This window comes from Phaseolus vulgaris, chromosome 3, assembly GCF_000499845.2.
Source record: "Phaseolus vulgaris cultivar G19833 chromosome 3, P. vulgaris v2.0, whole genome shotgun sequence".
In the NCBI taxonomy this organism is placed as follows: domain Eukaryota; kingdom Viridiplantae; phylum Streptophyta; class Magnoliopsida; order Fabales; family Fabaceae; genus Phaseolus; species Phaseolus vulgaris.
In genome coordinates, this window is record NC_023757.2 from 33,808,893 (window position 1) to 33,880,981 (window position 72,089).

The following is a 72,089-nucleotide window of genomic DNA, read 5'->3' on the forward strand; positions in this document are numbered from 1 at the left end:
TGTAATCATTAAACAGATATTAAGAAATACATTCCATTACTAAATATTAAGAAATCCTGTGAAAAATATACCTATCCATTGAGTGGTCACTTGCATTGTCATGACAAAATCTGCAAGTAAATAACTTGCCACAACAAGCAACTCGAAGCTTGCAATTTCATTTAGCCATTCATTGAACATGGTGTTTTTGGTTGCCTGTTTCCATGTGTCCATCATTTTGCTCTGTTCATCCTGTGTAAGCGCAGAAGTTACCCATGGTAACATTGATTGGAGAACTTCAGCACCTGTAGTTCCAATTATCCGGCCAACTATCTTATCTTGTTCTTCCACAGTGAAATGCTTTCCAAACAGTAATTTTTCCTCCTGCTTATGATCCAGGGTATAAGAGTGGCTGACATTATGAAGTGCCTCTTTGGATTCGAGTGCAGGAAATACTATACCATCTTCAGCATTACTATGAGCTGTATATAAACCCCGCAAAAGCTGGAATCTTCCACTAAATTGCCGAATAATTGTTTCATCACCATCAGAAAGCTTTCCAGATTCAATGTCTAAATACTCCAAGTCTTTGCGTATGGCTTTATGGAATTTAAATATGGTATCTATTGGTCTTTCTGTAGAGCCAACATCACTTGAGCTGTTGTCAGTTTCCCATATGAAAAGACTATAATTAATGGACGGGGCAGAAGCAGTGAAGGATAAAGAGCGTAAGGACTTGGTTGTAGTGAGTGAACCCAACCCCAAATTGTTCCTGCTGACTCCTAAAGCTGGCACACAACAAGACCGCGAACTACAACATTGTTTCTGAGTACTTTCACTTTCAGAAATTTCAGAGACATCTTCATTGTGCACCTGCTGTATGTTTCGCTTGACTGATCTTTGTTGGGTCCCATCTGATTCAGCTAATATTGAGCAATCTCTATCAGACAATGCAGAAGCAGGACAGGAAGATTGAACAATATTTTCTTCAATATCAGTAATTCGCTGGGCAGGACAGCAGCCTGACACACTAGAAGACAAACACAAACCATCTTTACGAGCCGTGCAAGCCCAACCACAGAAAAGTGTGACTAGAGCAGTATCTATTGATGGAGCTGGAAAAAATTGAAAAATAGTCAAATATAGAAGACAACTAAATATCTTTAAAATATATTTTCTTTCAGAAAGAAGCAAAATACTTGCCAATTGCATGTTTTTCAAAAACATCTGTGCTTCATCTTCAGTTAATGAACTAGTCAACCATGGCAGGACACGCTCAATCAACTTCAATGACATCATGCATAAGCTTTGATAGAGAAGTTCACATTGCCTTTTGAAGCTAAAGTTCCTCCGTGCAAGAGGAAGAACCTACAGAAATGAGGAATTAGGCACATGGAAAAAATACATTAAAAAGTAGCTTGAAAAGGCTATTATTTTGGGAAATGCTTCCTATATATGCCCAACTTTGGATTAAGAAGTAGAGAACTCCCCTTCTTGAGTCATACGTTTCCATCAAACTAACAACAATAACAATAATAATTAGGTAATACAACAAACGCTCATAGTTATCAACCTTTGATGAGCTACGATTTAACTTCTGCAAATAGGACAAAAATTCCCCCCCAAGCAACTTACTAATCATCCTATTGTAATATTAACATTTAACGATGCATCTGCTAACACATACGCATCTCGCTTGAGGAGCTCTTGAGAAAAATTATTTCATCACAAACGAAGAATTACCTGAACTTCTTCATTATGGAAATGCCTCTGTATTGTTTCCAATATATGATCAGCATGTGAACACAATGTTGAATAAAATTCAGTTTCTGAACTAGATGTTGCTCCTTCACTTTGAATACTTTCAATTAAAGAACGGAAGTCATTAAATTGGCTTTCTTCTTCAGCATGCTCTTTACTGAAAGAAAATTTCCATCTACTGCTGGAAAAATAACCTTGTCCTCAGCAATACTGCATCCATATAAATAAACAATTAACATTCCTTGTACATTCTAAGTCTACATAAAGAATGAAGTATAGAGGATATCATTTAAGAATGTAGCATACCTTTGGTTTGACAGTCATTATGACACTCTATATACTATAGTAGATCATAAGATCCTCTTGTAAATATTACTACAACTACATTCCATGACACCTTATTTCTTACCCATTCATTATAGTGGTCACAGACTTCTAACCAGACAAATAATGCAGTATAGAGGATAGCTTTCAGATAGCACCACAAATTAATCTTTTATGATAATTGTTTGGTCAATCACATTAAAAATTACTCCAACCATATTCAATGACACCTTATTTCTTACCCATTCATTGTAGCTGTCATGTACTTCTAGCACTACATAAGAAATGTAGCGTAAAAGATATATGACTACATCGCACCTGAGAATGATCTACACAATTTTCAACTGTGTTGTTAGCACGACTTCTCCCTTCCATCCAGGTGAAAATAACCTTCAATAAGCAAGAATTTAATCAGATACATTACCATGAAAATCAAATGTACAAAAATCTTGTTCAATGCATAATGTAGCATTGAGAAGAAAAGAACAAGATGTAAAACAGTACACAAAACTACACCTTTTGAAGAAGCTTTTCCTCTGGAACTATCTTACTTAAGCACTTCCGCAAATCCTGAGATTCATCAGGTGATATAGATGTTGAGAGCCACGGAAGAAATTTTGTCATCATATTCACAGGAATACTACAGAGAAACTGCCAAACTAAAGAGGCCTGTTCCTCAAGGGAGAACTTCTCAAGAAGCAGTGGAAATACCTGATATCATCCAACGAGCAAAAATATCATATAAATCACTACTGCAACAAGATTTTCAGCCATTTAAATGAAATATAGTCTGAATTCTGTCAAATGACAGGCACGGAGGTCGGCGATGGCTGCTGACCGGAGGGAGGGATCAGAGGAGAATGCGTTGAGGAAGAGGTCGCAAGAGCGGCATTGACGACGGAGGTTGCGATATTTTCGGCGAGGAGAAGCTCCGGCTTTGACTTGGCGTCAACGACGAGGAGAAAGAACGAGAATGTGAAAAGACAAAGATGGAGATGAGATAAAATGAGAAGGTTGAGAGTTTCTCCCTTGTAGAGAACCGATTCCGTGGTGGAGCAAAGGCGGAAGGAGCTTCTCTGGAGCAGCAGCTGAAGAATGGGTTTTGTGGCTTTTTTTATGGAAGTGTGGCTTAGCAGTGAGTATGTGGTGAAAAACTAAATGTATAAGGAAGATAAAAAAAAATTATTTAGGGATATTTAGGGAGGTTTTAGAAAACCTCAGGTATTTTACTGAGGTTTGTACGAAAAACCTTAGTAATTTAACAATTAAAAAAATATTTATTTATTAAATTTATATTTGAATTATATTAATATTTTTCTAAATAATTTTTGTTAAAATAATTTTTTTAGTGATAAAAATACTAGTTTTTCTTATAGTAAATTTTTAAGGAAAATATCTATATAAAATAAATAAATAATTAATTAATTTTAATAAACTTATTTTGCAGAATTTTTAAAATAAACCTTTGTAAATATTAACTAAGATTAAAAAAATCTCTCTTATTTTACGGAAGTTTTAAAATAAATTTTAGAAATTAATGAAGGTTAAAAAAACCTTTGTTATCTTTGTGGAGGTTTTAAAATAAACCTTTATAAATTAATGAAGGTTAAAAAAACTTTCGTTAATTTGTGAAGGTTTTAAAATAAACATTTGAAAATTAACGAAGGTTAAAAAAATCTCCGTTATTTTGTTGAGGCTTTAGAATAAACCTTTGGAATTTAACTAAGGTTAAAAAACCTCCATTATTTTGTTGAGGTTTTAGAAAAAAACCTCCATTAATTAAATCAATTCCTAAGGTTATATTAACCTCCGCTAAATAACCTCCATTAAAACCTTTTTTTCTTGTAGTGAATTACAAATATAATATATACACGGGCATGATAAAATTAGCTTAAGGTTAATTTTTTATTTATTGAATTACTCTTTAATAATTATTTGTAAAAGTCAAATTCTCTTAATTTAATTATTAAATATTTTAACATTAACTCAACCATTCAAAATATTTTTAAATAAATCAAATACGAATAATTATGTAATCTTATCATCATCCGACCTTAGAGTAATTAATTACTCAATTTAAACTAAGAAATATAATATATATATATATATATATTAATTATTAGTAAATTTTAAAATATGGCTTTTATCTATTTAATAAATTTACTTTTCATAATATTTTTTTATATGATGGTCATAATTATACTTATGTTATCATGATTATTATTACAACTTCCAATAAGTATAATTATTATCTTATGAGTCGTCATTATTTTTACAATTTATAACATATTCATGCAATTTTTTGTTATCATCTTCTTTTTTATATAAATATCTTATGTGTAATACAGGATAATAAAAATTTACCCACAAGTTTGTAAAAATTTTGTTTTGCCTGTACTTTTTCCCTTTTCTGTCTCTACTAAAACCACCACTTCATCCTCTTTCAACTCTTTCACACAACCTCATATTTTCTCTACTCCTATGACTCTCAAACTTAATGATGAGAGCTTTCTTGTTTGGCTCCAGTAAATTCTTGTCCAAGTTGAGGATCTTGATCTTCTTCATTTCTTGGAATCCTCTTCTATATCTCCATGGTATCTCTCCACTGACTCTACCACTATCAATCCTGCATATCTTCTACACAAGAAACAAGATAATCTTCTTGTTGCTTGGCTTCTTGCGTCAATGTCTAACTCTATGCTCACCTAGATGGTTGGTCTACGCACTGCACATCTCATAGAGTTAAATGCTTATTGTGCCTCACACACTAGTGCCAAAGTTCACCAACTCAAGCTTCATCTCAAATCCCAGAAACATGATCGTTCAATCTCTACATACATTATGGACATCAAACACTACAAGAGAAACGCGAATTACATACGGAATATTACATACGAATCAAAATCCGTATGTAAAATCAACATTACATACGAATTTTTTTCCGTATGTAAACAGGTATTACATACGGAAAAATCCGTATGTAATTTTTGGCGCCATGGAGCGGGAAGGCTAAATCCGTATGTAAATTTTGGCACCAAAATGTAAAATGTGCAATAAATGGGATTTGAAATCAGGTTCCTTCAGATAACTCAAAAAAAATTTAACCACTACACCAAGCAAATGCTTTAGTATTATTATGATTTTTATTATACTTATTATTATTAACAATATTAACAATATTAATATTAATAATATGAATATAATATTAATAATATGAATATAATATTAATAATATGAATATAATATATAATAATATGAATATAATATTAATAATATGAATATAATATTAATAATATGAATATAATATATAATAATATGAATATAATATTAATAATATTCATAATAATATTAATAATAATATTAATAATATTCATAATAATATTAATAATATTCATAATAATATTAATAATATTCATAATAATATTAATAATATTCATAATAATATTAATAATATTCATAATAATATTAATAATATTTATAATAATATTAATAATATTTATAATAATATGAATAATAATATTAATAATATTTATAATAATATTAATAATAATATTTAGAATAATTTTAATTACAATAATAATATTAATGATAATATTTATAATAATTTTAATTATAATAATAATATTAATAATGTTAATAATAATATTAATAATATTAATAATATGAATAATATTAATAAATATTAATAATATGAATATAATTTATTTTATTATTATTAATAATAATTATATTAATATGTATAAATTATGTTAATAATAATAAGTATAATAAAAATGATAATATGACCGAAGAACTTGTCTGATCTAGTGGTTAACTCTTCTCCTGGGCATTGCAAGAACTTGGGTTCAAGTCTTGGCTGCTGTAGTTTCCTTGCAATATTAAGATGAGGCTTGGGTTCGAGTCTTATGACGTGGGTTCGAGGTCCCATCCAGTGCAAAATGCTTCCAACTTTAATAAAAAATATAAATAGGTATAAATAATAATTTGAAAAAATTAAAAATAAATTTTTGAACATTACATACGGATTTGAACATTACATACGGATTCCTCGACGGTTTACTTGAGGAATACGATAGCCTCATCACCTTTATCATTTCACGGCTTGATCCGTATATTGTTGAAGATATTGAGTCTCTTCTTTTGGCTCAATAAGATCATTTCGGAAAACATAAGATTCTTTATCCTTCTCTAGCACAAGCTAATCTTGCCTATACCAATTGGGTTCCTTCATCGTCTTCCAAGCCTTCTTTTCATGGAGGTCATGACTCATCAAGAATGTATTACAATAACAAAAGACAGAATTTCCCTCGCCCTTTCAATAACAATTCTTCGAGTGCTTTTGTCTCTTCTTCATCTTAGCAATCACGTGTTCAGTGTCAATTGTGCTTCAAGTTTGTACATACTTCATTTTTTCAGCCCATTCCCAAAGACCCTGAACCATCCATTTTGGGCCCTCCTTTTGCGGTTAGCGATCCTTTATGGTACCCGGATACTGGCGCTACTCATCACATAATGCATAATTCCGCTGCTTTCTCCAAGAAACAGAATTACACTTGTACTGATATTGTCCAACTTGGTAATGGCTCAGATATGCCTATTCACAATGTTGGTTCTGCTTCTCTTTGCAAGATTTCTTTCAATCATTTCTTTACTCTTAATAATTTTTTACATGTTCCATCGGTTAACAAAAATATTTTGAGTGTTTCTCTATTTGCTCACGACAATGGGTTTTCTTTGAATTCTTCCCTAACCATTCCTATGTAAAAAATCAAGTTACAAAGAAGATCATACTCCAAGGACAAATACGTGATGGCCTTTATGTTTTTCCCACTTTAGAACATACTCTATATTTGTCTGTTAATACTACTTCATATAATACTGCTATGAATACTTATGAACTTTGGCATAGACGCCTTTGCCAAGCTTTGTCTAAAACTATGCATCATGTTATGCGTTTAAACGATGTTCATTATAATACAAATGTTTCTTTTATTGATTCTTGTGTTAGAGCTAAGACTCATCAACTTCCTTTTACACACCCACACATTGATTATACTACTCCACTGCAATTGGTATTTGTTGATATCTGAGGTCCTTTCCATATTGCATCCACACATGGTTCTTTGTATTTTGTTTCCTTTGTCGACTCCTTTTCCAGGTATATGTGGTTATATCTCATCTCGCACAAATCACAAACAACCTCTGTGTTTTTACAATTTAAAACGCTTGCAGAAAACTAAGCACGTTATTATGTAAAAACTCTTCAAAGTGATAATACAAAAGAACATTTATTTTTGAGAAAAGTTTTAAACATGTACTGTATTTCTAACAGACTCACTTGCCCACACACTCACGAGCATAATGACTTCGTTGAACGAAAACATCGCCACATTGTTGACACTGGTTTGGCCCTTCTCGTTGCCTCATCGCTTCCTCTCAAGTTCTGGGATAAAGCTTTTTATTCTGCAGATTATATTATCAATATCTTACCTCCTCCAGTTTTAAAAAACCTTAGTCCCTATGAATAACTATTCTCTCATAAACCTGATTATAATTTTATAAAGATTTTTTTGTTGTGGTTGTTATCCTTTGCTTCGCCCAAATAATCAACATAAGTTTGATTTTAGATTTTCCCTATACTTGTTTATGGGTTATGATCCTCATCACAAAGGTTATCTTTGTTTAATTGCTTCTGGTAAAACTATTTTCTCTCGCCATGTTGTTTTTAATGAGTTTATTTTTCCTTACTCTATGCCTAACAATCCTTTCAAGTTTTTTGATAATACAGATATTGCACCTAATCACCCTTTATCGTTGTCTCCTTTTCTCCTGCATCATCTTCTCATGACAACTCTACTGAGTCATTGCTCATGTTGCCATCTATATCACCACCCACTCCTCAATCTCCTACTTCACAATAATAGAAGCTCAAGATTTTAATATCCATCCTATGATAACCCGTGCTAAGGACAACATTTATAAACCCAAAGTTTTTCACTCTTCGGTTACCAACGAAACTTTTGAACCCTCCACTTACAAACAAGCTATGGCTCATCCTCATTGGCTTCATGTGATGCAAGTTGAGTATGACGCGCTTATGCACAATAATACCTGGACTTTCACTTCACAGCCTTCTGGTGCTAATAGTGTAAGGTGTAAATGGGTCTTTAAACGAAAGTATAAACCAGAAGGCTTGCTTCAAAGATACAAGGCACAGTTGGTAGCTAAAGGCTTTCATTGACGTGAGGGACATGATTTTACAGATACTTTTAGTCCTATTATCAAACCTACTACCATTCGGTATGTGCTTACCATTGCTTTGTCTTCTTGTTGGCTTATCCATCAGATAGACACCAACAATGCATTCCTTCATAATGATCTGGATTCACCTGTCTATATGCAATAACCTCCAGGGTTTAAAAACTCGGATACCTCTCTTGTTTGTCGTCTAAATAAAGCAATATATGGTCTCAAGCAAGCTCATCGCTCCTGATTTCATAAACTCTCCAACACTCTTCTTGAAATGGGGTTCTCCTTTTCTAAAAGTGATATCTCTTTGTTTAGTCATTCATTGCTACTGACACTTTTTTAACTTAATTTTTTTTTTGATCAACAATGAATAAATAAAATTAAAGGGGATACTTCAGGGGTATCCCAACCCATATACAGTAACCAGAAGTGGACTTCCTATATCCACAAGCAAAACTAACCTTTATGTTTGGAGCAGAACAACCTTAAAGTGTGAAAACCCTACCAAAAAATAACCAACATCGGCGACCACTGATTACACATATAGTGGACGCCGCTTCAACGATCGGCAAACATATTGACCTAAGGAGATCACCGCTTCATCAACCGGCGATCATGTTGTTCTTTGCATACCACCGACTACTTTATGTTGATATTTTAGTCACTGGTAGCTCACAAAGTTTAGTCTAGGGTTTTATCAAATATCTCAACACTTTGATCTGAAGGATCTCAGCCAACTCCATTATTTTTTAGGAATTGAAGTTACTTGACTTAACGATAACTCTCTTCATCTTTCGCAACTCAAATATATTCAAGATCTTCTCCGGCATACAAACATGCTTGATTCTAAGCCTCAGCCAACTCCCATGGTTTCCTCCCTACGTCTTATTGTTAATGACTCTGTTTCGGTTGATGATCTTACTCTATATTGCTCTGTTGTGGGAGCTCAACAATATGTTACTCTCAATCGACTTGAACTCTCCTTCTCCGTCAATAAAGTTTGTCAATACATGCACAAACCACAACTGACTAATTGGAAGGTTGTCAATAGAATTATTTGCTATCTTATAGGCATCGCGACAAAAAGTTTACGTTTTTACTCTTCTGCAAGCTACTCAATTATTGGTTTCAGTGACTCGAACTGCGTCATCGATAAGTGCCAACTTTAAGTAATATTTCATATTAAAATATAGGCACTTATGAGTATTAATTGCTAAAATAAGTATAAAATAACCCCTAATTTATGAAGTTATATCTTTTTACATATGTTATGGTTTTAATTTGAATAAGAAGGATTTATTCCTAAATTTGTGTTAATTTCAGGATTCTAGGGAAGCATGAAGATAATTGGGCAAAAGGAAAATATACAAAGCTAAAAACAGAAAGTTGGAATACATCAACACTCACCAAAGTTGCCCAAATTTGCAAAAAGCCAAGATGCCACCAGTGGATCTCGCTCAAGCAAGTAGAATCTGGCTTGAGCAAGATAGCGCCAGTAACGTTGGGCTTTTTTATGTTTTACTCGCTCAAGCAAGCCCATTAGCACCCAAGCGAGAAGTCACTTAAGCCTAAGAAAATTAGATTAAATAGGGAGTTTGAGGCACAACCCTGGTGTGCAAGATTGAGAGGAAAACAACATTGAGTGACTTGTAACCCAATTAGGAGAATAGAAGATGTGTGACTAATTCTACCCTTTTGGATTGAGAGTAATCTTTTCAAACTCTTATGTATGAAGGTGATATTTGAATATAATATTATGTTATTGATTGATTTTTGCTTCTAATTCTTGATCTAGAATCTTAAATTTGTTTGGAAAGTATTTTTATGGTTTTGACCTAAACAATAATACTTAACATATTTGAGTGCTAGGAATAGACTTGAAATGTTAATTGCTATCAACGTCTGATCTGGATTCTAAGTTGTTTTTATAAATATGTGAGAAATCGATATTTAGGAAGCATCTTAATAATTTTATATGCGAGAAATCGATCTAAATGATTTTTATACGGGCATCAATGTCAATCCAAAGGCACGATATTATCAAGACTAATCAAAATGCAAAAGAGTGAGAAAAATGAAACCCAATCATTATTTTTCCAATTGAAGCAACAACTATTTGCCTTGTTTTCTTGTTAATCATTGGCATCACAACAAATTCCAACAAACTTTTATTTATCCTGTTTTATATTTAGTGAATATTTTACTTGATTATTCAATTGTTCCTTGTGGGTTTGATATCCGTCCTTAGGAACACATTATTACTTCTGACAACGCGGTGCTCTTGCTTTAAAAAGTCATCAACCACTGACTTGGATGACCGAAAATCAACCTCAGGTTATTGCATCTTTGTTGGTTGAAATCTAGTTTCTTGGTCCTCTTAGAAACCGAAGGTTGTCTCCCGCAACAATGCAGAGGCAAAGTATAAAAGTGTTATTGTTGCCCTTGCTAATATTATTTGGATCATTTCTCTTATGCATGAGCTTTGCATTCCCACTTCAACACCACGGATTTACTCAGACAATATGGGGGTGATTCAACTTGTTGCCAATCCCATCATGCATTCAGGTTCAAAGCATTTTGATCATGACTTACATTTTGTTTGAGACTATGTGCATGATAAATGTCTCACGCTTCTTCACTTAACAACTCAGTTTCAAGTAACAGATATATTAACAAAAATTTGTATATGGTTATTCTTTTCACAATTTTAAACGTAAACATAGGGTGTTTGATTCACCTACCCTAAGTTTAAGGGGCTGTTAATGATACTCATTCATCCTCCATTACGTAACCCTCTTCTCTTCTGTATAAATGCCTTCTCTGTATGATATAATACAATATAATGAAGATCTATCTTATTCTTTCGTTTCTCTCTTGCCCTTTCTCTCTCTACTCACTCACATCTCTCACATCCTATAAGAGTTGTTCGAGGAAATTAGGTATATAAGAAACTCTTTACACAATTCTATAATATGAATCTCGGGTAAGTGACCGTCGTTAAAATAATATTTTTATTTATAATTTTCGAGGAAAATATCCCTCCACAAAGTTATTATTATATGGGAGTGGTGTATGAGGTGACAAAGAGGTTAGTTTCAATAAAAAGAAGTTTAAGTAACTAAAATGATACATTAAATTCAACAAATTAGGTTAGACATGGACACTCTAGAAATATGGGAATGGAAAGGTGGCGAGGATAAGACATATAATGTCAAGTCTACTTATGATATTCTAAATCAATCTAATGTAAGGGACGTGCAGTTAGATTTAGACAAGTTATGAAAATCTAAGGCCTTATCCTTTCCACGACATTTTGTTTGGAAACTTATGCATTTTAGAATGCAAACTGTGGATAATTTAAGTAGTGCCATGTGAGTTAAACAATGAATCTATAAGACACATTTTCTTCATGTGCAATGGCATCATGGAAGATTAGGAACATGTGCAATGCACCATTGAGTTCCTTACCTCGTTTTGATAAACTTTCATTTTTTATGCATTTCAATTTGATCTCTTTATCAAAAGTTATCAAAATTGAGTTTAGCGTGAAAATTTTGAAGGAAATGAGAAATTGTTTTGGAAATATAAAAAGTTAGTATAGTCACCAATTTTGTGTAACAGATTTTCTATTAACAATTTTGTGATTAATTTTGTAACCAATTTTCTTTACTAAAATACAGTCATTATTTTAATCATTAAATCATAAAAATATTTTTAGTCATTAATAGTAATCATATTTTTTTTTACTATTCAACAATTTTTTATTAATGAACTAATTATTCTATTTAATAAAAAATAAAAAACAAACAATTTATTTTTTTTAAAAATCAATAAAACTGGAGTGTTATTTATATCCACGACTTCCATGTAAATCTCATACACAAAGTCATGCATAGATGACACTGACTTTACTGTATTTTCTTTACACTAAAATTATATCATAATAACTCAACTTTAATTAACTATTAATTAAAAATTCAATCAAAATTATCTTTTATCCTTAAAAACTTCAAATTTATTACTTTTATACTAATTGTGTCACCATAACTTCCCATAAACCACATTCTAAATTGAAATCATATAGCCTGACATGATTTCTTCATACACCCTGACACGACATACTGAAGTCTATTACAACGATATACTTAATTACCCAAAATCATAATAAAAAGAAAAAGAGTTACTCATTTATGTAATATATATACCAAATTACATCCAATCTGGGCAAAAACCGATAAAAACTGGTATAAGGCATGGTATGATGGGAAAATAAATAAATAAAAAATCGTAAATATTGATAAAGCGCATTTGTTGAAGATTTGTCCGTTAACACTTTATTCTTTGCTATTTCCGTAAGTGATCAGTACACAACTTCCGATCACGGAAATATCTCTTAATCTAATGCCAATCTAAGAAAATCTTGGTTTTGCTCACTACCAGCAATACTTATTTTATTTACTTTCTTATAGATCTAGTTATGTATATAGTTTAATACTCATATTAAAGGACTTAAAACATTTTTTTTAAATTTTAAAAAAAATGAATCAGCATTAAATTTGTAATCTAAATCAAATTATTGATTGGGATATCAATATTTAAGGAGTTATTGGGTAGTGGTTTGACCACCATGGAAAGACCTTGAACAAGATTTAGCTGTGAAAAATAAAAGCAGCCACAGACCACTGAAAATGCATGGAACGAGGGCAATGGAATCAATTCGAAAATAAATAAAATTGCAGGAATAATATTTTGTTGTAGATGATTCATGAATGATCTCACCGGAAGAGTTGTTGTGATTAAAAAACGAAGGGAGCAACGTGGATAAACGTAGAGAGCTGCACGTGTCCCTTTCCATATGTGGCTCTTCCATAAAGCATTATCCTGATATAGAAAATCGGTGACTCAGAGTGATCTCAGAAAGATGCAGGTGTGAGTCCAATGAGTCCAATATAATATGTGTTTCTGTGTGTCATCAGTGTTTTTCTTCTGCTATATATAGAACCACATGCACCACCAAACTCAACAACATTCATGAAGCTAGCTTAAGGTTCTCTCACTCACAACAAGAGGCAGAAAGTAGAGTGCAGCCAAGGATGACTTGCCGGCAGATACATTTCACCAATATCTATATATTCTTCTTCTTCTTCTTTACGATCTTTCACGTCGGCAAGTTGTTCTTGGCTACATTTTGCTTTCTTCTTCTGCTGTGATGCTTTGAGGACTCGTGTTCATATATCCATCGATCCAGTTGCAGAACCTCAACTAAAAGTTTTTCATTTTTATTTAAAGATAATATTTGTGTGTGTTTAGTTAATTAGTTTATTTGTTTGGATTTGGTGATGTTGTGCTTCTTTATACTGAAGATCAAAAGCTTGCAAAGAACAAAATTAAGACCTTCACCTGCAGATTCTTCCCTGTCTAATCTTAAGAGATTGGTACAGAAACTGCTTCTTCTTCGAGGTCTTCCCTCTACGCCTGAAAAGAAGACAGTTATATATGGTATATTCTTGTTTTTGGTTTTCACTTTCCATGAATATATTATTCATTTTACGAAGTTCTATCGTAAACATCTAACCATTTAACATGAAAATTAGGTACATTTAATAGAAAGATTAATTAGGACTGAATATAATTGAAAATCTTGAAATGTAATGGAGAATCTAAATGTTTTATGCTTGAAAATCTTGAAATTAATTTGATTGCATTAATTATTTTAGATTTGAATGAATTACATTTTACCTATATGTATAATATTAAGAATTAGGACTGAAATTGTAATGGAAAATCTAAATGTTTTATGAAATTTCATGTATTATAAAATTTACCTTCTTCGGATTGAGATGACTTAACATTTTATATATAACATTAAATGGATATATATGTTTATAATATATTTGTTCTGTAATTGAAAGTTTTCTTTTAAAATTGATAATACGATTTTTCTATATTAAATTGCATTAAAAATTTATGTTATTTTTTTTTGTAGAAGTATATTTTAATGTTATTTTTACTTTTAGATTTATTTTTCAAGATTCTTTCAATCTCTTTTATTCACATCCTTTATGATATTTTATATTTTCTTAGTTTTGGAAGTGTCTCTTTTTGGTAAAGCTTTTTGGATCCTTTCTTTGCATTTCTCTCCCAACACATGATCTATGTATGCAAGATTTCTCTCTCTTATTTTCGTAGTTAATTTTTGTTGTTGTACTTTTTATTCGCTATGACCATATAATCCATTTTATTTATCCTATTTTAGGTATAAATTTGTGAAATTTGAAGATAAAAATATTATACGAATATTTTTAATCACTTTTTTATTTGATAAAAGTAAAAATATTAACATAAGAATAAATTATAGCAAAATCTTTTATACAAAGACTATTAATATTTATCTGTTATTTTTTATTATTATAAAATTATAAAAAAAACAAATATCACTATTATTTCTTCACCCTGACCCTAATTAAATATTTTAAAATTAATAAAGAATAAGGGGTTAAGGGCTCCCAGTCTTATGTCCCTGAAAACGGGGGCAGAATTTGGTGCCCCTAAAAATGTGATCCTTACGTTACAGCAAGCTTCCCTGTTCAATAGTAATTACTTAAGTCACATGCAAACTTTTATTTTCTTGTTTTTCTATTCTTCTGCTTCCAGTCTATTCTAATTCCATAAACATCACTTCAGTTCTATGAATGAGTTTATTATCAAACAATTGAGTGAATTTCTTTTATAAATTAAATAGCTATTTACCAAGCAACGATGGAATAATCTAATCCAAATAAATTAAAAAAAATTAGTAAAAGACTAAAAATACCATAATTGAAAATATCAATCATCTTCATCAGTAATTGCTTGAATATCGTTTATTCAGTTACCATAATTGATTTTTTGAAGAAGATTATTGCATCGAATAAAGTTATCTTGGGAGTAGAGGATTTGGACACAAGTTTTCATTACTTTTTCTCTCTTTTTCTTACACTACTTCCTTTTTTTCCTGTCTTATATTGGGATTATGTTTTTTCTTAAGACTTTCTAGTCAGATTGATATCTTTCTTCAATTACACACATATTTTTTAAACGTTTTTTATTTTTATTTAATTTTTTAAATTCAAGATAAGTTTTTAATATATTATTAATATAATATTTAAAACAAAAAATGCGTAGAAACTATTACAAAATAAGTTTTTAAATAAATTTAAAAATAGACTAGATTTAAAAAATAATTAACCAAATAAACATGTCATGTTTAAATAAATCTATTTAAAATATAAGTGAGATTTGATATGTCTTTTAAGAGCGTTCACGAGATGATCTTCTAAAGTAATTGCAACAAACATGAATTCTTGAAAATTGAAAAAAAAAATCATATTTGTGAGATTTATATTAGAATATTAGTTTTATTAACAAATAATTCATATGAACTACTCCTATATTAAAAATGTTTTTACAATATAAAAAAGCTGTATTGATGCTTCACATATAATTTTTTCAGAGATATGGACAGAAAATAATTTTGACAAACCATAATTAATACATATTTCATCTTTAAACAATTGTTTTATTACACTACTCAAAACCATTAGTTTTATGTCACAGTGTAAAATATTATGTCACAGTGTAAAATAATATTGTTTTATTAGTCCTGATTGTATGGTGTTTATATTAATGTTATTATTATTATTATATAATATTATTATTTTTTATATTTAAAAAATAAATAAAATAAAATAAAAAAATTTAGAGTTGTTTCAATTTTTATAAAAAATTTCAAATCAAACTTTTTATTACAACACATTAATGTTATCAAAACAATTACATCAATCATTCAAAAGAATTATCAAAATACAATACATCAATGCTTCAAAAAATTACATACCAGATCAAGATACAAGAGTCCAACAAATACAATTATATTAATCCTTCAAAAGAATCATATTTTTAAAATAGGACACAACAATTCAACAACTAAACAAAATTTTTCTAACAAATAGAGGTATGTTAGACATCCAAGTGTCAAAATCAACAAATTAATCTTGTGAAGAAGATACAAAACAAAAATATCTGTACAAAACACACCACACACATTATGACTTTTAAATTTAGACAAATCGTTAAACAAACATGAATTACCAAACATCAATCTCTCAAAACTCATATAACATAAAGATTCTAGCACTAATCCAAATAAGATAAATCAGTCAATTTTTTGAAAATCTATACAAAACACTACAACTTTTAAATATGGACAAAATATTAAACATGAATCACCAAACATCAATTTCTCAAATAAATCATACAACATAGAAGTTCCAAACACCAGTCTAAGCAAGAGAAATCAACTAATCTTTCTTTTACTGTAACCCAAAATCAAATCTTCCTTTGTACTACAGTAAAAACCTTAACTATATCTATTTAAAAATAATCTTATTTTTATGATTCCAAATTTCATCTATAATACCTATCCAAATTCCTCCGGCACCTAACAATAATATGTTTCAAACCTATAGGTCTAAACATCTTAAAGTGCATTTGTGCATCACAATGTAAAATCAAATAAATCCCCAACGACTCGAGACACAGTCCCCAAATTCTCCAAGAGACCTACACTAAAAAAAGAGATGCATTATCGTCTCTTCTTCCACACCACATATGGGACACCAATCACACACCATAGAAATACCACGTCTCAATAGATTGTGGCAATCGCCTTAGATAATACCCTCCACACACGTAAATTATGTTGAGGGTAAGATCTTTAATGTCCAGAACACCACGAATAAGTTTTTATACACTGCAGACTCCTCTCCTGAAAGAATATTATAGGCTGCCTTCACAGATAAGTCCGTAGATTCTACATTCTTCAAAAGCCATTTATTTGTTGTACCTTCACCCTCTCTTGATAACCTCTTGTTATCCAACATCTGCAATAAAAGTTCAGCTAGACTAGATTCTCACACAAAGAGATCCCTTCTTCAACTCAACTTCCACGACCATTTGTTATGCTCCAAATCCCAACTTGTAACAAAGTACGACCAATATCTAAGGAGATCGGGAATAGCCTAGGGAATTTTTGCATTAAAGGAACATTGTCCACCCACTTATCCTCCGAGAACCTAATTTCTTTTCCATCCCCTACTTCCACCAACCTCTGTCATCAAAGTCATTACCCCACTCCTCTAAATTCCAAACGTTCCTAATGTCCCTCCACCATAACAATTCCTTACAATTCTGAACTTGGAACCTTAAGCCCCTCCACCCACCATACTTAGAATCTGGAATATCCTTCCATAAACTTCTCTTTCCAAACTTACATATCCAAATCAATTTTCCCATAAGAGGCAAGTTAAATTTTCTTATACAATAACCCCCCTAAGTCATCTTTATCTTTCGACTCACAAACCTTGTCCCACCCCACGCATGCAATTTTTGTTTTCTGAGCCCCAATCCCACAAAAAACTCTTTTGTATCCTTTTCATTTCCTTCACCGCAGTAGCCGACATATAAAAGAAAGAGACGTAGAATAATGGTAAGGATGTAAGCACAAATTTGAGAAGATATATTTTGTCAGTCATAAAGAGAAATTTTCCTTTCCAAGAGCTTAACCTACTCCGTAACTTATTGAGCACCCATTCCTAGAAAAAAAAAACTCTTATGATTCTCTCCTACCGTCACCCCAAATAACTAAAAGGTGTCTTCATAATATCACAATTAAGATTTGAGGCATAAACCATCATCTGATTGACGTTGACACCCACTCCACCAACCTTACTCTTGGAATAATTAACCTTAAGACCAGAGGCAAGTTCAAAGCACTTCAGAATTATTTTTAAGGTCAGAACACTTTGAGTTGAGGCTTTACAAAAATTTAGGGTGTCATATGCATATTGCAGCATACTCACATTTACCCGCCCTTCCCTGACCTCAATAATCTCTACTAACATCTTCTATTCCGCCTGTATAACTACCTCTGCAAGCCCTCCAGTCGCAATGAGAGAAAAAAATGGTACTAAAGGTCTCCTTGCCTTAAGCCCTTTTTTGGTTTGAACTTAGTTGTTGGACTTCCATTTACCAGCACAGATATCAAGGAAGATTCTAAACAATTTTTTATTCATTCAATCCACTTTCCACAAAATCACAATCTTCCTATCATGTAGTAAATAAACTCCTCAACTTACTGAGTCATAAGTCTTTTCATAATCCACCTTAAATGCCACACATTCTTTCTTTCTTTTTCTCTTTACTTCCTCAAGGGTTTTATTAGTTACTAATACACTATCCAACAACCCCCTTCCTTCTAGGAAAGCACTCTGTCCTGGGTCAATGACTTTATTCAACATCCTTTTCAACCTTGAAGAAAGAATTTTAGATACAATTTTATACACACATCCCACCAAGAAAATTGGTTTAAAGTCATTCAAAAGTTGTGAATTTACAGCCTTTGGAACAAGAGTAACAAAGGAAGCATTAGTAAATTTCGACCAACTACCACCCTCTGCAAAACTTTGTACTGCAATCCAAACATCTTCTTTATAATATCCCAAAAGAAATTTATAAAGTCAAAATTAAAACCATCTGATTCAGGACTTTTAGAGTTGTCACAATTTCAAACCGCCTTTTTAAGAGATAATTCCAACTAACATTTTATTATCCTCTCTTGTGATACCTTAAACCGAACATTATCCAATATAACATGTTGTCTTTTCCCGTTGTATTATGTTGATGTGACGCGTGACTATCTATGATGGATAAATAAGTCCATATCGATTCAACACTGAAAAATGCTCCTCATTTAATCAGAGTATGAATAGTTTTTTTCTCTATCTCATAGAAACAAAATGGAATATACCAAAACTATGTTATTGGTATTGCACATGTGATAAACAAAAAGTGACTTAACATTTTATTTTGATGAATAATAAAAAAATAATTTTAATGTATAAGAAAATATCACAAGTAAATTTCAAGAATATTTTAATTTTTATAAAAAAAATTAATGTACAAAAGCCTTACAACAAAATAAGAGATAAGAGAATCCTAATAAGAGTTTTTGCAGGAGAAAAAATATTAAGGATTTTTTTATCATTAAATTGTAAGCAACCCTTGAGTTGATTTATTAGAAAAAATATTACAAACATCAGCATCTATAAGACATGATTTCTCTAGTTTAATCCTAACACTTTACTCCTTCTCTATAAGTATTCAGTATTGCTATTTCTATCAATATATTGATATAGGGATCGTGAACCAAGTCAATAAACAAAGAAAAAAAACAATAATAGTTCTATGGTGTCACAGGGTGATACGTTGCAACTAAGATAATCTTTATAACTATGTTTCTTTCTCATTGTTTTGGAAGTAAGTATTGTACTAATTAGTTTTCTATTCTACAATATATAATTTTGTGTACAACATTAGAGTAGGTCCAAAAATAATTATATCGTTATACTAAACACTATCATGTCATAATATAGTGTTTATGCAATTAGATCCTAATAAACTATATGATATTTACATTGCTAGATAATATAGTGTTTATGCTACAAATTAATAAGGTTAGATGATACATTGTTTTTAGTTTATATTAGATATAAATGAAATGAAATTCAAAAAGTAGACTTGACGTGATATGAACATCAAAGGTTGAGAAGATTTTGATGTAACTCATAAAGGTACTAAGAAAATCAATCTCAATTCTTTATAGAAGAACTCATCACAAAGTTTATGGAAGTATGTGTTTATGGTGAGTTAAAAAAATTCATGTAGAAACAAAAATAAGTAACAAAAGAAAGTAGAATATGGATTGGTAGAAGGGATGGATAAATCATGTCACTTTGAAGAGTAACCCAAAGAATAAGTGTCTTAAAGATTTATCACTTAAAAAAAATAAGAAAAGAGAAAAAAAAAAACTCTAACGCTTTCAAATATCTCGCAAGAATTTTTTTATTTAATCTTTAAAAGTAATTTATAACAGATGTTAGACATCACATTTAAAACTTTCTGTGCCATGGTTAATGGTTAAGAGAATAAAAAGTTACTAAAACATTATAAAAAAAAACATGCAATTAAGGAAGAGAAATTCTAAATCTGAACATAAGATCAATTAAATCAATAATTATACTTTATTTTACTAATATTATGTTTAATACTTAGTTAATTTCTAATATAGATTAACACATGACTGGTTATTTGAATTTAGTATAAGTAATATTGTAAATTTTAAAAAACTGTAAATCAAAGAAAAATGTTACTTTTATAATTCAAATATATTTTTCTCGTAAAACTCCTAAATGAAGTTTCCATAAAAGAATATAATATACAAATTTTATCAATTGTACATTTATCATGTATGTATTTTTACTAAAAAGATGAATTTGAAAGAGTGAAAAAAAAAAGGAAAAGAGAATGAAAAGTGAGATTATTTAGATTTAGAAAAAAAAAGTAAAAAATGAAAGAAAAAGTTTGTGAATAATTTGATAAATATAATAAATTATAAAATATTATAAAAAATTAGAAATATAAATTAAAATTAAAATAAATTTAAAATTTAAAATCAAGGCCTATTTGTATTAAGGTGGAGAAAATTAGAAAATAAATAAATAAATAATTGAAAATCACTAAAAATAAGATATTTTCATTCCCTGTAACTTTCTCCACTGTTTTGGAGATATTTGGTAAGTATTTTTCTATAAAAAAAAATTATATATATTGATTATATATAAAAGTTATGTTTTAATATAAATATATGTATAATGTGTATAATTTATTTATTAATAATTAATATTTCTTTTTATATTATAATAAAATAAATAATTTAAATTTTAGTTATTAATATGTATTTTTATTATATTTATTGATTAAATTAGAAATCATTTTACAAACTAAAAATTATTGGTATCTAAAATAGTTTCTGTTATTAATAAAAATTTATAAAATAGTTTCTAAATTAATATTTAACTAATTATAAGATTTTATTCATTAATTATTTATATTTTAAATTAATTTTCATTTATCTTTTAGAGATTAATTTAAAATGTAAAATATTAGTAGCCAAAATCTTTATAGTTAATTAATTTAGATACTAATTTAAAAATTATTTTATAATTTTTTATTAATAATAGAAATTATTTTAAATATCAATAATTTTTTAACTTTTAAGATAATATCTAATTTATTTAATATAGTGATTATTTTTTTTATTTTTTTTAAAATTTAATTGTTATTTAATGTTTTTTTTTAGTGTTGTGTTATTATTATTATTATATTAATGTTTATTGAGGTTAATGCTGATATTGTAGGACGCTAAAATAATATTTTGTTGATTTACTCTTGTCTAGTAAGATGTAATTTGTTCATCTTTTATTTGTTTTTTTTATATGAATTAAAACATTCTCAATGTTTTTTATTTAATATATTTTTTATTGATAAAAAACTATACAACGGTATTATAATTATGTTGATGTGACAAACATTTTGTTTGAGTTTTCTTTGATAAGTAAATAAGTAGATATTGATTCAAGATTTTGAAACATATATCCCTATTTCTTGATACAAGGTAAATATAGTCTTCTTCTGCCACAGGAATCAACAGAAATTTGGCAGGACCAAAAGTATTTTGGTTATCCATAGTAACATATAGTATCGCACATGTATTTCTTAAGACAATTTTTATTATATATGTAATAGCACCTTTTCTTAAAAAAAAAAAAAAAAAAAACAGATACCCTCCCCCACGCATAGTTTCTTTCTTCTTCTTTTTCTTCTTTTTCTTCTTTATCTCCATTTCTCTCTCTCTCCAATTCTCTTCTCTCCCTCTCTCTTAATTTCTCTCCCAATCTTCATCTATTTTAGAATCTGATCATACCACGTTGTAGCTGAGGAGTTCATGAACATTTCTACCCGATCAGATTTTCAAACAGAGTAAGTTCATTTTTACTCTAAATATCCTTTGTTCTCTGTTTTTCCTTAGGATTTAGTCATCAATCTTGGTGGGGTCAGTTGAGAAGTTTAATCCTCTCAACTTATTCTATTATATACTGAAATTTTGTTCTGTTTGAATATTTTACATTAGGCCCGTAAATCTTGAAGCTTATCCAAACGGTGGGGAATAAAATTCTAAAAGTTGCTTGGAAAGCAAGCAATTGAGGTAAGGGAAACTAAATTTAATTTTTAATAGCACCCTACGATAAAAGATCTGAATGCGGAAGGGACGTGGTCCCAATATTCAATTTTGGGTTTATTTTGTTTCTCTTGCGTGTAGATTTTTGTTTAAGTCTAGCCTCAAGACTTAGTTAAAAATTTCTATTAAGATGTTTGACAAAGTTGTTTTTTCTTGAAACCTTGTTTGTGTTTGAGTCAAGTTAATTGTTATGAATAAAGATGAAGTTATTAAGAATGAAAAAGAATCTTGATAGAGTGGTGAGGGTGCACACTCATGACTAGATCAAGATTATTTTCTATCTTAATTCTAAGTAGCTAGAGTACATTTTAGAGATAAGTTTTGATTGGTTTTTACCTGTTTCGTATGATTATTTCTTTGAAGTTAATTTGTCTTAAAGATGTAGTTGGAAATTTTAGTAATTTCTAACCCAATTCTTTATGTGCTTAGTAGATGGCACGTAGACCACCTACTCCTCCTCCACCAGTAGATATGTCCAACTTAGCTCGGGCATTAGAGATGATGGCAACAGTGATTGCTGTCGTTTTGCTGTCAAATTAATATGATTCTAGCGTAGACTTGTCTAACACTAGAGAGATGATAGTATAATTGTGGCTAGATGACCCCAAGTCGTCTCCCAACGAATCCAATAGTAAAATCAGTTGATCAGGGTTTAAAATCTATCTACAAGCAATAAAAGTTAGCAATAACAATAAAGATGAAAAGGGGGTTTGAGATAGTTGTGCAGAAAATATAAAAGAGATTAAAATAGCAAATAAAAAGCGGTTGATCCCAAGTTCTTCCACCATTGAATTCTTCACAGGTTCTCTAAAGATTAATCTTTTCTCAATCCTCCAACAGAGCTAAACCAGATTGAACATGCGCCGATCTGATTTAACTGAAACTCACTAGTAAAGCATGCGTCTACTAGTTTAATCAATACCCATTTTGTTCCATGCGTATACTCCATGGGAATGCTTACCTCCTCTGCCTTGAATCATGCGCCCAAGAAATTAATTAGAACAATGCGAACTAACTAAGAAACCAAAGTTTAAGATAAGGAAAACTCTCAATCATGCGTTCAAGTACAACCTCTCACAAAAACCAGTTTTCCAGGAGATTAGACAATAAAAACAACTGCTATAGAGAATTAAAAATCGAAACTTTTATTGAACAAAACCTCAGAACTCAATGGGGAATTACAAAAGAATCAACCCAAAAGGTTTAGCCTTCCATGCGGAGGCAAAACAAAAGAATTAATAAGAAGAAAATAAACTAAGAAAACCCTATGAAGCTCTCTCTTCTCTCCTTGACGCTTGTGTCCTTTTATAGGGCTTTTCTGCTCCAAGGATCTTGGGAAAATATTGTAATTTAGATTTTGTAAACAATTTCCACTTTCCATAATTCTTTTTATTTTGCAGAAGATTTGCTTTCAATTCTGTTTCTAGAATCTTGTAGCTTTTATTTTCTCTTTCTTCTCCTCAGAATATTTTTTCTGTTTTGGTTCAAGAAGCAACTTGGACTTTTGCATATTTGGCCCATTCACAAAGGTAGAAGCTTCCTTTGGATAATTTACTCTAAAAACACAAAATTAACAATAATAATAGTTAAGGCCCAAATAAACCCAATTATAAGAATATTAATTAAAAAAATGGATTTATTTATTATTATAGTCCAATAATCTATGATTAAGGCTATTGTGTGTGCATAAATATATGCTCATCAAACAGCCTTGCAACAACAGAGTGCTACTATGGCACAACAGCATCAGGCCGCCCTTCATCAATTAGAAACAACTAGATTAGTAGCAGAAGCATCTCAGCTTCATCAACAACCCCATACCTTTAGTCTGGAGGATTTTCTGAGACACAATCCACCCAAATTTAATGGCAAGGTAAATCCAGATGGAGCAGACCAGTGGGTGAGAGACATAGAAAGAATCTTTGAAGCTACTCAATGCCCTAAAGAGAGAAAGTTATCCTATGCCATTTATGTACTAACTGAAGAAGCTGAATTCTGGTGGATAGGCATGAAGCAAATGATGGAAGACAAAGGTGAAGATGTTACTTGGGAGAACTTCAAAGTAAGATTCCTAGAGGAGTATTTTCCTAATAGTGTCAGGTATGCAAAAGAAATTGAATTCATGTAGTTGGAACAAGGAAATCTTTCAGTCACTGAATATGCTACTAGGTTCAAACACCTAGCTAGATTCTACACCCAGACCATGACTGAGGCTTGGAGATGTAGAAAATTTGAGTTTGGATTAAAGCAAGAACTTAAAGAAGTGGTGATTCCTATGTCCATTAGAGATTTCCCTGCTCTAGTGGAGAAAGCAAAAGAAGTGGAGAGTTTGAAAAGTAGTAGCAGACTTGCTAAGCCTCAAGTGGGAGGACCTTCTAAAAGCATGCCTAAATATGAAGATAGAAAGAAACCTTATTTCAGACCTCAATCTTATAGCAGTGGAAGACCCAATTCTCAATCACCACCTAGTTTCAGATGTTTTCGATGCGGTGGGCCACATGTTGTTAGATTTTGCCCTCATCCAGTGTCAAATGTGACATGTGATAGATGTCCCAGGTATGGTCATGCAACAAAAGACTGTCGTGTCCAATTGGGAGCTCCAAATTCTGGCGGAGTGCAGTAAGTACAACAAAATAGTAATCAAAAACCCAAAGCTGCTGGCAGAGTTTTTGCTATTAGTGGAGCTGAAGCTTCACAGTCTGATAGCCTTGTTAGAGGTATTTGTTCTATCCTTGGAACACAGTTATCTGTATTGTTTGATTCTGGGGCAACCCATTCTTTTATATCTTTTGATTGTGCTAAGAAACTTATGTTGCCAGTCCGAGAATTAGAATTTGAGTTGGTGGTATCTACACCAACAGAAGGTATTATAGTAACTTCTTCCATGTGTGCTGAGTGTCTAGTAATTATAGATGGGCAGAGATATAAGATCAACATGATTTGTATACCTCTAAAAGATTTGGAGGTTATATTGGGAATGAATTGGTTGTCTGCTAATCATATCCTTATAGATTGTGGTCGGAAGAAGTTAATTTTCCCTAAATTAGAAGGAGTACAGGTTATCTCGGTTCATCAGTTTGAGAGAGAGATACAAGAAGGTGCAGAATGTTTTATGCTCTTGACTTGTTCTATAGTTACTGATAAAGTACAAAAAGATATATTTGTAGTTCAAGAGTTTATGGATGTATTTCCTGATGAGATTTCTAGACTTCCACCTAAAAGAGAGATAGAGTTTGCAATAGACTTGATTCCCGGAGCAGGCCCTAGGTCAATTTCTCCATATCGGATGGCAGCAGTGGAGTTAGCTGAATTGAAGAAACAATTATAAGACTTATTGGAAAAGCAACTCATTCGACCTAGTGTTTCTCCATGGGGAGCTCCAGTGCTATTAGTGAAGAAGAAAGATGGTTCGTCACGTCTATGCATAGATTACAAACAATTAAACAAGTTAACAATAAAGAATAAATATCCTCTTCCTAGAATTGATGACTTGATGGATCAGTTGCATGGGGCAGTTGTCTTTTCTAAGATAAATTTGTGCTCAGGTTATCACCAAATTTCAGTGAAAGCGGAAGATGTTCAGAAGACTGCTTTTAGATCAAGGTATGGTCACTATGAATTTCTAGTTATGCCATTTGGGGTGACTAATGCTCCAGCTATTTTCATGGATTATATGAATCGGATATTCAGACCTTTTCTTGATAAGTTTGTGGTAGTGTTCATAGATGATATCTTGATCTATTATCGTACAAGGGAAGAACATGCAAAACATCTTAAAACCGTCCTGAACATTTTGAGAGAAAAACAGTTATGTGCTAAACTTTCAAAATGTGACTTCTGGATGTCAGAAATACAATTTTTAGGACATGTCATCTCTACACTGGGAATATCAGTAGATCCTTCTAAAGTGGAGGTTGTACTTCAGTGGGAACGTCCTAAAACAGTTACTGAAATTAGAAGCTTTGTCGGGTTAGCAGGTTATTACAGGAGATTTATAGAAGGTTTTTCTAAAATAGTGGCCCCTTTGACACAATTGACTAGAAAGGATCATCCTTTTGCATGGACTGAACAATGTGAGAAAAGTTTTGAAGAGTTGAAAAGAGGGTTGACTAATGCTCCTGTATTGACAATCCCTGATACCAATCAGTCTTTTGAAGTTTTCTGTGATGCTTCCTATCAGGGATTAGGTTGTGTTCTGATGCAAAATAAGAAAGTTGTTGCCTACGCTTCTCGTCAGTTAAAGGTGCATGAAAGAAATTATCCAACTCATGATCTAGAATTGGCAGTAGTTGTCTTTGCTTTAAAAATATGGAGACATTTTCTTTACGGAGTTAGTTTTAATGTGTTTAGTGATCATAAAAGCTTGAAGTATTTGTTTGATCAGAATGAGTTAAATATGAGGCAGAGGAGATGGATTGAATTTTTAAAAGACTATGATTTCCAGCTGATATACCATCCTGGGAAGGAAAATGTTGTTGCAGATGCGTTGAGTCGTAAAAAGATACAAATGTCTTCGCTTATTATTAGAGAGTTAGCATTGATTGAAGATTTCAGGAGTATGAATTTGGAGGTTTCCATGTCTTCAAATTGCATTAGTTGTAATACCCATTTCTGGAGAAGGTGAAGGAGAAGCAGTTGGAAGATTCAAAATTGAAGAACATCATGGGCTTATTAAATACTGACAAAGCTAAAGACTTCTCTTTAGGAGTGGATGATATTTTGAGATTCAAAAATAGAATATGCATACCAGAGGATAATGAACTAAAGCAAACAGTGTTATCTGAAGTTCATAAAAGTAAACTCAGTTTACACCCAGGGATGACCAAGATGTATCAAGATCTCAAGAAGTCTTATTGGTGGCATGGCATGAAGAATGATGTAGCCAAGTTTGTAGCTGCTTGCTTCACTTGTCAGAAATCAAAGATTGAACATCAACGACTTGGAGGCATGTTAACTCAGTTAGACATTCCAATGTGGAAGTGGGATAGTATCTCAATGGATTCTGTTACCCACTTACCACGTACTTTGAGGAAACATGACTCTGTTTGGGTCATAGTCGACAGGTTGACAAAGACGACACACTTCCTACCTATAGACTTGAGAATCTCTATGCGGAAGTTGGCCCAGATTTACATAGATGAAATAGTCAGATTGCATGGTGTACCCTCCAGAATAGTTTCAGATAGAGATCTCAGATTCACCTCCAGATTTTGGCAAACGATTCAAGAAGCTTTGGGGACTAAACTCAGACTTAGTTCAGCATATCATCCTTAGACTGATGGACAATGAGAGAGAACTATCCAGTCCTTAGAGGATTTTCTTAGGACTTGTGTGTTAGATCATTTGGGCAGTTGGGATGAAATTCTACCTTTGGTAGAGTTCACTAACAATAACAGTTACCAAGCTAGCATAGGAATGGCTCCTTTCGAGGCATTGTATGGAAGAAAGTGCAGGACACCTCTGTGCTGGTTTCAGGATGGTGAAAGTGTGTTAATTGGACCAGAATTAATACAACAAACCAATGAGAAAGTCAAAATGATTCAAGAAAGATTGAAAACATCTCTCAGCATGCAAAAATCTTATGCAGATCAAAGAAGAAGACCTTTAGAATTCTCTGCGGGTGAACATGTCTTTTTAAGAGTTACATCATTCACTGGTGTAGGAAGAGCACTAAAATCCAAGAAATTGACTCCTAAGTTCATAGGACCTTATCAAATTCTCAGGAGAATAAGCCCTGTGGCTTATGAAATTGCTTTGCCTCCTTCTTTAGCTAACATTCACAATATTTTCCATGTATCCCAGCTAAGAAAGTATGTACCTGATCCTAGCCACATTCTAGAGTCTGATTCCATCCAGGTCAAAGAAAATTTGTCGTTTGAAGTGAAGCCAATCAAAATTTTAGATTCACAAGTGAAACAACTTCGTGGAAGAAGTATTCCCATAATGAAAGTATTGTGGGATCTCATCTCTGGAGACTCCACTTGGGAAATTGAAGAGGAGATACAAGCATCATACCCTAGTCTCTTTATTGGTAAGTTCATTTTCGAGGACGAAAATTTTTGTAGTTGGAGATAATGTAATAGCACCTTTTCTTTTAAAAAAAAGCAGAAACAGAGACCCTCCCTCACGCACAGTTTCTTTCTTCTTCTTTTTCTTCCTTATCTCCATTTCTCTCTCTCTCCAATTCTCTTCTCTCCCTCTCTCTTAATTTCTCTCCCAATCTTCATCTATTTTAGAATCTGATCATACCACGCTGTAGCTGAGGAGTTCAGGAACATTTCTACCCGATCAGATTTTCAAACAGAGTAAGTTCATTTTTACTCTAAATATCCTTTGTTCTCTGTTTTTCCTTAGGATTTAGTCATCAATCTTGGTGGGGTCAGTTGAGAAGTTTAATCCTCTCAACTTATTCTATTATATACTAAAATTTTGTTCTGTTTGAATATTTTACATTAGGCCCGTAAATCTTGAAGCTTATCCAAACGGTGGGGAATAAAATTCTAAAAGTTGCTTGGAAAGTAAGCAATTGAGGTAAGGGAAGCTAAATTTAATTTTTAATAGCACCCTACGATAGAAGATCTGAATGCGGAAGGGACGTGGTCCCAATATTCAATTTTCTCTTGCAGGAATGTTGTGTGTTTATATATTGGGTTGTTTGTTTGTATATTATTTAAATTTGTAAAAATATTATATTTTGATGATTTAGTATTAAAGTGTTGTTTTTTTTCATGTCAAATAGACTTTTGAATATTGTGGATCAATTTTTGAATGATATTGTATGACGGAATGGTATGGAATTGAATTCATACATTTGGGATAATGTATGGACTGATGTCTGTTGTGTATTAAGTATTGATGCCTATGTGGTAACAGAGATCTCCGAGCTTCACTGATGATCTAAGTCATATAGACTAAGATATCAGGTGGTGAGAAGCTGATGGGGGAGTTCATGCACACCGTGACATATGAGATGCACGGCTTGGGTTGTATTGAACTTACCCTGATCCTTTATGTTGGATTCGGTGGAAATCTTTGAATCAGGTGTTAGTCTCTGGTAGGACTTACTTAATACGGGTCTTCCGGAAGACGTTGTTTGTTGAATATCTTGGATGTGTAGATCCATGTGAGATCTATGTGATTGTTTTAATGTTGGGATTTGAAGAAGATTGTATAATTTGAGAAATTGATCATGTAACTTGGTTTTCTCTTTTGATTTAATTGTGTATATTATAAAATTCTATTTTCACTAGCTTACCCTTGTTTTTCTTGTTGTGTTTGAACTGCGATGACTGTACTACGTACACGAGCAGATGATCTTACAGGTGTCTGAGGATCAGAAGAGTTTTAAGACGTTGATTTTGAAACTTATATTGTAAATATTTGTATTTCTATATGTCCTAATCACGTATTAGGAATATTTTGAAAAAAACTGTAAGCTTGTATAGAAATATGTAGAACCGGTATTATAATAGTTATATGTAAATTATGGGGTGTTACAATATACTATAAATGTGACAAGTGATGATTTACTGTTATGTCAAACTCCAATAAATTAATTTATCATAGATAACTTAAGAAAAATTAAACTTCTTTCTTCCTTCATTAATGTACCGTGGTCAATGTTTTAATTTTATCATAGAGCTCAAACTCAATAACTCATTACCAAGAGTTGATGGATCCTTTCTTAAATCATCATTAATCTCACAAGCATTCAACTATATCCAATATACATTCAACTATAAGGCTCTAAAGCACAAGATGTTCTGAAGCAAAATATAATAAATAATTTATATATCAATTACCAATGATTATCTTAAGTAAAAAAAATTATTTATTTTTTGAGAATTTCTTATTGACATATTAAGGTAATATTAACAATTGAGAAACCTCCTTTGAGCCAATTTAATGACCACATCCAATTTATATATTAAATTAACAAATAAAATCTATTAATATTCATCTAATAAATAATATCACATATCTATTAATATATCCGGATTAGTAATATTCTATAATAGTAATCCTATGAAAAAAAAACTATTTAGTTAATAATTATTATAAGAGGTTTGTTTCTCTATATCATAATCTCTATTATGATAACAAATTCTAAATTATAATTAAATACTTTTTCAAAACAATTATTATATTAAACAATATAATTGTGATAAAGGGAAAAAATGAGTTTATTATAAATGCAAAATTATCTATATAGTAAATATGTTCCCGACAAGACATCTATGCTAGCATATTTGCTAATCAATGTTTCCTTTCCGATTAGAAACTCAGTGACGAAGATCACAGAGGTTTACACGTGCAAAGACAATGGATAGAAGAAAAGCAAATTCTTGTTAGCAAGGAAGAAGATCAGAAGGAAACTAACTCTTTGGATTAGGTTGGAAGTCAAACTACGCTACGTGACAAGAACATGATGCCTTCTCAACTTTTTCTTTTTTTTATGCAAAGAATGTCTTCTCAACTTAATTACTATATCTTTTGTTATTAGAATATCTCTGTTCTATTTTATTCTATTATTTTATTTTTTGTGGATAAAAAAAATGGTGAAAGTATAAAAGAAAATAAAGAAAGAAAAAGAAAGTGAAAAGTAAAATTGAATGAAAAGATAAATAATTTAATTAATATGATAAAATAAAAAAATTTAATATATAAAAATTTATTTTAGAAATACAAATATGAATGAAAATAAATTTGAAATTAAAAATTATTATAAAAATTTATATTTAAAATTAAAATTAAAATATTTTTCACAAAATATCAAAAAGTTATTTAATTTATTATTTTAATTATTTATATTGTTATAATATAAAAACATATATTAATAAAATATTAATAGTTAATAAACAAATTATAAACACCATATATACATATATATTAAAATGTAATATACACACATATATATATATATAATATTTGCCACATATATGCATAATCGATTTATATTTACGACATAATTGATTGCGTTTAAAACATATTTTATTTTTTTCTTAAATTTCTTCAATATTACCAATAAAAGCTTAACGCGTAAAAATGTTTTGTTTCGTGTTTTATAATATTTTATGACCTCATTTTTTGACAATTGTTTCGTAATCTTTCTGTCTTAGACTGATACAGTATGTGAAGTGTACCTTAGACTGATACAGTGTATGTGTATGTGGGAGAATAATTGGTTCAGAAAAGATCTAGTGACAAATGAATGTTAACTAACATCTATGCCCATACCGACACGAAACGGATTAAAGTCAAAATGTAATCAGAAGTTCTTTTCTGATCAGCAAGATTTGTGAGTGAGAACAGATTCTGATTGACAATGCCAAATCATCCATGCCTAACTTGTTTAGATATTCTATTCCCACATAGTAACTTAGTCAACGCACACGGTTTCAGGAAGACAACGAGCTAACTCAGCATTTGCTTGATTCCAGACAATAAGAATGGTTTTGGATAGAGCACGTGGGACCTGTATATGTGCATATTGCAAGTTGCTACAATTTCTGTGGGAAGCACTTATGATTTAGTTTTAGTTTTAAGACGTGTGTAGTTGTAATTTGTGAAGTTATTGTCCTTTGAGTTTGACATGGTGTGGTTATAAATAGGGTTGAATGAGGGTGAAGAAAGAAGGTGAAGAAGGAAGGTTGCTCTCAAGTGTCTTGCATGACGGTAGAGAGAGTAGATGTGAGCCGGGATGGCTTGCCGGCATGTGCTCTCTGTGGGTATTGCTGGAAAGTCATTCTGGCTCATGTTTCCTTCCTTTACTCTCTCATGTCAGACTTTGCATAGAGTTTTGTAAACTATACATCCATTCTCTTATGTTTCAAATGCATCATGTTTTTCTAATCACTAAATAGTTTTTATTAGTTTGTTTAGCGTCGTTATAGATCTACATATTAGAGTCCTTTTTAATTTTAACTAATTTTATCAAAAAATGTTCACTTTATCAAATTATTTGTTATTGTAACATTTAATATATAATCTAATTGATAGTCTAATTGATAGATCTTGACGTGTGACGTGAGAAGAATGTGTTAAAAATCTCGCATCAATTAAAATAATTCATAATAATATATAACTATTGCAAATCTCTTCTTATCCATCATCAATTTTATACCATTGATTTGTTAATACTTAATGTAAAAAAAATAAAATAAAAAAGAGTGTATTTTGCTAGTTTTTCTCATATTTGGAAGGCTTATGAAATTGAAGGGGAATCATTATATATTTGAGGATAGTTAAGCTGAAGAAAAGCAGAAGTAGGTATTGTACTAATTTTTTAGGTGAAAAGGGAGCCTCAGGAAAAAAGACAGTCTTATTTAAACCCATGAATGACTTAGTCTGTTAAGCTTTGTATCTAGATATTTGTATATACATGCATGCCTGCCAAACATAAAGATCTAATTGATTCATTAATTTTATTTTATTTTTGAAGTTTTCACTGATTGCTGGAATTGAGATATTTTGGAAACAGATGAAATACGCCCCTTTTATTTGAAGTACTCCGTTTTGGATTAAGTTTTTTTAATTAATTTTTAAATATTTTTCGTTTCATGTGTTGTTTAAGTTCCTTTTTATAATTCTTTTAAATTGACTGTTATTTTTCTTCACTGATAATTATAACACTTAATAAATACCTATATTAATTTCAATTATTTTCTTATTAGTCTTAAACTAATTATATAAGAGAAAATATTATTTAACAATAGAGTAGAGAAACGACTAGACTCATCTAGAATCCAAGAAAAAAGTCCATGTCGATTCACGGTGACTATACCTCTATTGTCAAGAGAAAAACAAATTGTATCCCAATTCACGATGACTATACCTTTTTTCAGAATATCACCAGTCCAAATAAAGTTTCAATACCACTGCTCAACTTTGTTAAGAAGTGAAATAGGTCATTTATACATATTAAAGTTATAAGCTAGAAATCTAATCATTGTTAAGAAGTGGGCTTTAAGCCTAACTCAACCCCATAAAACTGGCTCATGGGGTGAGGTTTGCACCCACTTATATACTATGAAAGGCTCTAATCTCTAGTCGATGTGGGATTCCAACACACCCCTCACGTCGAGGCTACCAACTCGTGCGTGGAGATATATGTTATGGGTGGTCCGATAACGGCCCGATGGCGGGTGGCCTGATAAACCCAACAAATACTCGCTAAGATAGGCTCTGATACCATGTTAAGAAGTGGGCTTTAAGCCTAACTCAACCCCATAAAACCGGCTCATGGGGTGAGGTTTGCACCCACTTATATACTATGAAACATATATCTCCACGCACGAGTTGGTAGCCTCGGCGTGAGGGGTGTGTTGGAAATCCCACATCGACTAGAGATTAGAGCCTTTCATAGTATATAAGTGGGTGCAAACCTCACCCCATGAGTCGGTTTTATGGGGTTGAGTTAGGCTTAAAGCCCACTTCTTAATATGGTATCAGAGCACCGATCTTGGTGCCCTGATAGCCTCTCCATTTCTATCCCCTAAATAAAAAATCATGTCTTGTAAAGAAGGCACCAGTAACGAGTCCGATAGAAACCTCGTACGTCTGCTTGCCCATAACTCCTCTTCTAATTCTGCTTTTAAGAAACCATGGATTTTGGATAGCGGAGCAACCGAGTGTTCCTTCTTTTAATTTAAATCTCATGTCCACAGACAAGGCTACCCTTTCCTTTAAGCACAATAAAATCTCATTCTCCATTTAATCTATTGCATTGTGACATTTGGGGTCCTCACAAAACCCCAACTCATTTTGGAAAACGTTTTTTTCTCACTATAGTCGATGACTATACTAGATGTACTTGGCTATTTCTTATGAATCACAAATCTGAAACCCAACATCTCTTAGAGTCATTCATTACATTTGCACAAAATCAATTTCAGGCATCTATTAAAACCATCCGCGTTGACAACGGACTGAAATTTATTTCAATGTATGATTTTTTTTCTCAAAAAAGGTATTGAATGTCAACGCACTTCCGTTTACACTCCTCAACAAAATGGAGTAGTAGAACGCAAACATAGACATGTTTTAAACACAGCACGAGCCCTCCTATTTCAGTCCAATTTACCATTAGAATTTTGGGGAGAATGCGTTTTAACCGCCACATATATCATTAATCGCTTGCCATCACCTTTACTAAAAAATAAATTACCTTTTGAGCTACTATATAATCAACCACCTTCACTTTCTCACCTAAAAACTTTTGGTTGCCTCTGTTACGCAACTGTTGTTTCACCTTAGCAAAAATTTGATCCACGTGCCCGACAATGCATTTTCATTGGTTATCCTCACAGTCAAAAAGCATACAAATTATTTGATATAGATGCAGGCACTTTTTTTACAAGTCGGGATGTCATCTTCCATGAAACTGTTTTCCCATTCTGCCAACAGTCACAGACACAATCCTCACCTCCATTACAAGGTATTTTGCCCACTATTGACATTGACTTACCTACTCCTGTCCAACATTCACTCGATCTACCTTCTTCTCTTACTCATCACAATGCACCTGAACCTCCATCAAACCAACCTTTTTCTCCTACTCGTCACAATACACCTGAACCTCCATCAAACCAACTCTCTTCTCCTACTCGTCACAATGCACCTGAACCTCCATCAAACCAACCTTCTTCTCTTACTCGTCATAATACACCTGAACCTTCAGTAGACCAACCTTCTTCTCCAATGCCAAGAAGTTTAGCACCCATTACCAAACCTTCTCCAACCGACCTTCCTGTTCGACGATCCAGTCGCACATCAACCCAACCTTCCTGGCTTCAAGACTACGTAACGGGATCCCAAGCCAATCATTCGACCACTGCCCAAGACCGACCGAATGGAACCAGGTATCCTATGCATCATTTTCTTTCTAATTCACGATTTTCTTCTACACATAGTGCATATCTTGCTAACATCACAGCCACCAAAGAACCTCACACTTATGCTCAAGCTATCCTTGATCCAAATTGGCAAAAAGCAATGGACGAAGAGCTTTCCGCCTTGCAGCTAAATCAAACGTGGACCTTGACACCGTTACCCGCTGGGCAGAAACCCATCGGATGCAAATGGGTCTATAAAATAAAGTACAACTCAGATGGTAGCGTCGACAGATATAAGGCGCGCCTTGTCGCAAAGGGGTACACTCAGATTGAAGGTGTCGACTATTCTGAAACTTTTTCACCAACAGCAAAATTAACAACTTTGAGGTGTCTCCTCAACCTATGAGCCGGTTTTATGGGGATGAGTTAGGCTTAAAGCCCACTTCTTAACAATCATCACCGTATTGACCAACTGTCCAGCTCATCATGCTAAGAGATTTACTAACTTCAATTTGACTTTATCAGACAAAGGTTGAAGAAATCAACACATTGGAGCACCAACAAAAATAGACACTCCTAAATAATTGAAAGGCAGACAACCATGACTACAGGAAAGAATACGTCGAATTTTGGTAACAAATCTTGCAGAATTATCCATGCTGAAAATACTACTTAATACTACTTAAAAATTATCAAAATGAATGTATATAAAAAAAGTGGTGTCAAAAGAATATTTTTCTCTATTTAATTTAATTGTGCAACGTAAGAGGAAATAGAGAAAAGTATAAAAATTATTGATTTACTTGTTTTTCATTTTTTTTAATGTGTGAATTTTAAAAAAAAAAACTAAAATGAAATTGTGGGAGTACCAATTTGCGGTGAAAATTGATGATTAAGTAACCACTAGTCAATATATTGAATGTTTGTGATATTTGAGTTGTACCATGGTTTCTATTTCAAAAACAATATACAGTATTTTTTAATTTTAAATTTTTAAATAATAATATTTTTAATAAAAAACTATTTTTGTAATAATACTTTTATATAAAATTAAGAGTAATCAAGTACAGTTTATATATATATATAAGAGTATTTGGGAAGTTGAGAATTTTTTTAACTGAATTTTCATTAATTGAAAGCTAATATATAATAACAAAATACTATTATCTTGATATTTAACGTTTGATTAATAATTAATTAATTAATACAAATATTTTAATTAATACAAATAATTAATTAATTAATTCAGACATCTTAAAAACTCTTGTATTTTTCCAATATTTTATGATTACTCTATATTATATATAAAAATATTAGAGATATTAATTCAAGGTTAAATATAAACAGAAAAATAATTTTGCAAAAAATATAGTGAACTCTTTTTAAAATGTTAATAAGTTCATTTAATTTTTAATTTTATATAAACAATAAAAAAAATGAATTACCTTTAATCATATTTACTATAATCACATTTAAATTAATTTAGAGGTATTTTTAAAACAAACACGTTAGATAACGTCAAATTAGTTAAAATACTTATTACTATACTCATCAAAACATTTTTTACTTGTTGAGTTGAAATAATATTTCCTAAATCTTGGTTTCAAAGTCTCAATCAAAGTTCTCTTCTTTTTTTTTTGTTTAACCATTCAAAAAATGAAAATCATCCATAATAAGGACCATTAGTAAATGTCCAATTTATTTTTAACTGAAATTAATCCAATGCCTGAACTTATATGATTTACTTATTTGGTGGGAAATCTTTAAGAGAACTTAGAAAATAATTTTAATTTTAAAAAACTGAACAGATTAATTTTAAGTAAACAACAAGCCTGATTGTTTAAGTTTTTTCATCAAATATTTTTTTTTAATAATGCTCTTTATTTTAATTTGTTGGACAGCTTTTTAAGAGAATAATAAAACTAGAAGTAAAAAAAAAACATATTATAATCACTAATAGAAAAATGACGTTTTATGACGGTTAAAACATACCTTTTTATGACGGTTTTAGACCTGTTATAGATGCAGGCAACATAAAAAGTCTTTATTTTTTATGTCATATTTAAAAAAATCATCATAAAAAATTTACTTTATATGACTAATTTATTTTTAACCATCATAGAAAATAACACATTTTATGACGATTAAAATTACATCTATCATAAAAAAATATTACTTTTTATGACACATATTGTTTTAACCATCATAAAATATGTTATTTTCTATGATTGATAATATTTTAACCGTCATAGAATGCGTTTTTTTTTTAATTCTTTTTTGATATATTCATTTTCTTACATGCATAAAGTACCCTGCATAATAATCACAATTCTCAAGCAAATATTTTTAAAATAAAATCTTAACGATCTAGCATATAAATAATGATATATTTAACTAAAAGTTAATATGTTGAAATTCATACAAAATTGTTAACTAGTTCTAAAATTATCATTTAGAGTAAATACTTAAAAGTGAATATGTTGAAGTTCATACAAAACATTTAACTAGTTTTAACATGAGAATTTACAGTACTTAAAAGAAATGATGCCCACTGCTCTCGAACCTCTTGTAGCACTTCCAACTTCAATGGAGATGGATCATTGAATATCTACATAATCAAATATTGAAGATGAAATTAACATTTAACACATTTAACATATTTAACATATTTGAGTTAATTATATATTACCTCCTTCCACGAGTCCTTAATGTTAGCAGATATAATTTTATGCATATGTCTCATCAAATAATACTCGCACTCATAGTTTCCCGGTTGATATGAGCACTACAAGTTAAATACAAATAGAATAATATAATAATTTATACATTGCAATTTCATACTAGTAAGATGAATTACTTACATTTGGTGCAATGTATTGTAGCTTCTTCTTAGCAATATGTGGAAGTCCTTGCAACCTTAAATGAGCTTCCATAGCTCTACAAATAGTTACATACATTAAATTTTATATTATTTATAAAATCATATAACATAACAAAATAATTGAAAACTTACGCATCCAGTATATTTCTAATTGCCAAACTATTAATTTTCTTGTGCAATGAACACAAGAGAACAACAAGAGATTGTCGAGGAATAATTACTATCAATTGCCAATGGCCCCTACAAGATGAAATAATATTAGTAACAATTGAATTTTAGATAGATGTGCATTAATTTATAAATGTATACTTACTGATGCAAGTAAGGTGCTAAGTACACCTCTTTGTTCCCATTTTGAAATGTCTCTTTGAAATACATCTGCACCTCACTAGCTTTATTCCCAACACTCTGAATGGCAACAGGGTCAAGAAACTCATATATGTTAACATTTTTTTTCTCAATGCACAGATGATGTAAATACCTTGAACATTGAAAAAAAATATTGTTATAACAACATATTGAATATATTAAAACTTATGAAAAGTTATTATAGGAAGCTTACTTACATTAACCAAAGTTGTATTATTGATACGCATATCATATCAGTACCGGTGAGAATATCAAAAATATCCCTTTGGCACAGAAAAAAAGGGATGTTTTTAGTCCTGCCTACAACTTCCAGTGGCATATCTAATTGTATAGGTTGCATCCTGATAGTCGCTGCCATTGCACCGAGTTGCTGAAAAGTACTTGGATGTTGTTGTGAATGATTCACAACTTCCTTTGCTCTTTTAGTATCATTCTATGCATATATAAAAAAATTAAGTAACACTAGTATATCAATTTAATTAATTATAATACCTACAAAAAGACATATGCATAATTAAAACAAGTAAAGAAAATTACTCTCAACATAATTGGTTTTGCTAATCTAGCTGGCCAAAGAATGAAATTCCCAGGTGCTTCTCCCACCGTCTGAACCTCCTTAGTAGGCACAGGGATTCGAGCAACAGCATCCCGAACGTCTACAACAACCACTCTTATCATATCATCTGCAATTTTCTGGTGGTGGATAATTGACCCTAATGTATACATTTTACCTAACACAAATAATGTAATTGAAAGAAATTAAATAATATAATTAGACTAAAACATATCAAACAATATCATTAAAGTAAAAATTACCTAAGGCCACCAAGTACTCGAGGGGATCATCAATATACAATTCGCAGTCTGCAAGGATAGTAGGACCAACCTCCTCTGATCCTTCAGGAGCATCACAACTCTCCTTTGTACTTATACGAATAGGGGAAGGCTCTGAAGGGGCAACAGAAGGTTTAACAGACTTGGATGCTAACTCTGCTCGCATGTCTAATAACAACTCTTTCTTCAATTCAGAATATACCTCCTTTTTAATTTCCTTCCTAATATCTTCTTTGAGGGATTCCATCTCGGTCTCACTAAGATGTAATTTACTATAATACCGAGGTGGAGGACCAAAGAATTGTCGAATTCCCACCCCTCTTCCTGCAGCACGAACACGTCCAGGATGCTCTGGGCGACCAATGGCAACTGTCAATATGTCCTCACGCCCTTGTGGAATGAACAATCCCTGCGTGCTTTGCTCCACCAACTCATCCTACAACACAAATTTTTAAAACTTATTTTAAAATATGTGCAAATAAACATAAACATTCAAACATGACATACAATATAAGTTACTAACAATGCGCTTAGCTACGCTTTGAACTTCTTCAGATGTGTAATCCCCTGATGGTCTTTGGCGAGCTCTTTTCCATTTTTCATGTCGGGGAGGACGGGTTATAATGCTACAATTTGAGTCCTCGGTGGAGTGAGAGGAAGATATCTCTTTAATCATTTTTTGCTCTAATTTATCATAACCCCCACGAGATAGTCTGTGAGGGTGAACATTCTTTTTTTGAATCTCTTGTGCAGCTTTCCTCTTAGCCTATTATATACATAAATTAAATTATTATAATGCATGATAATTAGACACTTAACCAACATATGATATTAATTTACCTGAAAGGTAGGGTCTAATCGCCTTTCTTGAAAAGTCTGTCATGTTTCTTCATCGAGGAATTGATATTGCTCACAGGGGTTTTTTTCACCCAAGGCACCATAAATATAACGACTAGTAAGGTCACTCTTAAAACCCTTCCATCGTGCCCCAGCATATGAAATCCACTTTTTCCTCAATAAGTTATTGTTTGGGACGTCATATGTGATATGTACAATAAATATAAATTATATATGTTAAATAGCAATTATGTATGCTTACAATGAAACAAATAAGTTAAGATTTCGTACAATGATACTCTGCCAAATTTGATTCTTCACCATCTCTGGAACATGCTCCCAATCATCAATAAGAATACTAACTTTGCTTCTACCAAGCAAGGCCACATAGCTAGTAAATTTTGTACTATGCTCTCCCAAAGCTTTACCCGTCTGCATATCAAACTGGATTGGCAATCTCTGATTAGCATCGCGGCTGATAGTCAACTCTCTCAACCTAGTCCCACACCTACCTTTTTTATGGGTAGATGATTGACTCTTGTCCCCATCTTGTGAAGGAGGGAAGATATCAGATGGATTAGACATATCTCTGTTCAAATTATTAGATTGTAAATTATTAGTAAAAAACTAAACATATAATTATTAAAAATATAAAGGATAAACATAAATAAATGTTTTACATTGTCAAATTGGAACATTCTCCCACAATCCTTCATGATGATCATCACGTGTGGCATGCACATCATCTACTTCATTATCGACATTCAAGGTTGGCATATTTGTGGAGAAAGATGGAGTCTCACTTATATCGAATGTTAAATTATCATTCTCATGAGTACCATGCATGATTCTTCCATGGAGAACCACTGACCACCGTTTGTTAGTGAGATCAGTAACATAAAACACTTGTTTTGCCTGAGATGCCATGATGAATGGCTCTTCAATATAACCTACCTTTTCCAGATCAACCAAGGTAAAACCTAGATCATCAGTCTTCACGCCACTATTACTGTCAACCCACTTACATTTAAAGACAGGCACTCTAAAAATTGTGTAATCTATCATCCAGATGTCTTCAATTACACCAAAGTAGCACATTGATGCCATAACAGAATATTGATCTTTTGAACTAGAGAAATGCATTGATTCAGCCACCACCATTACTCCACTATTTTGCATGGTGCTTTTTTCATCTTCAAATTTTGTGTAAAATGAATAATTGTTTATATCATAACCACTCCAACTTATGACTTCAAAGTTTGGCTCAGATGCTAGCCAATTTAATGTATCAGAAGTTGTATTATCATTTTGAACTTGTTGTTTAAACCACTTCAAGAAGCTTTTGTTGTGCTCATTAATCACCCACTTCTCAGGCATCCGTGGGTTTTTTCTCTTCACAATATCTTTATGAGCATTTAAGTAGGGGATGACTTCTTTAGTGTTATTCAGTATATAAAAATGTGCTTGAAGAACTTCATCTCGTGTCAATGTTATAACTTTTGCACTTCGAGTACCCTTACCAACACCTATTCCATGGTAACGAGACTTAGGTACCCCTATCGCTTCAACTTCTGATAAGTATTCTGTACAAAACTCAATGGCTTCATCTGCAATATATCTTTCAACAATTGATGCTTCAGGACGATATTGATTCTTTACATACCCTTTTAATATCTTCATGTATCGCTCCATGGGGTACATCCATCGTAAGAATACTGGACCACAAATTTTAATTTCTCTAACTAAATGAATAATCAAGTGAACCATAATATCAAAAAATGATGGAGGAAAGTACATCTCCAATTGGCACAATATGACTACAACATCATTTTGTAACTGATCCAACTTCTCAGGGTCCAAAACTTTACTACATATTGCATTAAAAAAGAAGCACAATCTAGTTAAGGCATATCTGACATTCTTAGGCAATATATTTCGAATAGCCACGGGTAATATTTGTTGCATCAAAACATGACAATCATGAGACTTTAAGCCAATTAATCTCAAATCTTTCATGGATACAAGTCTCTTGAAATTGGAAGAATAACCTAGTGGAACCTTCACGCCTTGTAAAAACTCACAAAAACTTTTTTTCTCTTGTTTAGACAACGTATGACATGCCGGAGGCAAGTATGTGCGCTTACCATGAGACTGTGGAGCTAATTGTTCTCTTATACCCATTTCAACCATGTCCAAAAGAGCATTGACACCATCTTTTGTCTTCCCTTGAATATCGAGGAGTGTTCCGATAATACTGTCACACACATTTTTCTCTACATGCATGACATCTATACAATGTCTCACATCAAGCACCCTCCAATAAGGGAGATCAAAGAATATTGACCTTTTCTTCCATATGTTACTTCCTATGGCTTTGTTTTATGTCTTTCCAAACACAACTTGGATGTCCTTCACACGCTCATATACTTGCAATCCAGTTAAAGCTGTTGGAGCTAATTTGTTTTCTTGACACCCATTAAATGGTTTCTTTAATTTACGATATGGATGGTTTGATTTAAGAAATCTCCGATGTCCAAGGTACACTGTTTTCCTTCCATGTTGTAATTGATTATGACATGTGTTTTCTTCACATATAGGACATGCTTTGTGGCCTTTGGTGATGTATCCACTCAAATTACCATATGCTGGAAAGTCATTGATCGTACAAAATAACATGGCATGCAACTTAAAGGACTCACCTGTGTACCCATCAAACACATCAACACCTTCCTCCCATAACATCTTCAAATCTTCAACCAACGGGCTCAAATAAACATCAATGTCATTTCCCGGTTGTCTTGGACCAGAGATCATCAAAGATAACATCACATATTTGCGTTTCATGCACAACCATGGTGGTAAGTTATAAATCACTAACAACACAGGCCATGAACTATGTTTACTACTCAAGTTACCATATGGATTCATTCCATCTGTTGCAAGTCCAAGCCTAATGTTTCTTGGATCATTGGCAAAATTTGGGAACATGGAATCAATTTTCTTCCATTGCAAACCATCTGCTAGATGCCTTAAATTACCATCCTTTTTACGTTCATCTGCATGCCATCTAACAAGTTTTGCATCATTCGCATTACTGAATAATCTTTTCAACCTTGGAACTATAGGAAGATACCACAACACTTTTGCAGGAGGACCCTTCTTAACATCATGTTCAAAATCATCATATTTCTTCTTGTATCGTGATATCCCACAATGTGAACATTGATGTAACTTATCAAATTCCTTCCTGTACAACACACAATCATTGGGACATGCATGAATTTTTTCAAACTTCATACCCATTGGACACAATATCTTCTTCGCATCATAATTACGTGTTGGCAACGTATTATCTTCAGGAAGCATGTCACTTAACAACTCAAGCAATTCTGTGAAACTTTTATCTGTCCACCCATTTCTTGCCTTCACAGTAAATAATTTTAATACCGCCGACAATCGAGTGAACTTAGTGCATCTTGGATATAAAGGTTTTTCAGCATCAGTACACAAATTTTCATACACATGTGCATGTTGGAAGGCATCATATCCTACATCACGGATCATTTCCTCTAGTTGATCATCCATCTCTAAATCAACTTTGTGCTTCAACTTCAAACATATGTACACTTGGTATGTCTACTAATTCACCATGCCATATCCACTTTGTGTAACTTTTTAGGAAACCATCACAAAGAACATGCTCTCGAATAACTTCAGTCGGTAGTCTTCGCTCATTCAAACAATTCACACACGGGCAATAAAATCTTCCATTATTATCCGGAACATTCACCTTTGCAAATTCAAGAAATTGTTGTACTCCATTCTCATATTCATTTGTTGTGCGTTTGTAATTGATCCAACTTCGATCCATTATTATGTTCTCTGAATAACACAACAAATAACTATATATTTTAACTTTATGGGTATTAGTGTATTTACGGATCAGGTTGGATCGTCTTTCGGAATATCATCATACAATGTTGCCAAATTTGAAATAGCATACAAATCATAAATACAATAAAATAAATATTAATAACAAATAAATATTTTACATACCTTAGACAATGTAGGTTAAAGAGTCAACGACAACTTGGGAAGAGACAAAACAAGAAAGCTGGTGCATTCGAAGAATGAAAGAAAAACATAGAAAAGTAAGAATATATAAAAATATTTTATATAACCATAATAATTTACATCTTACAAACACTTTTATTGGGAATACAATCATATTAATTGCACAAAATGAAAGCATAAAATTGTCCATGCCTTAGGGATTAATCTGATACCAGGGTTGGATTTGGTTTACTCTTGTTTAATGGACCATATGTTCAATTCATTGCACAAACGTAGCCTTCAAGACTACAGAGTTTGCTTAACCAAGTAATGGGTAAGTGAAATGGATCATATAATCTAATAATTTCACACTTTATCAATTCACAATGGCGGCTAGTGACCCTGCCACATGCACATCAAGAAGTAGTATGGAAGGAGAAGCTTCAGCGTCGTAGTATGGAAGAAGAAGCTTAGCACGCAAAAATCGTAGTGTGAAAGAAGAAACGCGGGAACCATAATGTGGAAGAAGAAACGCGGAATCCGTCGTGTGGAAGAAGAAATGTGGAAGCCCTAGTGTAGAAGAAACGCAGAAGCCACAGAGCCGCAGTGTGGAAGAAGAACGCAGAAGCCGCAGTGTGGAAGGAAGAAGAAACGCAAAGCTGCAATGTGTAAGAAGAAACGGCACGCGGAAGAATTAGGGTTAAAAATTTTTGAAAGCAATAGGGTTAAAAAAAATAAGAATACTTATTATGTCAGTTAAAATAAAAAATTGACATAGTAAAAACTTACTATAACATTTCTACACTGAACAGACATAATAAATACTTATTATGTTAGTTTTTATTTTAACTGTCATAATAAATTTTATGATTATTACAAAAATGCCACCATACCATTTTCTATGACAGATAAAGTATACCCGTCATAATAACCTGTCATTGATTCCTATTTTTGCATTAGTGAATACTTTACAAGAAAATTATATTATAATCAGAAACTATTATAGAATTCATTAGTTAAAAAAATTATTGATACTACGTAAACACGGACGTTGTGTATTTACATTTCTACTTCTATTCAACTTCATTATTGTAGAAATTTAACATATATAAAAAAATAGATAAGTCGAAATTGAAAAAAAAAACTTGAAATTGAAAAAAAAAAATAACATGTAAAAGAAAAATAATGATAAATTGAATCAACCTCTTTTTTCTTCTTCTCTGATTTGAGTTTTTCTTCTTCTTCAAGTTTTTCTCTACTTGCATTGATAGTTTTGAGATTGGAGAGTCTGATGATGTTCACATTAAAGTTAGGATTCACTTGATGGTAAATACAAAAGAATAGTGACTTTACCAAAGAATAAAGCTGCTCAAAATGGAGCGGAGAGAGTGATTAGAAATTAAGGTTATTTTATTTTATATGTGAGATTTGGTGTGGGGACCGTCGGCTCATTCTTCAACAGCCACGTGGTCAGAGTGTCGAGCTGAGCCTCCTCCCACTACTTGGGAGCTTACGGTTTCATGTTCTATTTCACTCCCGATGGGGTTCTTTTCACCCTTCCCTCACGGTACTACTTCACTATCAGTCACCTAGGAGTATTTAGCCTTGCAAGGTGGTCCTTGTTGATTCACACAGGATTCCACATGCCCCATGCTACTCTGGTCAGAGTGTAAGCTAGTGATGCTTTCTGCTACCGGACTTTCGCCTTTTAGGATGCAGCATTCTATATTGTTTCGCCTAGCAGCACGACACTTGTATAGCTCTCCCACAACCCCATTTTCATAGTTTAGGTTGCTCCTATTTCGCTCGTCGCTACTACGGGAATCACTTTTGCTTTCTTTTCCTCTGCCTACTAAGATGTTTCAGTTCACCAGGTTGTCTCTTGCCTACCCGTAGATTCAGCAACAGTTTGAAAGATTGACCTATATCAGAAATATCCAGATTTACGCTTATTTTTAACTCCCTGAAGCATTTCATCGCTTACTACACCCTTCCTCGTCTCTTGGTGTCTATGTATCCATCATAAGTCTTTCTTCGTTTGAACCTCGCCATTAACTTTAAGGTTATGTCATCCTAAGGTGTTGCTAGTGAGGGTATACTCTCTCTTTCTTTCTGTTGTTATCTAAAATAAGAAATTAAGGAAAGAATGAGAAAGTTGATTTGTATATAAAGACGGTACATTAATATATTAATTTAAAAAATTAAAAAATAATTTTATTTTTTAAATAATTCATATAAAATAACAAAATATTTCATTATACTAATAAAATTAATGAGATATATTAAATAAAGATAGAAGAAAGAAAATTGTATAAAAAAATATTATTTAAAAGAATACTCATTTATATATATATATAGGTATAGATAAACAAATATGAATTGAGTTTAATTTTTTTTAAATCCCAAAATGTATAATTACTAAATTATTTGTCGCTTGCTTATAATCTTAAACAAACTCACCCTACAAAATTGAACTCCTTCCACTTTATAGATTTTAATTCCTTTAACTCCCTCCACATAATATGCGAAGAACATGTAAAAAAAAAAAAAAAAAAGACAACGCATAAAGTTTCAAATCTTTGTCTGTGAAGGACATGGATCGAGACAAGTTTCGAAAGTTCTAGAAGAACTGTGACGCAAGATCTTGTTGTGAGCCATCAACTAACCACCTTAAAAACGTTAATGGTCACGATGTGGCCAAAATCGTCCAAGTTGTGATTTGCCTTGGCAGTTTTTAGTTGTTCAACTTTTTAACAATGATGACAAGTTTGACTTTATTTTATTTAAATAAATTTCAGTATTTTAATTAAATTTTTATGAAATATCTTTATTATATTGAATAGTAAAAAGTATAGGCAATTTCTTAAGGATGATTGATATTTTTTATAATTAACATATTTTTGCATGATATATGCCTGTAATAAGTTTTGTATTGATTAATTATATTTTTTCTTTGATGTATAATTCTTTTTATCATACATGTGGGAATTTATATTTTATCTTAAACATATATATACATACATTTATAATATTATATTTTAAATTAGGATGTTAGTTGATGTATGTTTGTGTATATATTGCATTAGTATGTATATACAGATTAATTCATATTTTTAATGAGAATCTTTTATATATTATATAATTGAATGGAACGTGCTTAAGAACTTAGTTAAATAAGAATGTTTTTTATAGATTATTAGGGTAAAATTATGTTTTACATACTGCTCAGAGAATAGAAGAAAGCCTTTACATACTCACATAGTATGTTCATTGAAAGTAGTGTATAGTCATGTTTTCTACACAAGCATTTATAGAAAATTAACAAGAGAACACTATCCCCTAGAGAACAAAATTAAAACGATTAAATCTACTTTAACTTGTAGAAAAATATCAATTACTTATTTTCTTTCCTCCTACATAAATGTACTTGTGAATAATTCTTTTTTTCATCCTAATTATGCTTGTGAATCAAAACGTATCTGTCCAAATTTGTTCTCTATAAACATCCTAGAGAAACACTTTTTGTCCAAACAAAAACATCAACGCAAATGAATTCCAGAAAAATTGTTTCGTTCTCTTGGCACAATTGCGAGTCAAAAGAATTCCAAATGCTTGTCTTTTTATCTCTTGGCACAGTTGCGAGTCAAAAGAATTCCAAATGCTTGTCTTTTTGGTACAGCAGCATCCCAAATACTTGTTAAATTTCACTTTTAAAATTATATAATTTATCACTGTACTAAAAAAGAAAACTTTAACGATTGTATAAATGTTAAACTTTTTCTTGTGATCGTCTCTATCTTTGTTGGCTGATTCAAGAAATGATACGTTCAACTAAATATCAGTGCAAGATTATTTTCAAAATTAGAATTACACTTCCTCAAGGTAAATTTCAAATTCAAAACTTATGGAAGAGTCAATGCTAACTAACGTCACTTACAGCTGGACAGAAACGCTGACAAAGAGGCTACAAAATTGCATCACAAAGAGATAGCACAAGAATGGACAAATGAATTTCAGAATGAACAGTAATGTGTTTTCAACTAAACAACTGCCATGTTTTACAAAGATGAACAACCATAGTGAGTTGATATGATTCCTCCAAAATCTATCAGGCAAAATATAACCGAAATGGAAGGAAAAAAATAAGCCATCCATCCCAAAGGAAGGAACACTGAATCGTCAGCCTCCTCTTCTGTTCATGTTAAGCCACCCGAAATCCATGGCCAGTTCACCTTGCACTCAATATATGTGGCTGGTAGGCGATCAGGCCTCAATAATGCTGCTGCAATTTACAAGTCTCATGTCATATGAGAAACCAAGATGGGGGCCGAAAGTAACAACTTTTTTCGACCAAAGAATAGATCAAAATAGCAGGCTCATGGTGCTGAATAATTGGAAAATAGATGCAACAAATTATCCAGTGTTTCAGGAGTGAATTTCCTAGCAAATAAGTAGCATGGCTTCTGAATCCCGTTCCATAAGCAAGGCCAGCTTTGCACTTCTTTCTGTGGAAACACAAGATATTTCATCAAGCTGGTTAATTCATCCTCTATTAAACAGATGAGTAAAGCTCTCATGTATCATACCTTCTCATCACTGGTTACGTGCACGCTGACGTCGATGGACTGCAAAAATAACAATTATTGTTAATATTCATGCACTAAACTTGAAAAAAAAAAAGACAATGCTAAGTTGAAAGAGGTTAACTGTTGCAGCACACTTGCTAAACAAAAATACTAGGTGTAGAAAGGGAACCCCCCACCCCTATGTCTGTTTTACTTTTCCTTAAAAGTCTAATGGTGTATTTTACTATAACTTAAGAGAGGGGGAGAGGGGAGAGAATTGCCAATACCAAGAGAACACTTTGACGCATATCACTACATTTAAGAAACTTTAATTCAAATTTTCTTATGCATTACCATTTAAATTTAGTTTTCATTCAATTTTAGATTTCCATTCCATAACATGGATTGTGTCAATTAGGATGCAATTAATTCCATCCCAATTCATCCAATATCTCAGCATTTCTTTTCCCCAATTTTGGGTTGTTGGATAACTTACAATTTACTAATTTTCTTTATTCTACTCACCATCGAACGATGAAACAAAACTTAAAGACTTCCAAAAGGTTTTAATCCATTCCATTTAACCCATTCTTAGATATCCAAACAGATAAAGACTGTGAGGTGTTGTGATGCCAGAGGTTTACCCTCAACAAGGTTATCCCCTTCTCGTCTCATTGTTACTCACAGAAAAGAATGAATATGTACTGTTGTAAAATTTAGAGTTCTAGCAGAACTATACCGTGATATTCTTCAAAAGTTCGTAAGTTACATCCTGAGCCCTATAAGATTTTGGGTGCCATTTTCTCTCAGACCAGTCAACATGAGTTAATGACCAGTTTGCAATTCCACCAGGATCAACCATCTAAAACCAGAGACATAGGCTAATTAGCTTAAGAATGAAAAATGTTAAAACAGAAGAACTGTATTACAATTCAAACTCTCACCTGGAAGAAGGTTGGCAAGTAATGCTCATCAGCAATGCAATTCCGACCGTCCAAACCGGGCTGCAATAATAACAAATTTCACATCAGAGTCCTGAATCTGTAGTATGTAAAATAAATCTGTTTATTTCTCCTCCCTTCCCTTTGTGAAGCAAACAAGACTTCCCTCCCATCCTCGTCGCTATCCTCCCATTTCATTAAAAGCCTTCCCCTCCCCTCTTTAGACTAAATGGTGCATTAACCAAGTGACCCACAAGACTGGTGCACAATATGACTCCATACATACCATTTGCGTATCTTCTCAATGTACCCCGGGTCGATAAGGTATTTCTTTTCTAGTTTACACGGCAGTACATTTATGGGATTTAAAATTTTAAATTATTAGAACATATATGGTCCAATCACCTTAATCACATCAGCAACACTGGCATGCAAGATAAGACCAACAATATCAAAGGTGCTAACACTTTTTGGCATTCCACATTGCCATTCTCTTTCCGAATTTTTGCGACACCCCATACCTGTAAAGTGCAGGGGCATACACAGCAGTAGCCATGGAATCTACAGTGGACTCACGCTTTTTATTTTTTTTCAATGCGAAAAAGGGAGTTGTATAAAGCAAATGCTTTCTGTAAGTCTTCTATATTTTGGAGAAAAATTATTAAAAAAAAATACAAATAACAAAATGCAATATCCATATATTGCTTAAAAATAATATGATTAAGGATAAGCAAAACACACAATCAGAAACTTAGCATCTTGAACCTCAAGAAATACTAAATTTGCTTGGCTTGATGAGTACAAATTTTATGTAGAATTAAATAATAAGGTTAAATACAAGTTAACACAGAAAAATTTAACTAATATACAAAAAAAACTGCTTTAAATATTAATCCCAACAATATATGAAAACAACTTCACCTGGCAGTAAGACCGGAATTTTGAATAATACAGGCTATCGGCCATCACTATAATTGCATGCTGCCGTTTCATAGCAAACCACTGCAGGGGAAGATAAATAATGAGACAGAGACAAATGGGTTATTTATATATGTGTGTGTGTGTGTGTGTTTTCTTAGCATCCAAAGACTCGGACTATTGGTGAATAAAATCCTAAAGGAATAGGTGTGTGGTGATATTGAATGACAATAGGACACTAATTGGGTGACCATAGGCATAGAAGGAATTTCACAGAAGATAAAGTATTATTCTTTTTATTGACGATGTCACCAAGTTTCTATGACAAAACTCAATTCTGTAGTGAGTTATGTATAGCCTATTGATACAAATCACACAAAAGGGTATGAAACAATGGCAACTTCCAATTATCCAGTTGGTATCTTGTGAAAAGTGCAATTGTTAAATAAAGTAAGCCAAAATACTATGCTCAAATCAAAAATTCATTGTATGTCAGTAGGCAGTATTTCTATTTTAAATGTTGAATTCCAAGCTCCACCGAGACTTTAGCAAGAATATACCTGTGCACCCTTTCTAAAGTCCTTCACCTCAACTTCAGGAAGCATGTGATCTGAATACCTGCCATTTCCATGAGGACCGGGATCCTTAAAGCTAATAAGAGAAAGTAAAAGCTCACATTAGTAAAAATATGTCAAATAGACAGCAGAAAGCACAGAGAAGAATGGCTATTATATTATCTCAATGAAAACCCAGAGGAGATTGTCGTACCAGTCAACAAAGCTGATATTTGTATGCATCAGATAGTTGTAAATATAATCAAAATGATACAGAGGCACACAGCTGCAAAACCAATATATACAAATCAGAAGTTGATAAAACCTATAAAACTGAGTATATTTTTAATCCCTAAAAATATGCTCTAATGTGGTTTTAGTCCCCTAATTTTTGGTTAATTTTAGCCATTGTAAAATTTAAATTATTTTGGGAAAACATTGCAAGCATCAACCATGTCACCTCAATATGAAGCTATTATGACATGATTAGACATATATGTCATGTCACTGCTAATTAGTGACAGAGACAATTTTTAAAAGATTTAAAATTTAGGAGGACTAAAACAACGGAAAAAAATTATGGACAAAAACAAAACGAAATCATACTTATAGGAACAAAAAACATGTTAATGTCTAAAAGTAATTAATCCGTAAGAACAGAATTAAAAGAAAACTCATAATACATTTAACAGTTTACCTATCAGACAGTAGAACAAATTGCTGGTTGTCAGGATCTTGAAGGGCATTTGCTAATAGCCGCCTCTCTGCATCAACCATAGAAATTTTACCCCAAATCACCTGCCACAAGACTTCTGATTAAAAGAATTGCTCACTACAAAACCAGAGACTGTTGGAAAACAACGGCCAATTACACTTGCTGTCATTATTGCTGGCTAAAACATAAACCGTTGAATTTAAAAAACACATTCACCAGCACCAAAAAAAAACACATTCAGAATTATTTCGAGAAAATACCAATTAATATTAATTAGATACAACATTGTTTAAATAAAATAAATTCAGAGAGTTTAAAGTCACACAGAACTTGTTTACTTCTCTGCTTATTCCACCGAATAGAACCTATACTTTATCTCATTTAACAAGAATGAAAGTGTGCAACAGAACTTTGTGCTTTCATTTTGGGTTACCACAACAAAATTTGACAACTCATGAGGCCAGGTAATGGGGCTACTATTTCTTCTTTCTTTCTGCTCTGGATTAAGCAAAATGTCTATGATGTGGAGCTATTACAGCATTGTATTTCCAAATCATGAATTAAATAGTTAAATAATCTGTTAATCTCTCAACTCAATTCAACAATTCTATTTCCCTAAAATCATAAGTCGTGAGTTCAAAACATTAAGTCAAGTACAGTTAACTACTGTTTGTTTAAGCATAAAAATATGGAAAATTACACTAGTCTCCACTGGAATCTTGTTAAATGACACTAATATTCCCCTAAATAAAGACTCATCTTTCCTGTGTTAATCATCACTCTTATGTTATTTAATAAAGTGACACAAACACTTCTTTATTTATTACTCTCCGAGATCTTCTAACTGTTGTTTTCAATGTTCAAGAACATTTCTTATTTTTTCTCAATTACGGCTTTACTTTCCACCTGATTTTTAATCAATTTACACATGTATTGCAAAAGTGGACATGAAAAACAACTCATGCATTCATTTTAGATTATAAATTAAAATCAGTAAACTACAAAACTTTATAACTACTTAAGGAGAAAGTAAAAATTTCTTATTTTTCTGGATCTGTGTACAAAAACTTTAAATGACACTTAAAAAGAAATAAAGGTAATACACTCGAAGGGACTTGAGTGTTTGCTAATATCTAGTAGTGGTGTCATTGTCACATTTAGAAGTAAGTACAATTTCCCCAAATAAAATACAAGTCACATTCTGTGACACAGCTGTGTCGAAAACTACAATTTTAGCTTATTATTAGAGAGAAAAAAACTTAAGGTATTTGCTTACACATTACTATGACTTCTTTAAGCATGCCTTTTTATTAAAAGAACCTTTTTTCTTTAAATAAAAAGTTAAAAACAAACACCCTATGGAAATATGATTCACATAAGAGAATAATATTTATTTTAACATTTTATTAAGACATTACAATTCATAAACGATAGTAAACTGAATAATAAGAAGAAAATATGTACCTGGTCACTGCGTACATCCCGATTAACAAAATATCGACTCACATGAACTGGCTTTGTCTTGGACGCATGTGTTGATTTTGGCTTAATCCCAAGTCCCACATCGGTGGGTTCATTGTTTGGGAAGGAGGTTTGGGGGTTATAAATTAAACTCTTCTCCTTCACTGTTAAATATCCCAATTTGTAATATCTTCTCTCATAGTAATAAAAGTGAGCTGTTTTTGCTGTGCTCGGAGATTAGGCTAAACAGGCCGAACTCCGTTAACAATTTTCGGGTGTGTTCTTTCCTCTTTATCTCTTTTATTATTCCGCTTTATTTATTCAATATTATTTGTCGGGTAGCTCTGTTAGAGTTTTGTTTTAGTGGGAAAATTACCCGTTTTTCCCAACAAGTGGTATCAAGAGCCGAAGGTTCGCCTTGGGTTGTTTGAAATTATTTGTAATATTGAATATTATATTGTGAGTCTGTAATGGCAAATTCGGATCAAGAAGGGAAGGCTCTGCAAGATGCAAATGTTGCAGAAAGCAAAAGTGATGTGTTGATTGTCTCGCTTTCAGCATCATTGCATCCAGATGAGTGGATATTGGATTCAGGTTGTACCTATCATATGTGTCCCATTCGGGAATGGTTCTTTGATTTTCAAGAACTCGATGGCGGGGTTGTTTACATGGGTAATGATAATCCATGTAAGACAGTCGGGATAGGTTCAATCAAGTTGCGGAATCACGATGGATCCACCAGAATTTTGCGGGATGTACGGTACGTGCCAAAGTTGAAGAAGAATCTCATCTCATTGGGGGCTTTAGAATCTAAAGGCCTAGTTGTGACGATGCGAGATGGAATTCTTAAAGCAACTTCAGGAGCACTGGTGATGTTGAAAGGCGTGAGGAAGAACAATTTGTATTACTACCAAGGTAGTACAGTGGTGGGGACAGTAGCGACAACAACTTCTAGCACTAAGAAGGATGCTGAGGCAACGAAGTTGTGGCATATGAGGTTGGGACATGCTGGAGAGAAATCCTTGCAAATTCTTACCAAGCAAGGATTGTTGAAAGGTACGAAGGCTTGCAAACTTGAATTTTGTGAGCATTGTGTTCTGGGAAAACAACGAAGAGTGAAGTTTGGCACTGCAATTCACAATACCAAGGGTATTCTGGATTATGTGCATTCAGATGTGTGGGGACCTGCCAAGACTCCGTCAATCGGAGGTAGGCATTATTTTGTCACTTTTGTTGATGATTTTTCCAGGAGAGTTTGGGTGTTTACTATGAAGAACAAAAATGATGTGCTTGGAATTTTCCTTAAGTGGAAAGCTCAAGTTGAAAACCAGACAGGAAGGAAGATTAAGGTTCTCCGAACAGATAATGGAGGAGAATACAAGAGTGATCCGTTCCTGAAGGTATGCCAAGATTGTGGCATAGTTCGGCACTTCACTGTTAGAAAAACACCACAGCAGAATGGGGTTTCGGAGCGTATGAACAAGACACTTGTGGAGAAAGTTCGTTGTATGTTGTCTAATGCTGAGTTAGGCAGAGAGTTTTGGGCTGAGGCTGTGACATACGCTCAACATCTCGTCAATCGTTTGCCATCATCTGCTATAGATGGCAAAACCCCGTTAGAGGTATGGTCTGGAAAACCTGCAACTGATTATGATTCTTTGCATGTTTTTGGTTCTATTGCATATTATCATGTGATTGAATCAAAGTTGGATCCACGGGCAAAGAAAGCTCTTTTCATGGGCTTTAGTCCTGGAGTGAAGGGATACCGTTTGTGGTGTCTAGAGGCAAAGAAGACGATTATCAGCAGGGATGTTACCTTTGATGAATCTGCCATGTTAAAGAAGGTAAATCCAGAAGGAGCTGATAGTACTCCGCAACAGGTGGAGTGTGCCCGGAAGCAGGTGGAGTTTGAGCCGACAGTGGTGATCCCAACACGAAATACCACAAGTGACTCTCCTATGGTAGAAGAAGAGTCAGATGAGGAAGAGGTTCCTACCCAAGAATCTCAACAGCAATCAGCGCCAATTGCAGTTAGAAGACAGAGACGAGATATTCAGAAGCCTGCTCGTTTCATGGATATGGTTGCCTATGCACTTCCAGTTGTTGATGACATTCCATCCACTTACCCAGAAGCCATTCTGAGTTCAGAGAGTGGTAATTGGGCAGGTGCGATGGAAGAGGAGATGCAGTCTTTGAAGAAGAACAAGACGTGGAAGCTGGCACAATTACCGAAAGGTAAGAAGGCAATTGGGTGCAAATGGGTATTTGCAAAGAAAGAAGGATTTCCTAATAAAGAAGATGTTCGCTACAAGGCAAGGTTGGTTGCTAAAGGCTTTGCTCAGAGGGAGGGAATTGATTATAATGAGGTATTTTCTCCAGTTGTTAAACATTCCTCCATTCGAATTTTGTTGGCCTTGGTAGCACAGTTGAATTTGGAGCTTGCTCAACTTGATGTAAAGACCGCGTTCCTACACGGTGATTTGGAGGAGGAAATCTATATGACTCAACCAGAAGGATACAAGGTTGATGGTAAAGAAGATTGGGTTTGTAAACTTAGCAAATCGTTGTATGGACTGAAACAATCTCCGAGACAGTGGTACAAACGATTTGATAAGTTCATGAAGGATCAGAAGTACAAGAGAAGCAAATATGATCACTGTGTGTATTTGCGCAGACTTGAAGATGGTTCCTACATTTACTTACTCTTATATGTTGATGATATGCTGATTGCAGCAAAGAGCCAAGTTGAGATTGACAGGTTAAAGGCTCAGTTGAGTAAAGAGTTCGAGATGAAGGATTTGGGGGAAGCCAAGAAGATTCTCGGCATGGAGATAAACAGGGACAGAGAGAGGGGAAAACTTTGGCTGTCACAGAAGCAGTATTTGCAGAAGGTACTACAACGTTTTGGTATACACGAAGATACAAAACCTGTAAGTACCCCACTTGCTCCTCATTTGAAATTGAGTAGCTGTTTATCTCCGACGACTAATGAAGAACGAGAATACATGGCGAAAGTCCCATATGCAAATGCAGTTGGAAGCTTGATGTATGCAATGGTGTGTACAAGACCAGATATTTCACAGGCTGTGAGTGTTGTTAGTAGGTACATGCATGATCCGGGCAAGGGTCATTGGCAAGCTGTGAGATGGATTCTACGGTACCTCCAAAATACCTTAGATGTTGGATTGACATTTGAGCAAGATAAATCACTTGGTCAATGCATAGTTGGATATTGTGATTCTGATTATGCAGGTGATTTGGATAAGCGACGGTCTACTACTGGTTATTTGTTCACTTTAGCAAAAGCGCCAGTTAGTTGGAAGTCTACCTTGCAGTCTACGGTGGCTTTGTCTACGACAGAGGCAGAGTATATGGCGATTACAGAGGCTGTGAAGGAAGCAATTTGGCTTCATGGGTTGCTTAAAGACTTGGGAGTTGGTCAGAAACAACTTGAGTTATATTCTGACAGTCAGAGTGCTATTCATTTAGCAAAGAATCAAGTCTTTCATGCACGGACGAAGCACATTGATGTTCGCTATCACTTTGTGCGTGAGATTCTCGAAGAAGAGGAGATTGTTCTCCAGAAGATTCACACTACGGAGAATCCTGCAGATATGCTCACCAAGGTGGTTACAAGGACCAAGTTTGAACACTGTTTAGACTTGGTTAATATCTTGCACATTTGAAGTTGGCGTCCGGAGGCGCAAATTTGAAGCACTGTAAAGTTTGTTTTTGTTATGTTTTGAGAAGATTTGTTTTAGGTGAGACTTGAAATTAAGCCAAGGTGGAGATTTGTTGATTTTGGCTTAATCCCAAGTCCCACATCGGTGGGTTCATTGTTTGGGAAGGAGGTTTGGGGGTTATAAATTAAACTCTTCTCCTTCACTGTTAAATATCCCAATTTGTAATATCTTCTCTCATAGTAATAAAAGTGAGCTGTTTTTGCTGTGCTCGGAGATTAGGCTAAACAGGCCGAACTCCGTTAACAATTTTCGGGTGTGTTCTTTCCTCTTTATCTCTTTTATTATTCCGCTTTATTTATTCAATATTATTTGTCGGGTAGCTCTGTTAGAGTTTTGTTTTAGTGGGAAAATTACCCGTTTTTCCCAACAGCATGCACATAAACAGAGAACTTTCCTTCGTGACCCTACAAAAAAGGAGTAGCATCTTCCAGGTAAACGCAAACCACAAGATAAACACGATTCAGAAGAGAGCAAACCAACTACCAACCAAGGAAATTACAGAAACAAACTAACTGATGCATGTGTTCACTACAATTCATGAATGAGGACAGAATCTATTATTAACTAATTGTTAGAAATGTAAAACATATTTTGCATCTTGAGTTGTAAAATACTGAATAAAAAATACAGACGGTTTTAATTATTTAAATCATGCAACACTCTCCTTAGCCAACCATCCCCCAAAAGCAAGAGAGACCACAAATAATTTTCATCCAAAGCACCAGTGCCAGCCAGCTAAAGGTTCTATAATAAGAAGCTTTTTTTCCTAATAAGTTCAATACAGTTTTCTGACTGAAAGAATGAAATTCTCAAATTCTCCCATGTCCTGACAATTTATGTTTATTTTAGCAGTCACTTTTAATAAAAGAACCATCAAATACAATAAGGGAGTTTCAATCATAGACAAATTCGGTGTCATTTAAGTACACAACAAGCTAATTTTCTAATAGATAAAAGAAATGCAGGATATCTATACACTACCAAACTGGCTATCTTCTTCGTGATAAAACAGATGTCACAAATCCATTTCAAAGAGGAACATTGACTGTCTTCCAACGTAAGAACTGAAAAACAACAGCTTGAATATATAAGATTAGACAGGTAACAAATCTTACTTGGAAAAACTTGTCCCACAATTTTTCGAATGGCAGAGAGCCAGGTGACAAAAACATGAAGGCAACTTTTGATTTTCTTGTAACAATTGCCGGTGAGTTCAAAATATCCTTAATCACAACACGTGACGCAATCTCCTCATCGGTGTATTCTCTTGCAGGCATAGGTGGAAGCCAATCAACAAAACCCTTGCACCCTCTGGAAGAAAAAACATAGCAGGCCGAATTGCCTTTTGGTGGGTAGATATAAGCGCAGATTAGAAAGACACACACAAACAACACCAAGATAATAATCCACATGGGCTTCTTCATGGGAGGACGGTGGCGAGAACCAGGCAGTATTTGCATATCACCCATGCTGCCTAAACGCCAACCTTTTTCTGTCTTCATCAATGCAAATGCATCACAGTTTTCACCTCCAGCAAATCTCTTTAACATCCACGTGCACCCTCACTCAAACCCACAGAAACCAAGGGCATATACTGTACAATTAACTGACAGATTGATGCAGAAAATTCTGAAAACAAAATGAGTGTATTAGCAAACAAGAAACAAAGTCACCCTTTTCATCCACTCAATTCTTCACCGAAATCCACACCAAGCAAATGAATAACAACCCTCAAGATATCAAAAGAGAGACAAAGATAGACGACAACGCCTCATCCACCTAACCTTTCTTCTAATTTTACTAAATATTCCGCCACTCTAAGAAACAAGGACGAATGAAGAGAAAAAAAAAATGCTCGCAACATGCAAAAACTCAAGCAATTAATTACTCACGCTACCGAGTATTAACAAAATCTTAACAGCAGGACAGGGGCAGGGACCAACCTATTCGAAGTTTCGGAGTATCCTAATAGCTAAAACAAAGAAACTATTGAACAAAAACACAACATCCGAAACAAACTAAATAATCTCAACAAGGACCGAGGGGTCAAAATCAGAAAGACGTTGAAACCCCTGTTCGGTAACAGAGAGTGTATAACAAAAAAAACTTGCAAGACACTAAACAATCTCACCAAATTTATTTACAAGAAAAAAGAAAAAGAAAAAGAAAATAGTTTGTTCACCCTTAAACCCCCAACAATTAAGCGAAGATATTAATTTGAAATCAAGAAGAGGGAGAGAGAAAGCAATGAGAGGAGTACCCGAAATGGTGGAGTTGAGCGAAGGAAAAAAAGATTGATATGGATTAAGGTAAATCAAATCTAATGATTGAGAGAGAAAGATCTAGGGCAAAGGAACCAAGAATCAGAATAGTGTGCCTGAAAAAAGGATTCAAACCCTTTCTCAGTTAATTAAATTAATAAACAAAATTCGACTCAACTCCCTCTGTGTGCTGCTACCACTTTCGGAACAAACACACTCTTCCTCTCCGTTTCTTTCTTCGCCTCACCCATTGGTTGGCGCTGCCTTTTTTTTCTTTTCATATTTTATATAATTAAATTTTAAAACTTTCAAAATTAATTTCAACGCTTCAAAATACCCTCTTAAATTTATCTCTTTAAATATTTCAAATTTTAGTTTTAGAGTTAATTTCAATAATTTTATTTACAACAACAGAAATAACTGTTCCTTTGTCAACTACAGGAATGACGATTTGTTAGCATCAACATTTTAACAGAGATTCTCTTTTTTTTAAAATAAAAAACTAAAAATACTTGTCCACACGTATCAATATTTTGGTTGTATATCTATTATTTTTTTAATTACAGTTTAATTGGGGCCACGCCAAATAGAAGCGCGTTTGGTTCTTCCAGCGTTTGCTTGTTCCAACCAAAGTTTCTGGAATATCGACCCAATCAGCGGGCACTTCTGACATGTAATGCCTTCCGTTCCGTTCCATTCAACAAAGTCAAATTTGTTATTGATCAACTTTAATGCAAATTAATACTACTTATACTAAATTAGGAAAAATAACAAAAGTGCTGATTTCTGTGGATTTTTTTACTTAAGAAAAAATGTTAAGAAATTTATGATTTAAAATACTCTACTCCACACTCAATTACTTCAACTTTAAAAGGAAAAATAGTATTTCACGGTAAAAATATAAATTTTTTAAATAAAATTAAAAGTTAAATATATTTAAAATATAGTTAAATAAAATAAAAAGATGCAAAAGTACGTGTTTTTTAAATTTATTGAAAATAAAGTGCAACTGTGGAAGAAAAAAAACAAATGTTGCGGAAACATAAAAATAGTTTAAGAAATTGAAAAAAAAAATAAAGCACATTTATTTTGTATGGATTAGAAAAGGTTATTACTTCATTATTATAAAAATATACATTGCACAAAAATACCTTTCTTAATTTATTTGCAATTTTATTTAATGTAATTCTTACCAAAAAAAATTACTTACTCTTACCATCTTTTACTCAATTGAATCATCAATCTCCCATTCTACACATTAGTATTATTTTTCTCTTTCTTTCATTTTTGTTTATTTTTTTATCACCTAATCCAAATAAAGTTTATGTTGCTCCCTCTACATTAGTGCTTTTTAATATATATAAATTTTTTTAATATTGTGTTAACATTAAGTTATAGGTTATATTAAAATATAAGAAGATCAAAACATTCAAAACATAATAGAATTTAGGACTGCATAATAGGGAAATTATTCAAAACATAAAAAGAAAATAAAAAAATGAGAATGGTTGAAAGGATCAACGATTGAGAATGCGCAACACGTTTACTGTACCAAACTCCAACTTGTGGGGGTTACATGTTCTTTCGTTTTCCACTTCAAATGAAGTCAAGAAAGTCTTGAACCAAAAGTTCAACACCTTTCATACAGAATAATGACCTAAAAACAAGTAATTACTGTAGGAAATCATTTTCATTTTTATAAGAAATATCCTTTTATTCGAGTAAAAAATAAGAAAAAACGGCTCAGTCTAATTCATTTTGGTAAACTTGTTACTGGTCTAAAAATATAAATTTAGATGTTTATCCATTTGTTACTAAAAATATGTATTAAAATTACAAATTTTAGCATAAAAGAATTTCAAACTTGAGACCCAAATTATCCAACTTGATCAATTTCGACTAAGGGTGAGTTTGACTATATTAAATTAATAAGGAAAACACATAAATTTGACTAAATCAACATTTATTTATTATATTGGAGGGTGAATTTTTTAAAACTCAATGCATATACATATCTGTGACAAACTTAAAAGTAATCCTTCCCACCACTTTTTTGAAGTATAAATAATTTATTCTGTAAAATTAATTTAAATAAAAATATGCATAAAAATATTAAGAACTTATATATTCTCTGTTTTATCTAAAATTTATGTTTAGCAAAATTACATAAATCAACTTTCTACCATGTATTATTGATTATCATATATAATGCAACGAATCTCATAAATCACTGCATAGTGGCATTAGAGTGTTTTTGTCCCGCAATAGATTACATAACATCAAACTCGTTACAATGGGTCTGGAAATAAATTGTATAAATTTATTCTACAAGAAAATAGATATTTAATTTCAATTGTTAATTGACGTTAGTAAATAGTATTAAATTTATATTATAGATACAGTAAACTTTAAATTATCAATGTTAATTTTTAGTGTTTATTTTTCAATATCAACTTTAATATAAATAAATATGAAATATATATTATATTAGTGTGAGTCTAATCAAGAATTAACTTAAGTAAATAATTAATATAAATAAAATTAATATTAATTTGTAACTTTAATCATAAATTATTAGACTTTAATAATGAATAAATTTACTATTTTAATTAAGATTCATATAGTTAAGTTTAGTTGGACATTGATTATTATTTGTGTTAATTTTGTGTTTTTTTTAGAGTAAACGATATGAAAAAAAAGTGTTTATCTTTGTGAATTGGTTAAATATACAAAAGTTCAAGTGGTTTTCTTTGGATCAAATATTTTAGAAGATTTTATGCAAAGTATTAGAGATTTTTTTCTACCTAAACAGGAAAGATTTTCTCCACCGAAGTAAGAACTAAATTTTCTATATTATTGTATCGTCTAAGTGCAGATCGGGCATATACCGATATGGTCAAAGTCGGATGTGTCCTATTTTGACCCAAGTCGTGAGAAGGTCATGACAAAGTAAAATTAACCAAGAGTTTTGGAACTATCCTTAATGAACCCTCACATAATTATCACCATGTAATAACATTGGATAAATATATGAAGGAAATCAATCTTATTAACACACAATTAATATGATTTCACGTAAATTGATTTTATAGCACAATATCCTAATTTCTCTAAATACACTGATTTTATCATACAATATCATTGATTATATCACATAAATGCTCTAATTATATGATATAATACTCCTACTTTATACCTACTTTATACATGATATTCAGATTTTATGACATGATACTATGATATGCCACTAAAACTTGGAGAAATCAGTGAAAGATCCAAGCCCCATAAAGACTTATAAATAGATGACCACTCACACAAAATAAGTTAATTCATATTTTAGAAACTTTACTTGTTGATTCCTTTGTAACTCCCCATGAAGTTATGAGGTTTTGGTCAATAAAAGTTTCATTTTTCAATTATCTATAGTAGTTGTTTTAATCTTCTAATCTCCGGGGAGATTGGTTTTTGTGAGAGGTTGAACTTTGTGAGAGGTTGAACTCGTGATTAAGAGTCTTCCTTATCTTAAACTTTGGTTTCTTAGTTAGTTTGGATTGTTCTAATTAATTCCTTGGGTGTATATTCTAGAGAAATGAGATAAGCATTCACATGGAGTATATGCATTAAACAAAATGGGTACAGATTAAACTAATAGATGATGCATGTTTGACTGATTTCACTATTGGATTCATCCACTTGAGGTCATCTGACCATAATAATACTATCAATCTAATTCAACTTGAAGCTCGGCAGTAAACACGTGCATCTATTAGTTTAATTTGTACCCACTTTGTTTCATGTGTAAATTTCATGGAAATGTTTATCTCCTCTCTATTGAATCATGCGCTCGATAAATTAATTAGAACAACGTCGTGAAATAACTAAAAAATCAAAGTTTAAGATAATGAAGACTATCAATCATGTCTTCAATTACAACCTCTCACAATAACTAGTTTCTAGGATATTAGAAGATTAAAACAATTGTTATAGAAAGTTGAAAAAACGAAACTTTTATTAATGAGACATCGATGGAAAATTAAAACGGAATCAACCAAAAAGATTTAGCTTTTCATGCGGAGACAAAAATACAAAAACAAAAATGCATAAAAATAAATAAAAAAAAAGCAACTATGCACTCAAAGATATTTGGTGTGTCCTTGTGTGTTTCTCTAACTCTCCTTAAATAGAAAACAAACCAACAACTATATTTATATTCCATGAAGAAGGCATTGATCTAACTAAAATTAACTTAAATATATACAGTTAATATCAACCCATTATTTTTTATTTATTTACGTTAATTTAATAAAAAAAACAAATATTTTTACTTATTAAAAAAATATAATAATTGCCATTGACTAGTAATTAATTAAGTCGATCTATTAGTATATAACAACAAACAAAGTATATTAGTGTTAGTAAGTCAATACCAATATTTCAATAACATATATTTTTACTTATTAAAAATGTTTATTTAAAATAATGAACATCAACTTAAAGTTGTCTAATCCGATTTTATTAGTATTTTAAAACCCATACAAATATTTTTATTTATTAAAAAATTAAAAACAGTTTAATATCGACTTAAAATTGATTAAAACAAATCTATGAATGTCTAACATTAAATTGACACTACTATTTAGAAGTAAATTTAATATTTTGTTCTCTAGTGATATATGTATTTTGAAGGACATTATGTGTGTCTTTATGCTAAAGTGATAATGTTGATATTTAAGCAACACGTTTTCATATTTAACCAATTTTAATTATATTAAAAAAAATGCTTTAATATTTATTTAACTTAAAATCTTACTGGATTCTTCTATATTTTTTGGATCAATATATTTTTTTTCATATTCCTAACTTTTTACCACTCAATCCTCTTAATGATTTAACAAAAAGTGTGAAAAACAATAAATTAATATAAATGTCAGTTGAAAAAAAGTAACTAAAATATTGGTGTGATTAATGCATTTCAAAATTGTTTTGATTGTAATCGAAGAGTTTGTCAAAATGAAGAGGACATGTTAAGAAATGTTTGTCAAATTGACATTAATGACATATCTTTACTTTCCAAAACTTGTTTCAATTTGTCACTCTAAATTATATGTTGTTATTCTCTTCTTCTTTCCTTTAATATCTATTGGTGTTCGATAACTCAGGAAAATTTAAATAATTTAATTTTAAAAATTATAAATCCACGTATGTTTATTTTATTTCTTATTTTAAAAATTTAATAAATAATGAAAATAACAAAAAAACATATTTTTATTCATTATATATAATTTTTTATAACAAAAGAATGTAACATAAAAATAATCAACATTGAACATAGAAGTATCTCGACCAAACTCAACCAAAACTTCACCATCTACAAACTACAACAATAAATTAACAAAGACCACAATTATAAGTTAATTCAACTTAACCACAATATTCATAATCCAATTAGATATGTCATCTTTCATCAAACATAGACGTGTATATGTAGTCACCTATTAAATATATTCATTAATAAATTTTTACTAACATCTTTTAAAAGAGTCATATTAAGTATTTTATACTAGATATTAACACTAAACTCATTTTAGCACTTTACGTACGTCAAACTCGACTACATAAACTAAGACAACTTTAAAATATTTTCAAATTTCAACATGTGTTTTGATTCACTTTTCAAACCTCAACATGTGTGTTGATAGTACGACAAACTCTCTTTCAACCTTTCATCATCTAATGTCTTAGACTATGTGACTTACGCCAGCAATAAATTTAGGGATATATGTTACAAAATATATATTTACTTAATACATATATTCTACCATGACCTAATATTTAACCTAATATTAATAAAAATTAGGAAGACTAATGAATATGAACGTGTCCCTGCTTAAGTGGAGATAGTTTTGCTGAGTGAGGACATTAGATGAAGCACTCACTGAAGTGACTTAGAAAATACCTTTCGTAAGTTCTTTTCTGACTTTGCTCGACAAACGATATTTTCACTTAAGCAACTCAGATGAAGTCTCCTGCACCAAAATTTATACAACTTCTATAAACAAAACTATTTCACTTGGACTTCGAACGACATTCTCATCTCATTTCATAGTATTATTCATTTAAAACAATACAACAAATGAATTTACCTTGCTTTTAATAGTTACAAAATATGAAGACTCCACTTAGATAGGAAAAGAATAACCTTACTCTTAACATGCAAAGCAAAAAACTTCATACTTAATGTGTACCTTAAAAACATTAGTCACACATACCACTGAGAAACTTTGAACTTCGGGTATAACGAAAGAGTCTCCAACTTACATGTGACACATGAACTTCAAATTATATGTACAACTGAAGAATATCATACGTATATGCAACGAAGTTATTTAAATCCTACATGAAAGTTAAGAGCACCACACTTACATGCAACAATTGATCTTCAGACTTAACATGCAACATAAGATTTTTCTACTAGAATTTCCACAACAAAAGACTCAAGTTTAGATTCATCTACTACAATCATCTAATGTGAGTTCCTTTATCTAGAACTCTTTGGTTATTAAAGATTTAACTTGTCTGATGGGTAACTCGTCTAAAGCTTCTATGAAAAATGATATGTTGGATTTCAACGTGATCAAGTTTTTTGGTATTAATACTCGTATTGGTAAAGTTCTTCATCCTCTTCCTGTGAGATGGAAGTTTCCTGATTTTGCTAAAGTTCTTCATCCTCCACCGGGATGGGTTAAAGTTAACACTAATGGGGCTACTAGGGGATATCCTGATTTTGCTACTTGTGGAGGTATTTTCCGTGGGAGTATGAGAGAATTTATTGGAGCTTTTTTGTGTTCCTTGAAGTTCAGACTACTCTAGTTGCTGAGTTTTATGGGGTTAGACATCTTATGGAGAAAACTCAAAAGATGGGGCTTACTAATGTCTGGTTGGAATGTGATTCTGCTTTGGTTTGTGTTGTGTTATTGCTAGGACAAATGTTCCTTGGATGTTTCAGAATCGATTGAATACTTGTGTTAATTACTGTGGGAAAATCAGATTTAAGGTTACTCATATTTTTCGTGAAGAAAATGCATGTGCTGATTTATGTGTTATTCATAGAGAATTATTTCATTGGTATAATAGACTTCATTCTAGTCTCTTCTTAGAATTCTTTATAAAAAATAATTATAGTCTACCTATGTATCATTTTTGTTAACATATGAGTTTTGACCTAGTCCCCCATATTTTTGTATTTTCTTTTTTTAATAATACTTTTTTCATGTGATGGTAGATGATTGTTGTTATTTGAAGTGTCAACCTATATAAAATGTCAAGTTACATAATAATGTCTCACATGAAAACATTTATATATATAAAAAAAGAAACTCTTAGTTTAAGAAATAAAATCCCAACCTTAAACGCTTTGAGGTAAGATGATTTAGTGAAGACAAATCTCAGTTCTCTATTTCACAATAAATTTAATTAGCAAGAAAAAATATTTCCTTTAAATTGCCGCCTATAAAAAAATCAGAAAAGGTTACGAGATTTATAGTACGATTTGAAAGCAATGTAAAAGCAAACCTATATTCAGAAAAAAAAAATGTATATAAAGTAATAAGGATGATCTTCTTTCTTTTATTAAGAGTGATGATAGTCCTTTGATTAAATTGATTAAGCTTACTGTGACAACCTTTTCTATATGGATGATATGGCGTATGAGGAATTATGCTAGATTTCAGGATAAGATTGAGGTTTCTAAGGCTATTTCGGTAATTAAAGATTTAACTTGTCTAGTGGGAAATTCGTCTAAAGCTTCAATGAAGAATGATATGTTGGATTTCAACGTGATTAAGTTTTTTGGTATTAAGACTCGTAGTGGGAAAGTTATTCGTCCTCTTCCTGTTAGATGAGAATTTCCTTCACCAGGTTGGGTTAAAATTAACGCGGATGGGGCTGCTAGGGGGTATCCTGGTCTTGCTACTTGTGCAGGTATTTTTCGTGGGAGTATGGGAGAATTTATTGGTGCTTTTTCAGGGTTTCTTGAAGTTCAGATTGCTTTGGTTGTTGAGTTTTATGGAGTTATACATGCTATGGAGGAAGCTCAAAAGATGAGACTTACTAATGTTTGGCTGGAATGTGATTCTGTCTTGGTTTGTGTTGTGTTTACTGCTAGGACTAATGTTTCGTGGATGTTTCGTAATCGATGGAATACTTATCTTAATTACTGTGGGACAATCAGGTTTAGGGTTACTCATATTTTTCGTGAAGGGAATGCATGTGCTGATAAGTTGGCTAATTTAGGGTTCATTCATAGAGAATCATTTCATTGGTATAATAGACTTTCATCTAGTATGTTCTTAGAATTCTTTATGAATAGGTATAGTCTACCTATGTATCGTTTTTGTTAACATGTGAGTTTTGGTCTAGTCCCCCATATTTTTGTATTTTCTTTATTTTTCTTTTTTTAATAATATTTTTTTCATGTGATGGCAGATGATTGTTGTTACTTGAGGTGTCAGCCTAGCTGAGATATCAAGTTGCATAGTGATGCCTAACATGAAAACTTTTATAAAAAAAAAAGTAATGGAATGAAGAGATGAGAGTAAAATTAAAAAAATAAACGTATAATATTTATAATTAAAAAAAAAAATAAACCCACTGCCTTTTAATATAGTGCGCTTAACTTTTAGAGTCTAACATTTTAACATTTATTTCAAGTTAAAATTAACAATACAAGTTGAGTTTGTTTAGTAATTTCGTACACTTTTAAGTAAAAAGTTTCATTTTAAGTTGAAATTAGGACTAAAGATGACAGTGTATTTTTGTTACATTTAATACATTTTCTGAAAAATTCATCACAGTATATTCAAGGGTCGAATCATAATCAACAATTATTTTAAAGCGATAAAAATATGTAATTTTATATAAAATATAAACATATAAAAAGTTAAAATTTTAATTATATAGAGATTAAAATACGTGTTGCTGAATACATTTTCATTAAATTGTTTTAAAAGTCTATTAACGTATCAACGGACTCGGTAAGATAAAATTAAAAGAATAAATAAGATAAGAAAAATATAATAATTCCTTTTATTTTTTGTAAGTTAAAATTAACTTATTAACAATTTTAAAAACTATACAAAATAATTTCTATAAATTAATTTATACATAAATTAATTTTTTAAGTTATGAATAAATTCATTTTTTTTGTTTTATTTTCCTAAAAGTATTTTTTAGAGAATATTGTTTCCCAAAATGAATGGTGAATATATTGAAATATTTACAATATGTAGTATGTCAGTGAATTTATTTTCCTCAACAAATATTTATTAAGGTGATTGAAAGTGGCTAATATTTGTGGAGGTGGAAGTTTAAACTAGGGAAATTAAACAACTTAGATTTTATAGGATAGCCCTAACATTTTAGGATATTATTATTGTTATGTTATAATTACTAAAAAATTATTAAATAGAAATTAATTTTAAAAATTAAAAATAATTATTTATTATATTAATCAAATTAAATATTATTTAAAAACTAAAATAATTATTAATTTTTATTATTGATAAATAATTTTTTAATTGATATATAATTAGTTACTAATGTTTTAACTACTATTTATTTAAATTTTAAATTTAATAAAAAAAATTTGATAAAATATCAATTTAAAAATTATTTATCAATATTAATTTAAAAATTAATAATTTTAATATATAAAATATATCGAATTTAGATTTAAAATTAGTTTTTATTTAATATTTTTTTAAGTGTATTTTTAGTTGCTTAAAGTCATAAAATATAATGACACCTATAGGATTATTATTTGCGATTATATAATATTATTGTTCTTTACTTATTATTATTGATGAAAAATATTTTGGCGCTCTTATAATAGTATTAGTTTACTTTCTAGAAACTTATTTTATTGCATCTGACGTAATCAACGTTACATTTTGTTGTTACAACAATAATAACATAAAAAATGTGCTAAAGTTATTTTAAACAAAAGTATTTTTTTTAATATTTACTGTTTTTATTATAAATACTTTTACAATTTATTATTGTAATAATTTTTACTATTGAAAACACAAACCTTATTCGTGAGTCCATATTTTTTATAATAATTGAAACGTTAAAAAATAGTTACCACAATATTAAAAATAAGATAGTAAAAATATAGGTACCAAAATAATATTTATAAAATTATATTAATTTTATTAATTTTTATAAATTATTATTATTGTTAAAAATACAAATATTGACTTGTTTATTACATTGTCTTTCATTATATTAAAATTAATAGATATGATAAACAATGTTAGCTTATAAAATAAAAATTACATATATAGAAAAAATATTTATTTATTTTTAAATCAGAGATTGGTTGCCAAAAAAATAGAGTTATATTATTTATATAATGGTTTGTACATACATATTTGTATTAGAAATAGAAAATTTAATTAAATAATAAATCATTTTGAAGTGATTAAAAATAATTATCAATCTTAGGTTTAGAAATATCAATCGAAAATATAATTTCAATTAGATAGAATTTGTATTAGATGCGAGATAAAAAGAGAAGTGGTTTTAATTAACAAATTAGAAGATTTTTAAAATTCTATAAAATTAAGAGTTTTAGAAATAGTTTTAAAATATTGATTTATTGTTAACTGGAAATTTTTTTAAAATAAAAAATAGATGATTTAAGAATTTAGTTTCAAATGATTGTTTTTCCATTAAAAGAACAGCTTACAAATATATAATCAATAAGATACTTTTTAAAAAAAAAAAACTAATAATAATATTTAAAAGTTGAAAACACTTGTTTCCGAGAGAAAAAAATTAAAAAATGCATTGGATTTTAGTTTTTAGAAGAAAATTTAACATTTTATTTTTATTTTCAATATAATACTATGCAAATCTTCACATAGAAAATTGAAAATAAAAGAATATTACTAATGTCATTATTTAACATGTGGATTTATGTACTTATAAAGATAAAATAAATAAATATATCTTAACACAAGTATGCACCCAAAAAAAATATTTTTTAAAAATAGATTATCATTATTAATAAAATAGTAAGTTATGATCACAGAAAAATAATGGATATTTCTTCCTGCACTCCTACATTTTTTTTCTTACTTTTTTAAATACCTATATTACCCTTAACAGTTTTAGATAATTCCAGAAGCAAAAGTGTTTTTGAAATAAAAAAATTCTAAAGACAAAAAACCATTTCAAAATAAATTTTTCAAAACACATTTTGTTGACTTCCCAAATAATAAATCCCGAATTTATAAAATCTGTTCTGGAAAGTATGTTCGTAAACATTTCAGAAAAAAGAATCCAAAGTCATTTTTAAAAGAGGAAAAGTATTCTTTTTTGGAAATGATGGGTGCAGGAAGAAATACCCAAAATTAATTATAGAAGAATGGAAACAAAAGGCTATTTTTGGCCAATGTTTCAAATAGTGATCCTTCAAAAACAACAAAAATAATACGATAGTAGTCAAACACCAATAAAAACAAGGCAATTGCTTCCTGCACCATATCACTGCACCCGATTCCAGCGGAAAAGACGAAACTATCCTTAAAAAAAATTTCCGAAATATGTGTTCTGGATTTTTTTTTCCGGAACGAAATTTTATATTACGGATTTTTTTATCTGGAATGAGTTTTTCATTTTTGTTTCTGGATTTTTATTTTCGAAACACAATAATCTCTTTTCTGGATTTTTTTTTCCAGAATGTATTATTTATCAATTCCGGATTTTTTTGTCCGGAATAGAATTTTAAATTTTATTTCTGGATTTTTATTTGTGAAACTCAATAACCACTTCCGGATATATTTTTCCAGAATATATTATTTTCAATTCCGGATTTTTATTTCCATAATAAAGGGCATTTTTGGAATTTTTAAAATTGTGTTGGGTGCAGGTTAAAATATGTCGGGTGCAGGGAGCATTTGCCTAAAAACAAAATCAGAAAGGACGAAAAAGATTGGGCTGATTTCCAGCCTCTTAAGCCCAATAAAACTGTGTGATGACTCCAATTCCTTCATATTTTTCAGATTAACTGTTTGAGTTTGTGCCAAAATTTGTATCACGTTTTCGACCTTTGATCAAAGAAGTATTTCACTTTGGAAAGGGGGGAAATAGATTTTTTTTCTTAAAAAAAGTTGAAAATAATACAATAGAATATCAAATGAAGAGTTCTAAAAAATTATTTTAAATTTAGTATTCAAGTCTCATAAGAAATTTCCAAATATCCTGATATACCATGGTGAAATTTTCAAAATTAGAAATATTTTTTTAATATAAACAACATGTGTTTATATCATCAATTTGAGAATAAAAATAAATTTTCAAGTGCAACATTGCAAAAATAGTCAAGAAGATAATATTAAATTAATTTTTAATTTGTAAAAATAATAAATGTAAACAAAAAATTATAAAAATATGAGTGATATACCTGTTTAATATAAAGTAAGATTATCGGAAATTATTCTACAATGCGAAAAAAAAAATTAATAAAGAAACGTCTTTACTTTTTTATATATTTTTTCTTTTTATTTATTTGTTTTCATTTCCGGTTTATTTGGTCCAAATTGGGTTCAGCCTTCTCTACCCCAAGACCTAAT

At 31.4% G+C, this 72,089-nt stretch overlaps 3 protein-coding genes and 2 pseudogenes across 4 annotated transcripts; 1 reads left to right on the forward strand and 4 right to left on the reverse strand.

Moving 5' to 3' along the window:
• The window catches only part of LOC137805569 (zinc finger protein BRUTUS-like), a 3,249-nt pseudogene extending 411 nt beyond the window's left edge, over nucleotides 1–2,838 (reverse strand).
• Nucleotides 2,839–24,221: 21,383 nt separating this feature from the next.
• Nucleotides 24,222–25,817, forward strand: LOC137805570 (uncharacterized). The gene is made up of 4 exons (XM_068605514.1): nucleotides 24,222–24,589; nucleotides 24,911–25,103; nucleotides 25,233–25,353; nucleotides 25,501–25,817. The coding sequence occupies exons 1-4, from the start codon at nucleotides 24,222–24,224 to the stop codon at nucleotides 25,815–25,817; spliced, it is 999 nt and encodes a 332-aa protein (XP_068461615.1).
• Nucleotides 25,818–37,717: 11,900 nt separating this feature from the next.
• On the reverse strand, nucleotides 37,718–38,590 carry LOC137805883 (uncharacterized). The gene is made up of 5 exons (XM_068605774.1): nucleotides 38,517–38,590; nucleotides 38,336–38,443; nucleotides 38,184–38,259; nucleotides 38,012–38,107; nucleotides 37,718–37,930 (listed from the first exon to the last, which is right to left on the reverse strand). Exons 1-5 carry the CDS (start codon nucleotides 38,579–38,581, stop codon nucleotides 37,823–37,825), a joined length of 453 nt encoding a protein of 150 aa, XP_068461875.1. The 5' UTR covers nucleotides 38,582–38,590; the 3' UTR covers nucleotides 37,718–37,822.
• Nucleotides 38,591–40,302: 1,712 nt separating this feature from the next.
• Nucleotides 40,303–44,114, reverse strand: LOC137805884 (uncharacterized; annotated as a pseudogene).
• A 4,170-nt stretch (nucleotides 44,115–48,284) lies between these two features.
• Nucleotides 48,285–59,784, reverse strand: LOC137807250 (glycosyltransferase BC10-like). 2 transcript variants are annotated; one of them, XM_068607768.1, is made up of 12 exons: nucleotides 59,454–59,784; nucleotides 58,309–58,822; nucleotides 57,567–57,597; nucleotides 53,454–53,521; nucleotides 51,972–52,072; nucleotides 51,489–51,560; nucleotides 51,281–51,371; nucleotides 50,724–50,804; nucleotides 49,806–49,865; nucleotides 49,601–49,723; nucleotides 48,883–48,921; nucleotides 48,285–48,801 (listed from the first exon to the last, which is right to left on the reverse strand). In XM_068607768.1, the coding sequence occupies exons 2-12, from the start codon at nucleotides 58,741–58,743 to the stop codon at nucleotides 48,673–48,675; spliced, it is 1,230 nt and encodes a 409-aa protein (XP_068463869.1). In that variant the 5' UTR covers nucleotides 58,744–58,822; nucleotides 59,454–59,784; the 3' UTR covers nucleotides 48,285–48,672. The 2 variants fall into 2 exon arrangements, with proteins under 2 accessions (XP_068463869.1, XP_068463868.1); XM_068607767.1 differs by having other exon boundaries at nucleotides 53,454–53,517; nucleotides 57,563–57,597; nucleotides 59,454–59,716.
• Between the last annotated feature and the right edge of the window lie 12,305 nt (nucleotides 59,785–72,089).

Coding starts and splice junctions, on each gene's coding strand:
- LOC137805570 (XM_068605514.1), top strand. CDS start 24,222: ATGGCACAACAGCATCAGGCCGCCCTTCATCAATTAGAAACAACTAGA. Junction 25,104..25,232: donor GAGCTCCAAATTCTGGCGGA/GTGCAGTAAGTA, acceptor CTTGGAACACAG/TTATCTGTATTGTTTGATTC. Junction 25,354..25,500: donor GGTATCTACACCAACAGAAG/GTATTATAGTAA, acceptor ATATCCTTATAG/ATTGTGGTCGGAAGAAGTTA.
- LOC137805883 (XM_068605774.1), bottom strand. CDS start 38,581: ATGTATTTCAAAGAGACATTTCAAAATGGGAACAAAGAGGTGTACTTA. Junction 38,108..38,183: donor TACAATACATTGCACCAAAT/GTAAGTAATTCA, acceptor TTTAACTTGTAG/TGCTCATATCAACCGGGAAA. Junction 37,931..38,011: donor TTAAGGACTCGTGGAAGGAG/GTAATATATAAT, acceptor TTGATTATGTAG/ATATTCAATGATCCATCTCC.
- LOC137807250 (XM_068607768.1), bottom strand. CDS start 58,743: ATGTTAAAGAGATTTGCTGGAGGTGAAAACTGTGATGCATTTGCATTG. Junction 49,866..50,723: donor AATTCCGGTCTTACTGCCAG/GTGAAGTTGTTT, acceptor TTATTATTGCAG/CCCGGTTTGGACGGTCGGAA. Junction 48,922..49,600: donor AACTTTTGAAGAATATCACG/GTATAGTTCTGC, acceptor TTATTTTTGCAG/TCCATCGACGTCAGCGTGCA.